At 33.8% G+C, this 72,089-nt stretch overlaps 5 protein-coding genes across 5 annotated transcripts; 1 reads left to right on the forward strand and 4 right to left on the reverse strand.

The window, feature by feature from the left end:
• Positions 1–15,213: 15,213 nt before the first annotated feature.
• On the reverse strand, positions 15,214–16,173 carry LOC114093575 (olfactory receptor 1165-like). The gene has a single exon (XM_027936358.2). The coding sequence runs from the start codon at positions 16,171–16,173 to the stop codon at positions 15,214–15,216; it is 960 nt and encodes a 319-aa protein (XP_027792159.2).
• A 7,140-nt stretch (positions 16,174–23,313) lies between these two features.
• On the reverse strand, positions 23,314–24,273 carry LOC114093573 (olfactory receptor 1165-like). Its single transcript, XM_027936357.2, has one exon. It carries the CDS (start codon positions 24,271–24,273, stop codon positions 23,314–23,316), a length of 960 nt encoding a protein of 319 aa, XP_027792158.2.
• A 9,648-nt stretch (positions 24,274–33,921) lies between these two features.
• LOC114082035 (olfactory receptor 5D13-like) lies at positions 33,922–36,927 on the reverse strand. The gene is made up of 2 exons (XM_071617076.1): positions 36,899–36,927; positions 33,922–34,864 (listed from the first exon to the last, which is right to left on the reverse strand). Exons 1-2 carry the CDS (start codon positions 36,925–36,927, stop codon positions 33,922–33,924), a joined length of 972 nt encoding a protein of 323 aa, XP_071473177.1.
• A 5,797-nt stretch (positions 36,928–42,724) lies between these two features.
• On the reverse strand, positions 42,725–44,678 carry LOC114093571 (olfactory receptor 5D13-like). Its single transcript, XM_071616950.1, has 3 exons — positions 44,661–44,678; positions 43,941–43,954; positions 42,725–43,664 (listed from the first exon to the last, which is right to left on the reverse strand). The coding sequence occupies exons 1-3, from the start codon at positions 44,676–44,678 to the stop codon at positions 42,725–42,727; spliced, it is 972 nt and encodes a 323-aa protein (XP_071473051.1).
• Positions 44,679–66,083: 21,405 nt separating this feature from the next.
• Positions 66,084–67,013, forward strand: LOC114093784 (olfactory receptor 4P4-like). Its single transcript, XM_027936690.1, has one exon. The coding sequence runs from the start codon at positions 66,084–66,086 to the stop codon at positions 67,011–67,013; it is 930 nt and encodes a 309-aa protein (XP_027792491.1).
• Positions 67,014–72,089: the final 5,076 nt, after the last annotated feature.

The following is a 72,089-nucleotide window of genomic DNA, read 5'->3' on the forward strand; positions in this document are numbered from 1 at the left end:
ATATATTTTACATGATCACATCACAGAATCCTGGGGAATAGAAAATATTTCTAAATGCAAATAAAAAGAAAAGAATAAAAATTTGAGGGACAGATTATGCCTTATCAAACTTTTATAGGTCTTTATCAACATAATTAATTATTCCATGTTCAAGACATATTCTATTATCTTTTTCTTTTTTGTGTCCTTCCTTTTTTCTATTTCTTTTCATTTTTTTTAATTTGTTTTTTTAGTTGTTTGTTTACAGAGTCCTTGCATGTAATACCACTGAACTGCATCTCCAGTTGTTTTTGGGGACGGGGTCTCACTAATTTCCTTAGATTTTGGCCTAGCTCCTCTAACTGTCCTAGAAGTGCAATTATCCTTCCTCCGCTTCCCAAGTATCTGGGATTGCAGGTGTGCCTTGACCTAGCAAACCCTATTTTCAATTTATCATGAAGCATCTACTGAAGAGAACTTTTAAGTATATCATCAACCCTTCTACTGATAAATAGAGTCTTGCAGTTATATACAAAACTGTATAGTCATTTAGAAGGTTGACAATGCTAAATATTTACACTGATGTGCTGAGTGTGTATTTTGGAAATTTTCTTAAAAGTTTCACATGGATTATCTTCCATCTGTGCATTGTCTAGAACATTTTATATGAATTACAAAGAAACAACCCATTATCAGCAGTTAAATAGAGTAATAAAAATAGTAATTTTTAATTCCAAGTATCCAAAATCCTTGCTTCATGAGGTCATTTTAGGAGTGCTGACCAAAGAGAACTAAAAGCATATGTAACACCAAATAATAAAAATATCCAATTTTTTAATCCACACAATGTCCAATTGAATAGAGAGATCAAAAAACTGTGATGTTAACACATCTGAGAACCGGGACAAAATTTTTTGCTAATGTGCTTCAAGTGACAGGATCTGTGAAACCTACCACTATAGTCAAATCCCAGAGCACTGCTGTACCTTGCAGACTTGACATGGTGCAATGGCAGACTTAGGTGAGCTGATGACCTCTGCAAACAGTCACACATAGGGTTACTGGTGAACCACAAACCCCATATTTATGCCCTTAGGATCTTGAAAAACTAGCCCTAGACATTTACTTTCTAAATTCTTTTTGTTTTCATATTCACATTGTTTTTTGAATTCCAGTGCCCATGTACTTCCACCATGCGACCAGCGCACTGGTTTCATTAAAGAGGTTCTTGGCATAAAAGTTAGCTAGTGAGATCAAAATAAACACACAGACTCAGTTACCTTTTTATATGACCAGGTCTGAGATGGCTCTCCCTCTGACTCACACCTCGAACCACCTGGTAGGGCAGCAGGGGTTACTCGGGGCTAGCAGGAGAGAGAGCACGCCAGGGAGTGGCCTTTTATTGGGGAACAAGAAATTCAGGGGAGAATTCCATCCAATGAAGTTTGAGGAGGGCAGCACTCCAAGGTCAGGGTCAGTGATTGGCCCCAGGGTCAGTGGTCAAGTCACACCCCCACGTGGACAGGCTCTCGCACCAGGAGAGGGTCAGGAAAGCGCCGACACAGTTTAGCCAGAGTGCCTCACACCCAAACCTGGAGTTGCCCAATCACGTGTGAGAATGGCTCCCCACATATTCACCCTTTCTTTTCTTAAAAATGAGGCAGCGGTTCACTCTTTGGAGTTTCTGTATTCTTGTTCCGAAGACTCACCATCCTATAATTACAACACAAAAGAGAATTAACAGCAAAGAGAATAATCCAATAATGTACCAGGCCGAGTGTTTAAGAATATTTCCAGGGTTGAATCCATTCAACTCCTTCAATATTTGGTTAGCCAAAGAAGAAGGATCCAAAAAATCAGCTCTATTATTTTGAATGTCTTGGATATGGTGATGAAGTTCCAGAATATCCAAGCTATTATTACTATTTTGCCAAATATCTAACAAATGGTTTTTAACCTTCTCCCAATCCCAGAGAGAAGCATTGTACTTGGCAGCTGTAACACACACATATTTATAATTTGCATGGCATTTAAGCCTTTCTTTAAATTTTAAAGCTGAAAGTTCATTACCTATGTCTATAACAGTTGCCTCTAAGGCGTTTAATTTAGTTTCAATCCTCTCGTCAATATTTACTTGATTACGCAGAGCCTTGGAAGTATTTTGAGCTAAATTATCAAGAAATTTTGCATGCTGAATATTTTGAGACAATGTCAGAGACACAGAGACAGTGGAGGCAATAAAAGAGACTAGCGCCAAAACACCAACAATTATAATTCCAATAGCACATTTGGGTCTTGCTAGCTGGGCATGAATTTGCTGCAAGACTTGTAAACCAGTATCAGCATACCATGGCTCTGAAATTTTAGCAGGTAATAAAACAAAAGAGGGCTGATGAAGTATCAGCACTCCTTTTCCTCCATTATACCTAATAATACAATTGGTTAGGTTACATTTGTTACAAGTAACAATATATCTGTCATCTATCCATTTAACTTTTACATTTCCAATAATTAAAACATAGGAGATTGGACACAGGCTCATAAGCCATAGCAAGATCCCTCCTTACAGTTCTTGCCAACAAATTTTTGTAAAGGCTTGTCTGTAAAATGTAAGAATTCTGAGGCAGCAATTAAGCGCCAAACATCCTTTTGAATACCACCTTCACTATAAGTCAAAACATTACTAACAAATCCTGCAGGTGTCATAGCAGAATTGTTTTGTAATCGTCTCTTATCAATTTTTGGAGATGAGTCTAAAATATACCCACTATCTTTAGACACCTTGTGTTGTACAGGAAAATTATTTATACAATCCATCTATCTAGGAAAGGTGCCAATCTCAATTGTAGAACTATTTGGACAGTGGGGTATCCGTGGAGGTTTTGTAGAAATGACAGGCTTGTTATGGGAAAGTCCCATCTTAATTATTGATCTAGTATAAGGTTTAAAGTCTCCATAAATAGAATTATTTGTCAGTCTAGGTCTACCAATCGCTGTCTTTTCCTCGAATGATACTTTCAGACAGCCAGAATGTTTATCGTGGGACCAACACAAAGGTAATTGGGCACTGTAGCCAGAATAATTAAATCTAGTCACATGATTGGGAGTAATATGAGTATCTGTAAATCCTCCCATCATTAATGAGTCATTAGTAAATACTGGAATAGATTCTTCAGTCCACACAGCTGGGTGTACCAGGGGTGGATCTGGGAAATATGTACAGTAAGTGTCTATCTGATTCCCCTTTACCTGACAGCCCAGCAGGGCAATTACTGTTGCTACCATCATCACTGGGGTACTGTTCTTTCCTAGGAGTCGAAGTATTCGGGAAGCCTGTGTTGTTAGCTTCTTCACATCTTCCAATGAAATCAGCTTTTTGGCTGGGTCAATCTGGTTTTTCTTCATCTTTTTCCGATATCTCTTCCTTTTGGATAGGGGCTCCTCTGGATCGATCTTTAGTCACTTGAATCTGGGTTCTATTTCTTCCATGTCTGATAGCGCGTTCAGGAACCCAAATAGGACGAAAAGCACCTTCTGGAAACATACAAGCATGACCTCTGCCACACATAAGCACTGGGTCTGGGCCTTTCCATTGACTAGTCTGTAAATCTTTCCACACAACTCTGCCTAAAGGGCCTGTTACTGAGGGAGACATTTGCCTCTCAGCAGCAGTGTGACCTTCTGTGTCACAGTTTAAAAAATTTAAAACAAACAAAGCATAATTGAGGCTATTTTGGGGAGTCATAACCCTATTCCCCCCATTTAATTTTTGTAATTGAAGCTTAATAGATAAATGAGCTCGTTCCACAGTGGATTGACCTTGGGGGTTATAAGGAATTCCTGTTTTATGAATAATTTGAAACTCTTGGCAAAATTGTTGAAAAGAAGAGCTTATGTAAGCTGGAGCATTATCTGTTTTAATCTGAATAGGGAACCCTAACACAAAAAAATCTGCTAGGCAATGAGAAATTACATGTTTAGTATTTTCCTTAGTATGTGCTGTGGCAAAAATAAATCTGAAATAAGTGTTCACTATGACATGCACATAACATTGCTTACCAAATTGAGGAATATGAGTTACATCCATTTGCCATATTTGATTTGGTTTTAATCCACAGGGATTTACCCCTGATGGCAGAGATGGAGTGTGAATAACACACTTAGGGCATTAGCTTACAATTTGACGAGCTTGTTCTCTGGTAATATAAAATTTTTTACATAAGCTAGAAGCATTTTGATGATGTAAGGAATGGGAAGCTTGTGCACAGTCATATGAAGACATCTGTTGACAAAAAGTTACTAATTTATCAATTCTGTCATTACCTGAAACTAAGGGTCCTGGAAGATTAGTATGAGCTCCTATGTGTTCTATGAAACGTGGGTACTTTCACATTAGCACTGCCTTCTGTAAATTATGAAATAATTCAAATAACTCTTGTGATGAAGTATACCCAATAACTGAAGTTTCAATATTTTTGGTAACTCTGACTGCATATAAGCTGTCAGAATAAATATTAATAGGCTCATTTGAAAAGTAATTTAAGGCACAAATCAGAGCTTGAACTCTGCTCTTTGGGCAGAAGTATAAGAACTTTACATTACCTCTGTGTGAACATGACTATAAAAACCTGCTTTACCTGAGCTTGAACCATCAGTGAACACCGATAAAGCTTCATCTACAGGACGTGCACGTACAATATTTGGAAAAATAAGTGAAATTAATGATGCAAATTGTATAATCTTATCACGAGGGTAATGGCTATCTATATGGCCATGAAAATAAGCAAAGGCTATCTGCCATAAGCTAGAAGTTTGAAAAAGCCAATTAGTCTGTTGAACAGAAAATGGAATAATTATGATATTAGGCTCAGATCCAATTAATTCTAAAATCCTAGTTCTGCCCTTAATTACTAATTGAGCTATGGAATCATGAAAAGGAATTAATGTTTTTTGAGGGGAGTGGGATAAATAAATCCACTCAACAACTCCTAATCTTTGCCATATGGCTCCTGTTGGGGTACGCTCAGTTGGAAATATTAATAAATACACTATTTCTTTAGGATCAACTCTAGTAAGCTGTGCATTTTTAATTGCATTTTCAACCTTTTTTAAAGCTATTTTAGCTTCTAAGGTTAGCTGACATGGAGAGGTTGGAGAAAGATTCCCTTGTAATATCTTAAATAAAGGACTTAACTCAGAAGTAGTTAGTTTTAAGGATGGCCTCAACCAATTAATATCTCCTAATAGCTTTTGAAAATCATTAAGGGTATGTAACTCCTTAACTCTTATCTGAAGATTTTGAGGACGGATTGTATGTCCTTGAATTATCTGATCTAAATATTGAAAAGGAGGCACCTTTTGAATTTTTTGAGGAGCAATGCATAAACCCATTGCTGTAAGGAAGCCTCTAACTGAGTAAAAATTTCTGAAAGTACCTCTGGATTAGTATGAGCCAATAATATATCATCCATAAAATGAATAATATACGCATCAGGAAAGCTATTTCTTATGGGATCTATCGCCTGGTCGACATATTTTTGGCACAGGGTAGTACTATTACGCATTCCCTGGGGGAGTACTTTCCAGCAATATCTTTTGACAGGTTCCTTAAAATTAATTGCTGGGACAGTGAAAGCAAATCTTTCACAATCTCCAGGATGTAACCTTATAGAGAAAAAAACAGTCTTTTAAATCTATTACCATCAAGCTATAGTCTAAAGGGTTGGCAGTGGGGGAGAGAAGTCCTGGCTGTAATGATCCCATAGGTCGAATTGCATGATTTATCGCCCTTAAATCCTGTAGCAATCTCCAATTTCCTGACTTTTTCTTAATAACAAAAAATAGGTGTGTTCCAAGGACTAAGTGTTAGTTCTATATGACCAGCCTGAAGTTGTTCCTCAACTAACCTATGAATTATTTTAAGTTTTTCCCCTGAGATGGGCCACTGAGAAATCCATATAGGCTCCTCTGTGAGCCAGGTGATTTTTTCAGCTGTCTTAGGGATCAGGGAAGTACTCAGGGCCCCTAGTAAAAATTTTGGCTTGGAGCATTTACTAATCTTTGTCGTGGAGACTGGTTTGTAAACAGATACTCTTCCTGAAGGGTCTCCTTATCATCTCCAGGAAAATACCTCTGATTAACTTCCTCAACTGACCTTATAGAATTTGGAGTAACTAATAACAATCCCATTTTGGCTAAAATATCCCTTCCCCATAGGTTAGCTGGTAAAGACTCTAACACATAAGGCTTAAAGACTCCACTGTTCCCATCAGAATCTTCCCAACGGAGAGAGTTGGCACTTTGAGCGGGCTGTGAAATCTGTCCTATTCCCTCTAGGTTAGCTGGTGCTACATGTAAGGGCCAATTCCTAGGCCAGATTCTACTAGAAAAGACCGAGATGTCAGCTCCTGTGTCTAGGATCCCTAGGAACCTTTTATTATTAATTTTAAGTTCTAATAAAGGGCACTCTTGTCGCACTAACTGCGACCAGTACACTCTGTCAGGCTGTTTAAAAACTGAATTTACTGGTAGGTGTCTCTCCGAATCACAGGGCAATAAAATTAATTGGGCAAATGTATCCTTTGGAGTGAGCCTTAGGGCATAATTGGACCTTAGAGTAACATTTAATTGTCCTTTAAAATTTGAATCTATCACACCAGGTATCACCTCAATGGCTCCCTTTAAATTATTACGTCCCAAAATTAAACCTATAGTATTATCAGGAAGCGGCCCGAAAATCCCAGTAGGGATTTGTTTTGGCCCTGATTCAGGATTCAATTCAACTGTTGTTGAGGGTCCTAAGAAAACTGTCTGCGATCTATGTTCCGGTAAAAATCGCAGGCCGTCCTGGTCGGTGCCAGTGACATCACACTATGCGACCTCTCCTCAAATTCCCTGTATTGTTGCTCGGCCCAGGGAGGGGCCGACCGAAAGTTTTTTGTCCTCCCTCTAGGAGGAAATGAGGCGAGAAGGCCGGCTGATCCGCGCCATCCTGATCCACCACGTGGGATTGAGTCCTACAATATCTATTATCACCAGTAGATGGAGCCCTGAACTTAAAATTGCACATGCGACATTCGCGCGCAAAATGGTTATTTTTCCCGCAAACATAGCATCTCCCGCGGGGCTTTCGTACTAATTCTTGCGGCTTTAATGTTTCCTTTAGTGCCGCAGCTAGGACTACTGTCTGCAAATGGGTAGAGTCTATCTCAGAACACAAACGGATAAACTCAGAAACTGTCCCTTTTTTACAGTGCGGCCTAAGAATGTCCTGACAATATTTATTTGCATTTTCAAATGCCAATTGCTTAACAATAAACTCGCATGCCCTCGGGTCCCCGATCAACCTGTTTGCAGTCTGGTACAATCGGGCTATGAAATCTGAGTACGGCTCACTCACACCCTGCCTGATTTTGGTAAGAACTAAATTGGATTGGTCTTTAGAGATTATCTGCTTCCAGGCACGTTTTGCACAATCAGTTATTTGATCATATACTACAAATTCATAATTTAACTGTCTTTCTAAATCAGCAAATTCACCTGTTCCTAAAAACATTTCTACTGGAGTCTGTAAATTCTGTCTTCTATTTCCTTCTGCCTGTTCAGTACACAAATCAGTCCAATAAGAATGCCAAAGTAAGAAATCTCCACTCAAACAAGATCTAGCTAACGAAATCCAATCACTAGGAGGGAGGGGCTGCGAGCAGATATTATCTATTAGGCTCTGTACAAAAGGTGTATTCGGACCATACGTCTCGCATGCACTTTTTAGTTCCGTAATGGTTTTAAATGGGATTACAGCATGAACTCTAACTCTCTGATCTTGCTCATTAATCTGTTCAAAAACTGGAAAAAGTTGAAAACCGCTAGTATCTTCCCCAGCTTCCTGTGCTTTCTTAATACCTTGCTGGAACGGGGTAAGAAAAGTCATTGTTAATTCAGAGTACCTATTAAATTTTGTCCTTTTAGCAGGTAATGGCCGAATTCGAATAGCCTGGGCAGGCGGTGTTAAACGCAGCCTGTTAAAATTTCTCTGTAAGTCCTGAATTTCAAGGTCTGATTCTTCTCTCTCAGACTGCGAGTCGTGGATAAAATCTGTGCTGTTGCCATTTTGAAATTGGGTTTCTAAGCCACGTGGTGGAGAAGGACTCTGTGCCTCTCTAAGAATCTCTTCCGGATTTTCTTCCCCAGGAAGATCGTCTACCTCTTCTGGAGGACTTTCTAGGACTGCGGAGGTTTCGTCTCTATGATCTTCCTCTCTATAATCTCCCTGCAGGCTAGTCTGGTCATGCAAATTTAAAGTCACATTCCTAACTTTCAGTTTAGACCCTAGAGCCTTTGTTTTTAAAAGGCTCAAGGGAAAGGGAATTAACTTAGCCTCAGGCGTATTTTCCATTTGAATAGACCTAATAGCTCTCTGAATGCCTTTTAATAGATCTTCATGGGGCCACAAACTCTGTCCCATATATTCAAAAAGACAAATTTCCAGAGCCCTCCAAGTTTTCTGAATGTTTTCTATACCTCCAGGTAATTCATTAGAAAGACAAACTTTTTGTTACTTCCTTCCTAGTTTCTCCCAAGTAAGTAAATTTGGGGACTCTTGTTCACAAAACCAAGGGCAATATTTGCCTACAATCTTTCAGAATTGTAATAACTGAGCTTTCTTTATCTGTTTTCCTTTCTGATTAATTATAGTGTCTAAAATAGTCAGATAGATTTCCTTATCCGTAGAAATTAAATTTCCCATTTTAATTAATTTAATGTCTCTTTCCTTCAATATCTCCAGTTACTTTTGTGACCCTAAATTGTCACCAATTCCTTTATCTTTATCTTTATAGCTCTCTCCCACTCAATCTAACTAATCTAGAATGCCCCCCTCGTGGGCGCCAAATTCTACCATGCGACCAGCGCACTGGTTTCATTAAAGAGGTTCTTGGCATAAAAGTTAGCTAGTGAGATCAAAATAAACACACAGACTCAGTTACATTTTTCTATGACCAGGTCCGAGATGGCTCTCCCTCTGACTCACACCTCGAACCACCCGGTAGGGAAGCAGGGATTACTCAGGGCTAGCAGGAGAGAGAGAGAGAGCATGCCAAGGAGTGGCCTTTTATTGGGGAACAAGAAATTCAGGGGAGAATTCCATCCACTGAAGGTTGAGGGGGGCAGCACTCCAAGGTCAGGGTCAGTGATTGGTCCCAGGGTCAGTGGTCAAGTCACACCCCCATGCGGCCAGGCTCTCGCACCAGGAGAGGGTCAGGAAAGCTCCAACACAGTTTAGCCAGAGCGCCTCACACCCAAACCGGGAGTTGCCCAATCACATGTGAGAATGGCTCCCAACAATGGACTCCTCCCCCAGTGCTTAGATAATGCTCACTTTGCATTGCTCCCCAACCACTGCCTGGTGATTTTTGCCTTTGCTTATCCTTTCAGATGCTCAGGTTGGGGCTATTGTAAAATCAGGCATGGTTAATGAAAAATGAGGAAACATCAAGCTGTCTCTCATTCTTCACTCCTACTCTTGCCAGCAGGCATTTCCACAGAACATTGCTTGCTATCTAATAAAAACTACTCTCCAACTAACTCTTGAATACAATCATTGAAGTTTTTGACTCCACTGTCTTTCAAAGTGCATAAATGGAAGCTATGAATTTTGATGACATTTCCTTAATACCTCAACAAGCAATTCTGTCCATCCATACAGGTATCTTAAAATTGCATAGTCTGAAAATGTTTATTTCTTCTAATCCATTGCATTGACTCCATTCCTCCACTTGTGTTTTAATCTTGTTTAATCACAATTTCCCTGTATATCTCTTTCACGAATATGTCTATGGTTATCCAAATGTGAGTTTTTCTCATGCTATATATTCTTTGCACTTAAATTACCAGAACATTTATGAAAGCATAAGAGATTTGCTATTTTATGTTTGCATTCAGGTGTGCCGCAGTCCGGCTGCAGCAAAATAATCAGGGGGGGTGACGAATAACTTGTGTACGTTGATACAGCAGGAGTAGGAGCCATTTATTGCAGGACAGGAGCGGTATTTATACATTCCACACAGCTTATCTAATTAGCATAAACTAGATACATCAGTCAACCAATAAGGAATCTCTACACTTAATGGCTCGCTTTTGTTACTTCTCAAACCACTCCCTCTGGCATTTTGCCAGGCACCATCCAGACTTGTTTACGAACTCTAACATTCCCCTGACTAAATGCCAGGTGTTATTTTGACTTGTTTACAGACTCTAACATTTCCCCCTTTTGTTTAATTTAAATAACGACCATAGTGGTTTTTACAGAAACACCATAAATAACCTGATACAAACAGAAAGGGAGGATACAAAATGCCACAATACCAAGCCACTTGATGGCTCCATGCAAGAAGCCCTTGGAAAAATTATACCAGCAATGACACCGTTAGCAAAGATACCGAGTTACAATTTGTTATAGATTACAGTTTGTTGTCTCAGTCCAGGTAAAGCAGTGTCTCAATAGATTAACTCACAGTCCAGGTAAATCACAGTCCAGGTAAGTTCTGCAGGCAGCTAGCTTAAATCACAGTCCAGGTAAGTTCTGCAGGCAACTAGCTTGATCCGAAGTCTTGTCCATTTTTCAGCTGAAGTCTCGTCCAGTTTTCAGCAACACTGGAAATTCTTCCACCTTGGTCTTTACCGGCACTGGGACGAAGGCAGGAACTCCGGATGGCTAAAGAAAATCCTGTAGCATTCTACTAAGAAAACAACCTTCTGAACAATTTAGTACATTATCTCAAGGTTTTTTACATTTGAAATAAGCCTTAATAGTGCTCATTACTCATTAGCTTCCAGGTGTGGGAGAAACATTGTAGCTTAGTTATTGGCATTGAAAATGAGCAAACATCAGGGACGCTGGTAGCGTCTTCTGCTGGCTGTAGCATCCGGGGCAGCCCCAGATGGCCCTGGGGAGTGTCCCGGACTCAAACTGCTACTGGGCACAGGGAGCAAGAGCCTGCTAGACTGTGCCTCCAGGTCAGGTCTAGATTTGGGCTCGCAGCAGTGGAAGAGCCAGCTCCCCGGCCAGGAGGCCGGGAAGAGCCAGTTGCCGCCGCCTCTTGGAAAATCCTTGCTGCGCTGTGACTGGCTTGCACACTCGGCAGCCGCCTCTCCGCTTCACGCACCCTCTGGTAACGAAAAGTATTTAGTAATAGCATTTTGCTGCAACTTTTTTCCTGATAATCCTTCTTCTTCTGAACTTTCTTTTTCTTTCTGACTAGAGTTCCTGGGCTCTTATCAACACATGCCCTAACTATTCTTGGTTCCACTGGGGTGCCTCCTTCCCTTAGTAATTTACTTCTCACCCCTTCCATATTTTCATCATAAAGACAATACAATACACTGAGACAAAACAAGACACAAACATACTGTATCAATCTTCTCCATTTTCTCGAAATGGTCATTTTTCCTCTCACCCTATCTGCCTAGGGACGAGCAGATTGCTCCTGTCCTATCTATGGACGGGCAGCATTTTTTTCGTCACTTACCCCCGAGTGTCCCGGGGCTCCCCGTACGGGCCACCATCTGCCGCAGTCCGGCTGCAGCAAAATAATCAGGGGGGGTGACGAATAACTTGTGTACGTTGATACAGCAGGAGTAGGAGCCATTTATTGCAGGACAGGAGCGGTATTTATACATTCCACACAGCTTATCTAATTAGCATAAACTAGATACATCAGTCAACCAATAAGGAATCTCTACACTTAATGGCTCGCTTTTGTTACTTCTCAAACCACTCCCTCTGGCATTTTGCCAGGCACCATCCAGACTTGTTTACGAACTCTAACATTCCCCTGACTAAATGCCAGGTGTTATTTTGACTTGTTTACAGACTCTAACACAGGTGTGCTCTCTATTTTACTAAATTCAATAAATTTAATGAAAACAAAAACTTACTTTTGACAGTTCACTTAAATCCTCTAGTGTGACATAGAATTCAGAACAAAGTTTCAAACTCAGTCAAATTACCCTAGGAGTCATGAAAACAGAATTTAGTATATTGAATATGCACCATTCACTGAACTAAGGAGACATTCCTCTATCTCAGACCCCACAGATTTTTTTTTTTTTTCTCAATTTCTGGATTTCAAAACAGCTCTTGGAAGAATGCAAAGATTCCAAACATTGAAGCAACTCACCAAAGGACATATTCTTCTGATATGCATTTTTAATTGTGTACTTCCTTGCCATTATGCACACACTTCATGCACATTCTCCCTCATGATTAAAATGTTCTTATACATTTCACATCCCTTTCAAGGCAGTGAATCTTCCAAAACAGAATTCAATAAAGGAGGGAGTTAATATTGTTTCAACTGTCAACAGCATAATGATGCTCTGAGGAAGTTATAGCTCATGAACATATATCCCATGATAATGCTCTTTGTTTTACATCTAGCTGTTTAACACTAGAGACACAGACCCTGCAGAATCCTTATTATTTTTAAGAAGTATAAACAACAGAGAAAATCACTCTTCTGTTACTTGGAGTAGAGTTTCTTCTAAATTGGCAATATATTGATAGACATGTCTTAAAAATACCTGACTTCTATATGGAGGTTCACTCTGAAAATCACAAAAACATCAATGAAAGAACAAGACCATATTTATTTCAATCACGCCAATGTTATTATATGTTGTAAGCATTTTTTGTCTTGTTTGATTTGTTTGCATAACATTCTGCAAAATCATAGATAAAGTTTGTTCAAAATAAAGATGTCAAATAGTCTGAGTGATGAAATAATGAAAAGATTGATATGATTTTATAATTTTTTTTCATGTACCAACCTAGGTACATGTATTTAGACAGAACTCTACTCTACACTATACTATATATTCTGAATATGCCTTCAGCTAGGGAGTTCAGAAAACTGGCATATTTTAAGTATATGGCTTTCAATATAGACCTAGCTATATTCTTCAGAACAGTCCTATAGATTATAGCACTGGTATTTTTCATTCATCTATTATACCTGCTATATTTACACTTGTGGGTTGTAGGTCAGGGTTAAAAAAATAGTGGTGTCAAACACTTACAATACAAATAATACCCAGATTCTTGACTAACTATGAAGTCTTGAGAAATGCACAGAGGCATTGACATTTAAAAATAGTAACTACTAAGGTTTTGTTTGTTTGTTTGTTTCAACAAAGGATTGAACATTCTGGTGCAGTTACACTGGAGAAGTTGGGGAAATAGGTTGGGAAAAATGAAGCAGCATTTTATGTTCATCTTTACAAGTATCAACTGTTTTAAATTGGGGATAGCTTGCAGAATAAATATTTTTGCTTGGAAGAACTTTGGGTGGCTGACCCATATCAGTGTATTTGGTCTAGTATATTAGTTGAAGTTACAGCAGAGATTAATCACTAAAAATACTTTAAAATCAAAGCAAATGATCACTTTAAAACAGAACACTGAGAACCAAAATCATTTCATTTTCCCACTCTATTCTACTTTCATTTCACTATGGCATGTAAAAAAAAATAAAAGCAGAGAATAAAAGACTCTCAAAGCAATGTGTGCACTATAGGAATTGTGCAATAAGTTCTATGTTTTAAAAAGTATTAATTCTTTATCACATTAAGTGACAGAAGGTACATATGCATTCCAAAACAACATGCAGATTTTGGTTTCGGAATCTGTGTTTCTGATATTGATTGTTTTATCATCTGATTTGTAGTATCATTAGATTTTTAAAGAATTATTTTCATGAGCTCTAGACATGCTTTTTTGATCCAGAAACTAAACCATTGTTGTATCAACCAAGAAGAGATATTTGCAATATAGAAATAGATAAGAATTGTATATCTTCATTGTGATGATGTGTAACCTTGAATTAAAATACAGAAGTATCCCAATAACATTCTGCAAAATTACAAATAATGTTTGTTCAAAAAAGATATCAAATATTCTTTCATGAAATAATGAATGAAAAAATGGATATGGTTTTATAATTTTTTCACTTTTTCTAATACAGCTCAAAGTGGATCAAGAATCTAGGTATTAGACCAAAAATCTTGCATATACTAGAAGAAAACATAGGCCCAACACTTCAATATATTGGAACAGGACCTGACTTCCTTAATAAGAGACCCAAATATCAAAAATTAAAATCAATAAACAATAAATGGAATGGCATCAAACTAAAAAGCTTCTTCACATCAAAGAAAACACTCAATAATGTAAAGAGAGAATGTACTGAATGGGAGAAAATCTTTGCCACTTGCCCCCAATATAGAGCATTAATTTCCAGGATAAATATCAAAGAACCCCAAAAACTTAACACCAAAAGAAAACCAAATAGCCCAATCAATAAATGGGCAAAGGAACATAAAAGGCAAGTCATAGAAGAAGAAATACAAATGGTCAATATGAAAAACTCTTCTCTAGGAAGTAGAGAAATGTAAATTAAAACTACACAGAGGTTTCATCTCATTGACACTGGAATGGCATTATCAAGAGTACAAGTAGCAATAAATTTTGGGTGATAATGTGGGGATAAATCTACATTGATACGTTGATGGGATGAGTGCAAATTGGTCCAATCACTCTGGAAAACAGTATAGAGATGACTCAAAAAACTAGGAATGGAACCACCACTTGACCCAGATATCCCACTCCTGGGTAAGTACCCATAGGTACTCACTGGAACTCAGACAACAAGGGATACATAAAAGTAGTAGCTCTTATTTTTAATACCTACTTGCTGAAGTCTGTCAATAGTTGTCATAATATAACCAAGGGTTCTCATTGTACTTACTCTATTAAGGTGAAACAAAAAGTGATGCTTTGTAGAACTGCTGGGTCAACACAGTGAGTTCTAAAGACTCACATATGAATCTTCTGCAGTCACTTTTCATTTTTGTTTCTGGCACCTCTAGTAAGCACAAGGAAAAGCTAGGCTGTAGCACAAGGAGTGAGTTCTAGATATGGACTTCTAACTCCTTATTCTGACTTCTGTAGTGTTCACTGGGGAAGTATAGAGAATACTACCTTCTGAAATTCTTCACAAGAAATATACAAAAGCAGTATTTTTTTAATCAAACTGAAAATCATAAAGTACTCTGAACATTTAAGATCATTTCATATTCAATATTTCATGAATGTAAACATATTAAAATATTCAGTTGAAACAAGTTTCATATAAATATTTTTTTAAGAATTGTGCATGGTTCAGTTATACAAAAACATATTTATCTGAATTTTACATAGAGAGAATGCAGTTTGGCATAGAAGAGCCCCCTGACTGTCTCTTTCACATCTTTGTTCCTGAGGCTGTAGATGAGGGGATTCAGCATGGGGATCATGACTGAGTAAAGTGCAGTCTCCACTTTGACCAAGAGCCAGGAGCTTTTGTCATGGGGCACACAGTAGAGAAGGAGGATGACCCCATGGAAGATGCTGATGGCAGTCAGGTGAGAGGCACAGGTGGAGAAGGCTTTGCGGAGGCCACCCTTAGAAGGCATCCTGCTGACAGTAGCAATGATGAAGACATAGGAGGCAAGGATGATCAGGAGGCTACACACTTCATTGAATATAGAAATGATGAAACATGCCATCTGACTGAAAGTACTGTGATAGCAGGACAAAGAAAGGATGGCAGAGTACTCACAGACAAAATGATTCATGATATTAGACCCACAGTAGGACAGTCTTACCAGAGAATATGTGATTATTAAGGAGCAGAGGCCACCCCACATGTAAGTTCCAGCCACCAGGAGGGTACAGAGCTTGTAAGACATGGCAACCGTGTAGAGAAGTGGGTTACACACAGCCACAAACCGGTCATAGGCCATCACTGCCAACATGTACATTTCTGTAATCACACATGCACAGCCAAAGAAAAACTGTGTCATGCATCCATTGAAGGAGATAATTCTATCTTCCACAACCAAGATCTCTAACAGCTTGGGTGTAATCATACTGGAGTAGCAAATATCCAGAAATGAAAGGTGGCTGAGGAAAAAATACATGGGTGTATGAAGCTTGGGATTGGTCCTTCTCACTATGATTATGCCCACGTTCCCCACCACAGTGACTGTGTAGATGGTGAGGAACAGCAGGAAGATAGGTGCCTGGAGCTGTGGGAATTCTGAGAACCCCACCAGGATGAATTTAGTTACGGTGCTCTGGTTTCTGGCTTCATGTACCATGATTCTTCTTTAAAGAAAAAAAAACATGAGGAAATAAATAAAATTGGGACATCAGAACATGACATGATGTAATGGCAGAGACTTAGGTGATGTTCAGTGTGGCCCAGTGAGGAAGAGAGCTGTCAGCTTTTCTGTGGTGAGTCCTCTGCTTACCTTTGCATTCTTACTTGACCCATTACCTGTTCCTTGATAAAGAGGAAGTTACTGTTTTCTTCAGGACTGTACTTTTTTTTATCTGAATAAAAAAGTTATAGTGATCATCATTATTTTATGTATATAAATGTGTATAAATGTATCTGATGCATGGAAGGCTTCATGTGAAACTATTTTATGACATGCATGGAGACATGTAGAAATGTCAGAAAATCATTGAGCTAATTATATTTTTTATATGACACATCAAGAGAATCCTTGGGAATAGGAAATAGTTCTAAATGCAAATACAAAGAAATGAATAAAAATTTGAGGAACAGAATATACTTCCTCAAACTTTTACAGTTCTTTATCAACATAATTAATTTTTCCATGTTCAAGACATATTCTAGTATCTTTTTTCTTTTTTCTTTCCTTCCTTTTTTCTATTTCTTTTCATGTTTTTTTTTTTTTTTTTATTTGTTTGATTGGTTGTTTGGTTACAGAGTCCTATTATGTAATACCACTGAACTGCATCTCCGGTTGTTTTTTGGGACAGGGTCTCACTGATTTCCTTAGATTTTTGGGATAGCTACTCAGGCTGTCCTAGAAGTACAATTATTCTTCCTCAGGTTCCCAAGTATCTGGGATTGCAGGTGTGCCTTGACCTACCAAACCTTATTTTCAGTTAATCATGAAGCATCTACTGAAGAGGACTTTTAAGTATATCATCAACCCTTGCACTGATAAATACATTCTTGCAGTTATATAAAAAACTGCATGGTCATTTAGAAGGTTGACAATGCTAAATATTTACAGCGATGTGCTGAGTGTGTATTTTGCAAATTTTTGTAACAGTTTCACATGGATTACCTTCCATCTGTGCATTTTATAGCACATATTTTATTAAACACAAAGAAACAACCCATTATCAGCACTTAAACAGACTACTAAACATAGTAATTTTTCATTCAAAATATCTATCACCCTTGCTTCATGAGGTCATTTTAGGAGTGCTGACCAAAGAGAACTAAAAGCATATGTAAGACTGAATAATAAAAACATCTTATTTTTGTAATCCACACAATGTTCCAGTGAATAGAGAGATAAAAAAAAAAAAAAAAAAAAAAAAAAAAAATCTCTGATGTTAACCCATCTGAGAACTGGGACAAATTTTTTGCTAATGTATTTCAAGTGACAGCCTGTGTGAAACCTACCACTATAGTCCCAGCACAGAGCACTGTTGTACCTTGCAAACTTGACATGGTGCAATGGCAGAGACTTAGGTGAGCTGGTGACCTTTGCAAACAGTCACACATAAGGTTACTGGTAAACCACAAACCCCATATTTATACACTTAGAAATCTTGAACAACTCGACCTAGACATTTATGTTCTAACATTTTTTTGTTTTCAAATTCACATTCCTTTTTGAATTCCAGTGCCCATGGACTCCTTCCCCAGTGCTTAGATAATGCTCACTTTGCATTGCTCCCCAACCACTGCCTGGTGATTTTTGCCTTTGCTTATTCTTTCAGATGCTCAGGTTGGGGCTATTGTAAAATCAGGCACAGTTAATGAAAAATGAGGAAATATCAAGCTGTCTCTCATTCTTCACTCCTACTCTTGCCAGCAGGCATTTCAATAGAACATTGCTTGCTATCTAATAAAATCTATTCTCCAACTAACCCTTGATTACAATCAGTGATGTTTTTGACTCCACTGTCTTTCAAAGTGCATAAATGGAAGCTATGAATTTTGATGACATTTCCTTAATACCTCAACAAACAATTCTGTCCATTCATACAGGTATCTTAAAATTGCATTCTCTTAAAATATTTATTTCTTCTAATCTATTGTATTGACTCCATTCCTCCACTTGCATTTTAATCTTGTTTAATCACAATTTCCCTGTATATCTCTTCCAAAAAATGTATATGGTTATCCAAATCTGAGTTTTTCTCATGCTATACATTCTTTGCACTTATATTATCAGAAAATTTATGAAAGCATAAGAGATTTGCTATTTTATGTTTGCATTCAGGTGTGTTCTCTATTTTACTAAATTCAATAATTAATGAAAACAAAAACTTACCATTGACAGTTCACTTAAATCCTCTAGTGTGATATAGAATTCAGAACAAAGTTTTAAACTCAGTCAAATTATCCTTGGAGTCATGAAAACTGAATTTAGTATATTGAATATGCACCATTCACTGAACTAAGGAGACATTCCTCTATCTCAGACCCCACAGTTTTTTTTTTTTTTTTTTTTTTTTGTTTCTCTCCAAGCCATTTCTGGATTTCAACACACCTCTTGGAAGTGAAAAGATGCCCAGCATTGAAGCAACTCACCAAAGGACATATTCTCCTGAAATACATTTTTAATTTTGTACTTCCTTGCCATTATGCACACACTTCAAGCACATTCTCCCTCATGATTAAAATGTTCTTATACATTTCACATCCCTTTCAAGGCAGTGACTCTTCCAAAATAGAATTCAATAAAGGAGGGAGTTAACATTGTTCCAACTTTCAAAAGCATAGTGAAGCTGTGATAAAATACAGCTCGTGAACATGTATCCCATGATAATGCTCTTGGTTCTACATCTAGGTATTTAACACTAGGGACACAGACCCTGGAGAATCCTGGTTATTTTGAAGAAGTATAAACAACAGAATTAGAGAAATTCACTCATCTGTTGCTTGGAGAATAGTTTCTTCTAAATTGGCAATATATTGATAGACTTGTCTTAAAAATGCCTGACTTCTATATGGAGGTTACACTCTGAAAAATCACAAAAATGTCAAAGTAAGAACAGGACCATATTTATTTCAATCATGCCAATATAATTATACGTTATAAGCATTTTAGTCTTGTTTGATTTGTTTGCATAACATTCTGCCTAATCATAGATAATGTTTGTTCAAAATAAAAATGTCAAATAATCTTAGTCTTGAAATAATGAAAAGATGGATATGGTTTTATAATTTTTTCATGTACCAACCTAGGTACATGTATTTAGACAGAACTCTACACTGTGGTATATTTTCTAAATATGCCTTCAGCTAGGGAGTTCAGAAAACTTGCATATGTTAAGTATCTGGCTTTCACTATAGACCTAGCTATATTCTTCAGAACAGCCCTATAGATTATAGCACTGGTATTTTTCATTCATCTATCATACCTGCTACATTTACTCTTGTAGGGTGCAGGTCATTGTAAAAACAATAGTGGTGTCAAACACTTACCACAAAAATAATACCCAGTTTCATGACTATGAAGTCTTGAGAAATGCACAGAGGCACTGACATTTGAAAATAATAAATACCAAGTTATTTTTGTGGTTGTTGTTGGTTGTTTGGTTGGTTGGTTTTTACAGGGGATTGGAAATTCTGACACAGTTACACTGGAGGAATTGGGAAATAGGTAGGAAAAAATGAAGCAGCATTTTATGTTCATCTTTACAAGTATCAACTGTTTTCAATTGGGGATAGCTTGCAGAATAAATATTTTTGCTTGGAAGCACTTTAGCTGGTTTACCCACATCAGTGTATTAGCTTAAGTTACAGCAGAGATTAATCAGTAAAAATACTTTTAAGTCCAAGCAAATAAGCGCTTTAAAACAGAACACTGAGAACCAAAATCATTTCATTTTCCCTCTCTATTCTACTTTCATTTCACTGTGGCATGTAAAAAAAGTAAAAGAATAAAAGAAGCCCAAAGCCATGTGTGCACTATAGCAATTGTGCAATTATTTCTATGTTTTAAAAACTACTAATTCTTTATTATATTAAGTGACAAAAGGTACATATGCTTTCCAAACAACGTGAAGATTTTGGTTTAGGCATCTGTGTATCTGATATTGACTGTTTTATCATCTGATTGGTAGTCTCATTAGATTTGTAAAGAATTATTTTAATGAGCTGTGGACATGATTTTTGATCTAGGAACTAAACTCTGGCTGTATCAACCAAGAAGAGATATTTGCAATATAGAAACATATAAGAATTTCATATCTTCATTGTGATGATGTTTATCCTTGAGTTAAAATACAGAAGTATCCCAATAACATTCTGCATAATCATAGATAAAATATGTTAAAAAATGATGTCAAATATTCTCAGTCATAAAATAATGAATGAAAAGATGGATACGGTTTTATAATTTTTTCACTTTTACTAACATAACAATTATAGTGAAAAGCAACAAGAAAATTTAAAAAGACCCAAACAAACAAACAATAACAACCCTGAATGACTGGTTAATGTATCAGAACATATTTTTAAAGAACATATGCTGTGATCCAAAATGTGAAAATTTCATATGTGTTTAGGGGACTCATGCTTATGAAAGCTCTAAGCAACATAAATATTTAGATAAATGATCAATGATATTATTAATTAGAAATTGAGTAGTGTTATTTTCAACACATTCAAACACAGTTGATTTTAAGGGTGAACTCATGTAATGATGAAAACATTAAGAACTATTTATTTTAAATTTTAATATCAACAAATATACATATTCTTTACCCAAGGAAATGAAAAGGGATCTACTTGATAAGGGGGATTCACATAAAAATTCCAGAAGGAACTTCTAATATTGTTTACAATTTACATACTCAATGCAATTCTCATCAAAATTTCAATTACATTATTCATGGGAGTGGAAGAAGCACTCACCAGAATACCCAAAGCAATTGTTAGCAAAAGTAAATGGATAAATAAATAATAAATAAAAAGCCAAAATGAAGCAGGAGGCATCACAATATCAGACTTATACTAAAAAGCTATAGGAATAGAACTAGTATTGGCTGCAAAACAGGGAAGAAGACCTATGGAATAGAATAGAAGACACAGAAATAAAAACACAAAAACACAGCTAACTCATCCTAGACAAAGGAGCCAATAACTTACACTAGGGAAAAGACAGCCTCCTCAACAAATTGAGCTCAGAAAACTGTAAATGCATATGGAGTAGAATGAAATTTTACCCCTCTCTCTCACCCTGCACAAAACTCAGCTCACGGTGGATTGAGAATCTAGGTATTAGACCAGAAATCTTGCATATACTAGAAGAAAACATAGGCCCAACACTTCAATATATTGGAACAGGACCTGACTTCCTTAATAAGAGACCCAAATATCAAAAATTAAAATCAATAAACAATAAATGGAATGGCATCAAACTAAAAAGCTTCTTCACATCAAAGAAAACCCTATAGAATGTAAAGAGAAAGTGTACTGAATGGGAGAAAATCTTTGCCACTTGCCCTCAAGATAGAGCATTAATTTCCAGGATAAATATCAAGAACCCAAAAAACTTAACACCAAAAGAAAACCAAATAACACAATCAATAAATGAGCAAAGGAACTTAAAAGGCAAGTCATAGAAGAAGAAATACAAATGGTCAAAATATATGTATGAAAAAGTCTTCTCTAGGAATTAGTGAAATGCAATTTAAATCCACACAGAGATTTCATCTCATTGATGTCAGAATGGCATTATCAAGAATACAAGTAGCAATACATTTTTGATGAGGATGTGGGGATAACTCTATACTCATACATTGCTGGGGTGAGCACAAATTGGTGCAATCAGTCTGGAAAGCAGTATTTAGATACCTCAAAAAACTAGGAATGGAACCACCACTTGACCCAGATATCCCACTCCTGGATAAGTACCCATAGGATTTAAAATCATCATACTACAGTGAAGGAGCTCCACTAATGTTTATAGCAGTCATTTTACAGTAGCTAAGTATGGAGCCAACCTAGGTGTCCTTCAGGAGATGAATAAAGAAAATGTGGTATAGATGCACAATGGAGCCTTTCTCAGTCATAAAGAAAAATTACCCATGACATTTGTGCTGACAAGTGGATATATCTGGAGACTGTCAAGCTAAGTGAAGTAAGAAAAAAAAACCACAGGTCACATGCTTTCTCTGATACTCAGAAGAAAGGTAACTCACAATAAAGTGCAGGGACAGGGAATGAGGGGAAAATAGAGGTGCACTAGATTAGATAATGAGGAATGGAATGAAGGGAGGAAGGATAAGATACACATGAGATTGCATTTTCCATATATTTAGGGTTCAGAGACCAGGAAACTCTGACTCTTAAATCAGACGTCCTGAAATACATTTCCCAACCAACTGTTTAATACTTTTCTTTCTTAGTGATTGTCATTCTATAAATTTTAGAAGAAAAGGAAAGATGCACCATACAACATTGACTCCTTTGTTTAAGCAATTGAGTGAGTACATAAGGCAATTTACTGATAAAATATTTACAGAAGAGATGAGTTGATTATTAGAATGCCTGATCAAAGGCACAATTTCAAAACAATTGTGTCATATCCCTCAAAACAGGGTACAAGTATTGTTAGAGGTAAGTATAAATTTTTTATTGCACTCCGCATTATCTCAATACATTTCATTGAACTCTAATATATTACACTGGAACTCAGACAACAAGGGATGCATAAAAGTAGTAGCTCTTATTTTTAATACCTACTTGCTGAAGTCAGTCAATAGTTCTCATCATATAAATAAGGGTTCTCATTGTACTTACTCTATTAAGGTGAAACAAAAAGTGATGCTTTATAGAACTGCTGGGTCAACACAGTGAGATCTAAAGACTCGCATATGAATCTGCTGCAGTCACTGTTCATTTTTGTTTCTGGCACCTCTAGTAAGCACAAGGAAAAGCTAGGCTGTAGCACAAGGAGTGAGTTCTAGATATGGACTTCTAACTCCTTATTCTGACTTCTGTAGTGTTCACTGGGGAAATTTAGAAGCATACTACCTTTTGAAATTTTTTAGAAGAAATACACAAAAGCAGCATATTTTTTTAAAAAAACTGAAAATTATAAAGCACTCTGAACATTATGATCATTTCATATTCAATATTTCATGAATGTAAACATGTTAAAAACATTCAGTTGAAACAAGTTTCATATAATTTTTTTAAGAATCATGCATGTTTAAGTTATACAAAAACATATTTATCTGAATTTTACGTAGAGAGAATGCAGTTTGGTGTAGATTAGCCTCCTGATTGTGTCTTTCACATCTTTGTTCCTGAGACTATAGATCAGGGGATTCAGCATGGGGATCATGACAGTGAAAAGAATAGTGTCTACTTTGACCAGGAGCCAGGAGTTTTGGGCATGGGGAACACAGTAGAGGAGAAGAATTATCCCATGGAAGATGCTGATGGCAGTCAGGTGAGAGGCACAGGTGGAGAAGGCTTTGCAGAGGCCACCCTTAGAAGGCATCCTGCTGACAGTGGCTATAATGAAGCCATAGGAGGCAAGGATGATCAGGAGGCTACACACTTCATTGAATGTAGAAATGACGAAACATGCCATCTGACTGAAAGAAGTGTCAGAGCAGGACAAAGAGAGGATGGCAGAGTACTCACAGGCAAAATTATTTATGGTGTTAAATCCACAATAGGACAGTCTTACCAGAGAATATGTGAGTATCAATGAGCAGAGGACACCCCACATGTAAGTTCCAGCCACCAGGAGGGCACAGAGCTTGCGAGACATGGCTACTGTGTAGAGAAGGGGTTTACACACAGCCACAAATCGGTCATAGGCCATCACTGCCAACATGAACATTTCTGCAATCACACATGCACAGCCAAAGAAAAACTGTGTCATGCATCCATTGAAGGACATAGTTCTGTCTTCCACAACCAAGATCTCTAACAGCTTGGGTGTAAATACACTGGAGTAGCAAATATCCAGAAATGAGAGGTGGCTGAGGAAAAAGTACATGGGTGTATGCAGCTTGGGATTGATCCTTCTCACTATAATTATGCCCACGTTCCCCACCAGAGTGACTGTGTAGATGGTGAGGAACAGCAGGAAGATAGGTGCCTGGAGCTGTGGGAATTCTGAGAACCCCACCAGGATCAATCTGTCTATAGTGCTCTTGTTTCTGACTTCATGATCCATGATTCTTCTTTAAAGAAAAAATATGAGGAAGAAAATTAAATGGAGCAGCAGTAATTGACATATTAGAGAGGCAGAGACTTAGGTGATGTTCAGTGTGGCCCAGTGAGGACAAAAGCAGCCAGTTTACAGTGGTGAGTCTTCTGCTTCCTCTTGGGTTGTTACTCAATAACTTGTTGCCCATTGATTCAGAGCAATTAGCTGTGTTCATAGGACTGTAGTTTTCTTATCTGGAATGAAAAGTGGTAGTGATCATCATTATTTTTTAATGTAAATTGTCTATAAATGTATCAGATACATGGAAGACTTTACATTAAAATATTTTATGACAACCAAGGAGACCTGTTCAAATGTCAGACCATCATTGAAATGATCTTATTACTCATATGATAATGCCACGAGAGTCACTGGAAATAGTAAACACTTTCAATATGCAAATAAAAAAAGAATAAAAATGAGGGGGGCAGAATATATCTTGTCATACATTCACTTTTCTTTATCAATATAAATAACTTATACATATTCTATTCATATCCTATTTGCCTTTACTTTCTTTTCTTTTTTACTGTGGAATGAATCCATGTGTGCTTTACCACTAAACTCCATCTACAATTGTTTTGATTTTGGGGGACAAAGTCTCACTAAGTTGCTGAGGGTCTGCCTAAGGTCTTGGGGCTAGCCTAGAACTCACAATTATTCATCCTCAGCCTCTCAAGTAGCTGGAATTACAGGTGTGCTCCACTGTCCCTTGCCCAACAAACCCTATTTTCAAATGATGATGAAACACCTACTGAAAAGGACTTTTAAGTGGTCCCATGAACAATTCTACTGAAAAGCATTTTCTTTCTGTTATATATCAAATGTATAGTAATTTATAAGGTTTACAATGCTGAATAATAAAAATTATTTCTGTATGGGTATTTGGAAAATTTCTTAAAGATTTCACATTTATTACCTTTTTCCACGTATGCATTTTGTAGTACATATTAAACACGAAAAACAACCCATTATCAGCAGTTTTGAGTAAGAAAAATGTAATTTTTCATTCCAAGTAATCCAAAACACTTTAGTCATGATGTCATTTTTGAGTGCTGACCCAGGAGGAATGAAGGAACATGGAAGACTGAATAATTAAAAAATATAATTAAAATTATATTTGTAATCCACAAGGATTCAAAGTATTAGAAATTTCTCACAGCTACACCTGAGGAAAAGATTGACTCTGAAATCCAACAACTGGTGATGTGGCATTTTAACACATACAAGAACTGGAGCAACTTTTTATGCTCATGTGTCTCCTGTTCCAGTCTTCCATGAAAGCCACCACTATTAGTTCCAGAACAGAGCAACAGCTGTACTATTGCACTTTTCATTGCACAGGAGAGCCAGGGACCTTTGTGAACAGCATTCAGCTGGTCACACATGTTGATGAAAATGTGTTGTTTTGATATTCAGGAATTTAGCTTACTTTATTAAGCTAAAACTGCACTGGTCAAAATTTTTGCAGTGCCATCTCCTGCTCATAAAACGAAGCCTGATGAAACCATCATCTCAGTGAAGGTTCTACAAGTTGGCTTAAATGATGAATTTCTTGGTGGTTAGTATGGATTCTGCTGAATGGTTAATGCATACTAAGTGCCCTTCCTGAGAGTCTCTAAACGAAGATCTGAACACCTTTTAGACCAAGCACCGTTTAGAAGTTGAGAATTCTCTTTTCACAAGCTCTGTTCAATGTCCATTAACAATAGTTTTAATGATCATTTTAATAATAAAATTCGAGTTCATATTTAAGACTTCTCTTCAAACCTTGTCATGAAAAGAAACTAAGACACTAGTCACCATAGTCAATTCTATATTTAATTATGTACCTTATCATATTCTTTATTAGTATTAATTTTTATATTTTTTTTGGTTACCATTACATAAGCCTCTCATTCTGGGGATCAAAGAAAATAAGGCTGATTCTCACAATATAGACTTTCAAATATTTTAAGACACTTTATGCAGTCTTCTTCCTTTGTCTGCATAAACAACTTTATTTAGCATTTATTTACTTTCTTATACAGAGAATATATTTGAGAGTGTCAGATCAATATTCTTATCATAACATTAACCTTCTTTATCCAACACTAAAGTACTAACATAATTTCACTATCCCAAGAAAATCTATCAAGGCCAAGAAGGAAGAAACTCAGGAAACTTATTATTTCCATACCTCTAAAAAGGCACACATTGTAGTTAGCTATTTGAAATGAGCCTGGTTAATTCACTACCTTGTCAAATTTTGTCCATGGGTTACTGGTGAACAACAAACCTGACACTTATACTTTAGGATCCTGAAAAACTAGTCCTAGACATTCATATTCTGACTCACTTTGGTTTTCAAAATTCACATTCCCTTTTGAATTCCAGTGCCCGTGGACTCCTCCCATAGTGCTTAGATCATCCTCATTTCACATTGTTTTCCCAAGACTGCTTGGTGCCTTTGGCTTTTGCTTATCCTTTCAGAAGCTTAGGTTGGGGCTGTTGTAAAATCAGGCAGAGTTAATGAAAACTAAGGAAATGTCAAGCTGTCCTTCATTCTTTACTCCTACTGTTGCCCCAGGCATTTCAACAGCACATACTTTGCTGTCTAAAAAACAACAAAAAAGAAAACTATCATCCAACTAACCCTTGAATACGTTCATTAAAGTTTTGACTCCACTCTTTCAAAGTGAACAAACAATTCTGTCAATTCACACGGGTATCTTAAAATTTTATTATGAAAATATTTATTTCTTCTAACCTACTGAATTGACTCTATTTCTCCACTTTTGTTTTAATCTATCTTATTTAATCACAATCTCCCTACATAGATTTTCCAAGAAAACTTTTATAGTTATCCAAATATTATTATTTTTCTCATGCTATAGTTTCCTTGCACTTATAATTCACATTTATTAAAAATACAACTTTTTAAAAAATTCTATTTATAAAAATACGCATATTTTTATATGCGTGCCTGTGCTTTACATTATTTTCCTGAATTCACAAAATTTCATGAGGAAAAAAACATACTTTTAACCCCTTGCATATGCGACATAAGGGCAAACTTTCAATCTCAGCAAAATGATCCCAGGAACAATGAAAATAGAGTTTAGCACTTTGAATATGTACCACTAGCTGAACTAAATAAACATTACTCTCCTTCAACCCCACTGGGTGTTTTCCTCCCCAAACAATTTCTGGATATCACATATCACAACACCAATCTCACATATGAATGAAAAAATGCCCAACATTAAAGCCACTCACCAAAAGACAGATTCTCTTCATATACATTTTTAATTGTGGCCTGTCTTGCCATTAGTAACCACTACATGCACATTCTCTCTTACAATTAAAATGTTTTATATGTTTTCACATTCCTTTAAAGGTAGTGACTCTTCCAGAATATAATTCAATAAAGAATGGAACTAATAGCACTTTTCCAATTGTCAAATATTTTGGTGAGAGTATAGCGATGCCCTGAGGAAGAGACAGATCTTTAACTTATAATCCATGACCGTGCTTTTTGTTTATGTCTCTCTGCTTAACTCTAGGGACACCAACCCTGGAGAATCCTGACTATTGTGAAGAACTAAAACTAAAAACAGAATAATTAGAGAAAATTCCTCTTCTGTTACTTGGAGTACAATTTCCACCAAATAAGTAATATGTTGATTGACATGTCTTAAAAATACCTGACTGTTGCATGGAAATGAAACTCTGAAAATTCACAAAAACACCAATGTAAAAACAAGAACATATTTATTGCACTAATCCCAATACCATTATATACTATAAGCACTTTTAGGCTTATTGTATTTGTTTGCATGTGTGTACAAGTATTTAGACAGAATTCGACTCTACATTGTATTATACATCTTTTCATATGCAACCAAAGTGTGGATTTAATATTGTTTTCTGAATATGCCTTCAGTAAGGGGGTTTACAGAATTGCCATGTGTTAAATATCAGGTCTTTCACTATAGACCTAGCTATATTTTTTAGAACAACCCTATAAATCATACCACTGGATATTTTAATCCATCTATTGTAACTGCTCAATTTACTCTTGTAAGGTGCATGTCAGGGTAAAAAAAAAAGATAATTATATCCAAGACTTACCCATAAAAATACCACCCACACTGCTGACTATGAATTCTTAGAAATGCACATCTGCATTGGCATTTGAAAACAAAAACTACCAAGATTTTCTCAAGATATTGAAAAGTCTCGTACAGTTATAATTGGAAGAGTTGGAGAAGTTGGTAGGAAAAAAAAGGAGCAGCATTTTATGTTCATCTTTACAAGTGTCAGATCTTTTGAATTGGGGATAGCTTGCAAAATAAATATGTTTGCTTGGAAGCACTGTGGCAGGTTGACCCACATCAACACATTTAGTCTAGTATATCAGTTGAAGTTGCAGCAGAGATTAATCACTAAAAATACATCTAAATCAAAACAAATGATCACTTTAAAATAGAATGCTGAGAACCATAAAGCCTTTTGTTTTTCTTCCCTTTTTTACTTATATCTCAGTACGACATATAAAGCAAAACTAAAAGAATAAAGACACCCAAAGCCATGTATGCATGGGAGCAATTGTGCAATTAGTTTACCTTTTAAAAACTATTAATTCTCTATATTATTAAGTTGACAAGGGTACATATGCTTTCCAAAACAGCCTGTAGGTTTTGGTTAAGGGTCTGTGTATCAGATACTTTTTTTTTATCATCTTATATGTAGTCTCATTAGACTTTTAAAGCATTATTTTCCTGAGCTCTGGACATGTTATGGCTATATTAACAAAGAAGTGATATTTGAAATATATAAACAGATAAGAAGTACACATTTTCATTGTGGTAAAGTGTATCCTTGAGTTAAAATACAGAAGTATCTCAATAAGATTCTTCATAATCAAAGATAAAGTTTGTCAAAAGAAAGGTTTCAAATACTCTCAGTTGTGCTGGGGTTGTGGCTTAGTGGTAGAGCATGTGGCTAGCACATGTGAGGCACTGGATTCAATCCTCAGCACCACATAAATAAATAAATAAATAAAGTTTAAAAAATTAAGAAAAGTATTCTCAGTTGTGTAAAAATGAAAAGATGGATATAGCTTTATATATATTTATTTCAATTTTACTACCACAGCAAATATAGTGAGATACAATGAGAAATTAAAAACAAACAAATCCTGAGTTGACTAGTTTAAGTATTGGAACATATTTTTAAAGATAATATGCTGTGATCCAAATTGGGAAAGTTTCAATTTTGTTCGGGATATGAGACTTGACTGTATTTGAAGGGAGTTGATAGGATGTAAAAAGGAATCATCAAGACAGACTGGAATGGAAGAGCCAAGGGACATAGACTTAAGAAAGGTCAAAGCAGTGTAAACTTTTAGATAACTGTTCCATGAGAGCAATAACTAGTAATCAACTAGTGGTAGTTTTAACACTTCCAAACACTAGTTGATTTTAAGAGAGAACTAATGTAATAATGTAAACATTTTTTCAAGAACTATTTATTTTAAAATTTATTATCAATGCATGTACATATTCTTTACTCAAGAAAATCAAACGTGATTAACTTTATTGACTGGGGTTCACATAACAACTACAGAAGGAAGATACATAATGTGAAAAAAAAAACATTTTTTTTAACTATAACAATATAGTATTCTCAGATTTTATTAGGAAGTCATTGAACTAGTACCAGTATAGTTCTAAATACTTGCATATATACAAGTATAAATGTTAAGATGAGGGCAACAAACAAAATGATACTTGTTATTTTTTGTCAAAATATGATATTTGACAGATAAAAATACACAACAATGTTGAAATGAAATATATGGGAGCAAAATAGTTAGTTTTTGCCATACTCTTAAATTCAAAATGAATAAACAAGAATCGATTGCATGTTTCTATAATAATAGCATGTTAAATGATGTATTTAGAAATTATTACTTATAATAGTATCAAATATACCAAATATCTAAAAGGAGGCGGATTACTCTAAACACAATTTTTTAAAATGTATTAAAAGGATTTAGTGTAGTCCATGCAAACCTGTAGTATATACACAGATTGGAAACAAATAAATATTATAATCATGTCAATTTTGATCAATTCCAATGAAATGTTATGACTATTATTGTTATTTCTCTTGAACTGTGGGATAATAGTTCAAAATTTTTTTCTTATATTCTTTGTTTTCTTAAAAAAATTTGTTTTTGTTATTGCTTTATAATTGGTAGGTGAACTTTAATTTTGCATATAAATTGACTGTGTCATGGGTTGTACACATATTTGGGCAAACATTATTCGATTGATGTCTGTGAGGATGTTTTTCCTGCTGCTCACTGTCCTGCAGATCTTGGGACTTGTCAAATTTCATGATGACATGAATCTATTCTTTAAATTTAATTCCTCTTATAGACAGATTCTGATAGATACAGTGATATAAGTATGCACTACCAGTTCTGTTTATCAGTACAAATTGATCAAAATATTTACTATCTATATTGAAATAAATCTGTGATTTTTCCTTATTTTCACAATGCAATAGATTTATTAATGAATTTTAAATGGCATGTCAATTTCTAATTCCTAAAATAAATATATATCATATTTTATATATATTGTTAAAATTTATTTTAGAACTTTATTATTTGTATCAATGTAAATATACTTATGAGTTTGGGGATATAAAACTCAGTTACAAAATCAATCTTTAATTTTGCTTCTCTCAAATCCACAAATAAAGCCTTGCTTATTCATCACAGTTACAAGTTTTCTGTGTTCTGAGTGCATGAGTTCAAGTTTCATGGAAACTACAAGATATACTTAATATTACTTTTTCTATAAACTTGGTGTGCAGAGACCAGGAAATATTGACTCTTTAGTGTAATGTTCCTCAATATATTTCCTAACCAACTGTGCATTTTCCATTTTCTTTCTTAGTGATTTTCATCCTATAATATTTGGTAGGAGGAAAAGACACCTAATGAGATTTTTGTCCAAAAGAAATACAATTATTGAACCCTCATTTATTTTATCAACATAATACCAAAATTGACATATACAAATTTTATAATTACTGCTATAATAAAAAACAAACATTAAGCAGTTTAAACATATTTATCACTGGATGTATCCTCAACAAATATTCTGCACATCTCTTCAGGTTAAAAATCATCTTCATATCTAGTAGATCCCATAGTTTAAAAGTTGTGTGTGTGTGTGTGTGTGTGTGTGTGTATGTACTATCCATAATCACCACTTAAAACAAGAATTAGCAAAATAACATATAGAATGTAAAATACATGTATTTTCACAGTTAAAAATGTCTTCTCCCAGACTGAAAACACAATTTACTATTTTTTTTAAAGGCACATTACATTTCTGTCAATATATATCCCATCAGGAGTATTTGAAAAATGTTTATAGCAACTCAATTCACAATAGGTAAGTTGTGGATCCAACCTATGTGCCCTTCAACAGATGAATGGGTAGAGAAAAAATGTGGTATATATAAATAAGCAAATATTCCTTAGCCATAAAGAAGAATGAAATCATAGTATTTGCCTCTAAATGGATGGAACAGAAGACTTTCATGTTAAGTGAATTAAGCCAATCCCCCAAAACCAAAATTCAAATGTTCTGATATGCAGAAGCTAACACATAATATGGGGGTGGGAGAGGAAGAATAGAAGGGCTTTGGATCAGACAAATGGGAATGGAGAGAAGGGAGAGGAATGGGAACAGGAAAGACAGTAGAATGAATTGAACATAACTTTCCTATGTCCATATACATACAACCAGTGTAACTCCACATCATGTACAATAAAAAGAATGGGAAGTTATACTCCATATATGTATAATATGTCAAAATACATTCTACTGTCATATTTAACTAAATAACAAAAAATTAAAAATATATACTATTTTGATTGAATTTACAACTACTTTTGTATTTGCTTAATTTCCCACTATTAAAAAACTCATTAGATTTCCATGTTTAAAGGTAAAAACATCAAAATAAATATGTAAATATAACATTCCAACTTATAACCTAGTAACTTTATTTATTATACAAGTGTTCCATGGTGCATACTCAAACTTCTTAAATCTTTTTTTTTACAAGAAGCATCATTATTGAACTGCAAACATGCTTCTGCACACACATTCCTACATATAGAGAAACTGGAATGGAACATTTAATGATTTCCCCTCCTTTATTAATCAACAACTAGAATTAAAGTAGCATATTCAAATGACTATTTAGCATGCTCGAGTTTGATCTAACCCATGAATGCAAGAATAGCAAGAAGAGTATTAGCGTGACATACAACATCAACAGAATGTAGGATGAAAACCATATGGCCATCTCAATAAATGCAGAAAGGACATTTTAAGATTCAACAACCATTTATGTTAAGTAGTATGGATCAAATTAGGTGAAGAAGGAATACACAATTACATAATAAAAGTCTTGTTTAACAGCTGACATTGTTCAGAATGGGGAAAGCTGAAATCCTTTTCTCTCTCTGATTTGGAAAAAGCAGGTAATATTTTCACCCTTGAATTTGTGGATTAGCTATGTAATTTACTCTGAGTCAAAAGATATTAACATATGATAACCAGGAAAGCTCCAGGTATCTTTAATGGATAGTAAATTCAGTTGTGACTCAAGAAGTCCAAGAAAATAACAGACATATAGGCTTAAGGGCTGAAGGTTCATTAGACAAGTTAATTCATTCTTGCAGCCCAAAGAATTCAAACTATATCAGCAGAAATATTTTAGTCAAGTCATTGATACAACTGTTTAGTGAATATGACTGCAGGGTATGCTTGCTTTTATATTATCAGCAAGTAACTGATGCCTGAATAGTATCTGTTTGTTACATCAATATCAGTGTCATATATTGTACTTTAATGAAGGAAATTGGAGAAAAACAAAATGAATTTAAAATCACCTCTGAAATATTTAACAACAAATAATTAATGAAAAAAACACATCAACATAAAGTGCCAGTCTAGAATGATGGTTCTATATTTGAAAATTATATCACTTCCTTTTGCAAATGCATAATGTATGTGTGTATATATATATATATATATATATATATATATATATATTGCCAAATAAAATTTTTATACACTATATTCTAGCCTTTGTAAGAATTTGTGTAATTTATTTTTTTTATTTTGGTTGCTTACAAATTATCCAATGTCAAAATGACTCATTTTTATATAATTTTATTTTGAATAGCTGTTTAGGTATAAATTTTGAATGATGAGATTAGCTCCCTCATTGTAAAGTAAAATTCTTCAAATCATCTTAAAATATCACACTTTATAAGACAAAAATTGAACTGAAAGATTTCCTGAACAATCACATGGAAAAATAGGTTAAAACAAATATTTTTATTTAAGTATGATAATATTGTAATGGTCTAAATTTTCAATTCTAATAATATTCAAATTTTAAAATTCACTTTATTAGAATAAACAGATGTTGAAATATTAGGTGAAGAAAGATACATTTAAACATATGTAATTTGTTAATATTTGATTTGTTAGTAAAATAGAACAGGAGTACTCAAAAAAAAAGCTTCTGAAATCACATTTTATGATAAAATAATTGGGTGTTGATTAGCTTCATAACTGTCTCCTTCACATCTTTGTTCCTGAGGCTGTAGATCAAGGGGTTAAGCATAGGGATGACCACTGTATAGAAGACAGAAGCAACCTTGACCATGATCCATGAACTTTTGTTGTTGGGAACACAGTAGAGAAAAAGGATGGTACCATGGAATATAGTAATGGCGGTCAGATGGGACGCACATGTGGAGAAGGCTTTGTAGCGCCCCCCAGTTGAAGGCATTTTCATGACAGTGACAAAAATGAAAACATAGGAGGTAAGAACAATCACCTGGCTGCTTATTTCATTGAATGTGGCAAAAGCAAAAATGATTTTCTGGCTAATAGAGGGGTCAGAGCAGGACACAGCAACAATTGCAGCATGTTCACAGACAAAATTATTTATAAACTTAGTCCCACAAAAAGATAAGGTCAACAAAATGTATGTGAATGTTAAAGAGCAGACTATACTCCAAGAGTATGATGCAGCCACCAACAAAGAACACAGTTTCTGGGACATTGCAACCATGTAGAGAAGAGGGTTACAGACTGCCACAAATCGGTCATAGGTCATCACTGCCAACATGAATGTCTCTGTCACCACAAATATGCATGCAAAGAAAAACTGCATGATGCAGCCTGTGAAGGAGATGGTTCTGTCTTCCACCACCAAATTTTCTAATAGTTTGGGAGTAACCACAGTCAAGTAGCAGAAATCGATGAAGGACAAGTGACTAAGGAAAAAGTACATGGGGGTGTGGAGTTTGGGGTTGACCCTAATGACCAGGATCATGCCTGTGTTCCCCAGCACAGTGACTGTGTAGATGGTCAGGAACACCAGGAACAGGGGCACCTGGAGCTCTGGGAATTCTGAGAAGCCCAGGAGGATGAATGTTACTCCAGCAGTCTGGTTTCCTTGGATCCTATGGATAAAATGGAAAAGAAGCGAGAATCAATAATTACAATAGTAAAGGTTAGGAAGAAATGTGGAGAGGTATAGTTAGTCTCAATTAAAAAGTGTTGCTGAAAATATTGGGTTAATGTTGCTGCATTATTTTAAAAAATATTGTATATTTACATCATATCTGCATAGCAAATAATTTTGAAATCCAAATAATTGAACAAAGACAAGAAGAACAAAAATAGAATATATTCTGCTATGTTCGAAAAATAAGTTTCATTATTTAAACAGAAGTTTCCTGAGAAGAGCTTCTATATTTTTGCCTGAATCTGTTAGTAAATACAATTCTGTAGGAAGAACACATACAGCAGATTTCTGTAGCTTCTTCACTGCCTTTCCTCTCGAGTTCTGATGGAATTAGCTCAGAATCATTCAAAAACTTGTAAAGTGTTAACCTACCTGTAAAATAATGAATTTAGAATTTTATTAGTTGTTTTGTTTTCCTTTTCACTGTGTTTTATCACTCCATATTTCAACATATTTTGGAGTTGTGTTATGGCAATACTAAACATTTCCCTTTATATTGAACTAGTCTTGAAAATTTTAACAATATCTCCTTCCCAGAATTTTATATTACTCAGTAAAATGTGATCACAGCAAAATGTAAAATGTGCTGGGATAAAATAGTGAAAGCTATAATTAATCAAATCTATTCATTTTCTAATATGGCAAATTTCAGAAGTTGAGTAAATGAGAAACAATAGAAACTGAAAATACTAGAAATTCTTATGTTTTTTTTTAAGTCATGAAAAAAATACATTCTTTTTTTGACTCAAGTTTAAAGCCTTGTCAAAAACAAGTATCAGAATACAGACCCATTGCCAACAGGACATCATGATATTCCTCAATGCCAAAGTCATTTCAATGACAATCAAATGAGGATCTTAAAAATATGAAATTTAAACCACTAGTTAGAAACCTCTGTAATAAATTTAAAGCATAAGCAACATGGTGTGATTCACAGTAGATGTGCAGCACTATATTCGTTAAAACATGAGAAGGTAGCATGGTTTAAAAACTGTATATACTTGGGAAAGTCAGTCCCAAGCAGCAGCAACTATCCACAGGTAGGCACTTGGGAATACAGTGTAGAATTATATTTTTGTCCCTGAACCTACACAACAGAAGCACTGCAGGATTTCAGGTGGGCAGTTAATCTAAGACCACATCACTCTTCCTAGAGCCCTATGTAATAGCTATCACACACTCTTCACTTGCACAGGCTTTGTTCTGTAGGAAAGATGTATCACACAAAGACTGGTTGCTCATCAAATAATCTTTATCTCTCTTTGCAACACAATGCTAGTCTAATGGCTGTACTTCCCTGATACCTTTCTACTAATCTAATTATTCTATGGAGCACTATGAGAATAACTTTCCATAATCATTTTAAACTGACATTAGTGGCTTAAAGGATTAAAATATATTTATCAATGAAAGCATGAAATTTTCAGTGTTCTGTCTTCTTTATCTAAAGTGGTCCAGATCTAGATATCCAATCTCATAACCACTAGCCTAACACATTCTTTTCTAGATGCTATATTTATCAACCAGCTACATAGCACATGTTCATTTTCACGAAGTATATTTTCCTGTTCTATTCTCACTTGTATAATGCATTATTTTTCCACTTTCAATGTAAACTATATTCACTTTTCTTTCTCTCCTGTGTACAGGTAATGAGTAAAGTTTACAATTGACAGTTATCAATGGCTGCAGCCTATCATTTATATAGTTGTTACTCTTACCTCCTCAGAGATTGTGGGTATTGTAAAGGTGATTTTTTTATTACTCTCTACTTACCAAAATGTTGATTTTATTCATGTACAAATTGTGGATATTCAGTGAGAAAACCAGAACTCAAAAGTCTCCCTTAGTGAAATGAATTGGATCTGGGTGTATCGGGACTGATACATCAATTTGTCTCCTGTGAATACTATTATAACTTGAAGTTTTCCCACTAAAGGGAAATAACAGAAGAACTGAATGAACTCACCTAAATACAGAAGCTCTTGAGTGCTGCATTTACTGAAGAACTTTTTCCTGAGATCAATGCAATCCCCAAATCCTCTGTATTTAATAGAACAGACCCCAAATAGTAGAGTCCAGAGTGTATTTCATTGAATGTTTCAAATGTTGCTTTATGTCCCCACCTTTGAAGGAAACTGAGAGATATTACACCAAATACTTTATCCTAGTACCCAAAGTGTCACAAATATTTATCATCAAACCTTAGGGACATGGAATTAGAGAATATCACTGAAGTGTTGCCAAAAAGGCTCCAATTTGAGCAATTAGATGTAACATTCACGGTCCCCTGTGGTATCTTGATTATATATTACTTTTTTAAACCTCTGGGGTGTTTTTGATATAAAGTTTACTCATTAAACAACATAATGAATACCTTTGACTTTATTTGGATATAAAATAAAGACATGTGCAATGGAAATATCTATAAAATTAGTCAGTTGTAACTATTAGTAATTCATATTGAATTTCTTCTTCTCTCTCTCTCTTTTTTAATATTCTCTCTTTTATCACAAAGGTCTACTTATATAAATTCTGTGTCTGAATGTAGATTTCCCAACATAATGACTTTTGTTGTTAAGGCTTCATTAGTTAGTTAACAGTTATTTTATATATATATATATATATATATATATATATATATATATATCTCCACATCATTCATTTTCTTAATAGAAAATAATTTGTTGCCAAAGATGTTTAGGTATATTATTGTATCTGAAAATATTGATTTCTGTATTTCAAAAAATACAGGGAAATTTTTATATAAAGGATAATACACTCATTAGTAGACTTTAAATATACTGAATTTTATTGCCAGCTCTGAGTTATTGATGGAGTCTTCACCTTTAGTATATATAAGATCATGTTATTTCTACACAGGAATATTTCACTTCCTCAACATTTTGAATGCATGTTAATTCTTTATGTAATTTCTCTGGATAGGAGCTATTTTGAACAAGAATATTACAAGTAGACATCCTTCACTTTTTTTATCTTGGGAAAAATGTTTTCAACTTTTTCCTGTTCAGTAATATGTGGCTCTCATATAAGAAGACATGAATTGTTGTGAACATTCTTGATATATAAAGATATTAAAAAATATGCTCTATATGTGTAATAAGAATTGTAATGCATTCCACTATTGTGTATTTAAAAAAATAAAATCAATTAAAAAAAGTAATATGTGGTTCTGTTATACAAAAACCAGTATCAAGATATGTTCCATTTATACATAATCTCTTAAGAATTTTTATAATGAAGGTATGTTGAATATTATTGAATGCTTTTTATGCACCTATTAAGTTATTTATGTGGATTTTGTCCTCATAATGTTGAAGTTATGTGTTTTAAGTATTTACTTACATATATTGAACTATTCTTGATTCCCTGGGATAATTCCCACTTGATCAAGACAGATGATTGTAGTTAGCTATTGTATTCAGTTTTCCAGCATTATGTGGAGAAATTTTGCCTTTATATTTACAGGGGTTACCTGTCTGTAGTTTTGTCATTATTGTTGTACTGCTATTGATTTTGGTAACAGTATAATAATGTTTCATAGAATTAGTCTTTAGAGTTTTGATGAGTTAAGCAGTGAAGTCACCCAATATTTTTAATTGTGTAATTTTGACTACTCACTGAATTTTTTACTCATTATTGGTTCAATTAGCTTTTATATTTCTTCAGAATTCAATGATAGTAGGTTGTAAGTGCCATGAATTTATCAGTTTATTCTAGGTTTTCTAATTTGTTGCTATATAGTTGTTTATAAGACTTCCTAACAACCCTTTGTATTTCTATGCTATCAGTTATGTCACTTTTTCTATTTTTGTTAATGCCAACATTTTTTTAGGTCTTCTCTATTTTTTGTTTTAATCTAGCCAAAGTCATTTTAGTTTAACTTTTCAAACATAAACCCTACACTTCAATTATAACAATATGTATAACTTTGTTAATCATTATGTGTATTTTCAGAAAATGTTCTGACACACATCTTCAAAGGAAAAAAAAACCTCTCACATTTATCCATCTTATACCCAAAAGTTTTATAGAATAATATCAAACAAAAACATTTGTAATAAAAATAGCCTGTAGCCATCACTTAATCCAACGTTAATGATGTAAATTATATTACTTCAAATGCATTGGGCTTTACAGTGAAAATGTTTACTCTCAAATTAAAAGGAGAATCTGAGAATTTTCTGGGGAAAACGTTTCGTTTCTGTAAATAAGTTGCTCATTCACAAACATTTACCAAAATGAAAGTACATTATACTTTAAAGGAGTTTTAATGTGTAGTTTGCAGCTACATATTTTTTCTTACGCGCTTTTATTTCCCACTAAAAGACAGAAAACTAACTGGATTGCCAAATCACAAATTATCTAATATAAACATCAATATAAAATTCCAATTTTTATTCTAGAGACCCTATTGAACGTACCAAATATTCTATGATCCATGGTCAACATTTCTGAATACTTTTAGTGTTTATAAACATCTCATTGAGATGTTCTGATGGCAGAGCCAGATGGCAGTGTAGGTCTCTCCAACCTATCCCTCCACAGAAACATTACTTTGAAAAGAGTATTAATGTAAAAAAAAAAAAAAAAAAAAAAAAACAAAAAAACTTTTAAGTTATCTAAAGATCCCAAAATAGAAATGCTATCTTCTTTTAGCAGAATACTATAGGGGAAAAAATGCGTTGAAGAGATCTTGAAGTGCAGTCTCACATTGGTTCCACTCTTCTCCCCCAATCCCAGATACCGTGGTATGGAAAAAGGCACAATATAATTTAGGGAAGTAAAAGGAGTGTATGAGGTACTTTACTTTTGACCTCAGCACCAGGTCCAGCTTAAAACTTAGAAGTGGTCAGAAGTCCATGTTTTCTGACTCCAGGCTACTCTCTCAGGATAGAACCTGTAGACCTGCTATGGTGGCCAGCTGGAATCTGTCACCCCTACCTGGAATCCCAGAAGGCACATCAAGGAGAGAGAAGTATATCCTCGGGGGAAGGAGGGTAAAGTGAGTGGAGGTTTTTTCTTTGTAATCAAGTACTGTGCCCACTTTAGTAAAAACTAATGGTTGAGGAAAACCCTGTGACACTCATCTCTGGCTGCAATCTATCAGTGGCACTCTCTTAGACCTTTCCCAGCATCAGATGGACATCTGAAACTCTGGTGGGATAGATTTGTGTTCTGATGTATACAACCCCTGGGTAATTACAGACATCTCGGGCCCCAAATGGACCTTGGTGGTAGGCAGGCTGTAGTGATTGTAGGTCTACTAATGGGTACAGGATGCTACTCAAGGTGTATAGCCTTTTCCTTTCAGGTGAAAAACAAAGTAGTTTGGAAATAGGCAGAGGTATGAATTGCACAACACAATATATCAAAAACACTGAATTTTCCACATTAAAATAATTTATTGTAGGCTATAGGATTTTCACTTCAAAAAAAGATGATGACATTTGCTCCTGTTAATGACTAAGCCTGAAGTGAAATTTTATATTTATTTGATGTGTTGTACATTTATCATAAATATCATTCCTCCACTAAGTGACTACTAATTCTGTGTGTTCACCCTTTAGTCTGGTGAATATTTTCACCAGGTTTCTTGTCATAGGCTGTGGAAACAAAACCAAAAATGTGCACCTATCCAGATCACTGAGAATTTGAGATAAGTAATTGATACCTAGAAATAGATAACCCATCAAAATTACTTTTTAGAACACACAAGGAAATCACATATATTTGAAAAGTCACATTCTTTGTTATTTAAAATGTGTATATGCAATTTTAAATGATAATCTCTAATTTCTTGAAGAATTCTGTCACATTTGTAGAATCAAATATCCATTCATTCATTGGCATTTTCAAAATTAAACAATCTAGAGATGGTAACTCTCCAGGTATTTTTCTTTAGAGTTTTATTTTCTCCAGCATGACAAAAGGCTTAATAGAGTTCTTAAATTATAATTTACCATATAACTATCACCTGTATTTTTAAAAATTTAAGATTTTAAACATAAGAACTTAAGCAATATGTCAAACATAGTTTATTTATATTATGTTCACACTCCACAGGTACATTTTTTCCTCTGTATTCAAAATGATTTTATTAATATTGTGCAATATTGGTTAGAACATTTAATGTATTGTGTATGACATCAGATTGACAGACCTGTGAAAGATAAGTTATATAATCCTATAGTTTGTTGACATGTTGTAAATGTTATGTATTGCTTATTGGATAAGTAGGTTAGGTTATTCAGTTTGCTAGTAAAGCTTTAAAGTAAAGAAATTTCTATTTTTTATTTGAAAATGAAAGGCTCACAATTTAGGAGACATCAGGAAACTATTTTACAGGCTGCTGTTAGATTGGAATCATGTAATATAAAAAATTCTTCCAAGACTTTGACTTTCCTATGGAAAATCAACCATGATCAGCATGTGACTAAGACAGTCATTTATTTTCACTAAATCAACGGTTCATCAATTTATGGAAAACATTTATAGACCTAGCACAACTATATTTTTCTGGAACACAGAAAGATATTTTTCCCATTGAAAAGTTATCAATAACTTAGATATATTGAAATATTGAACACAATTCTTTTGTCTTCCTCCATATACACTATGCCACATAACCTTTCAATTTCATAATAGGTAGATACACTTGCTCCTGTTAATGACTCAACTATTCATTTTGGGCTCAACTATGATTTCCATTGGTTAATAGCATATCAGCAAACATGGCAGAAGGAGACTCATGCTAGCTTTTGTTTTAGTACCTCTTTGTGATTGACACTGGAAGAAAATACTCATACTACTCCAGTGATTCACAAACACTCAGAAGAGTTACCCAGTCACTGTGCAGATCTGCAGAGGAGAGACAAGTTGCCCAATCAGACCAGATAAAAACAGGTTAATCAAGAAAAGGTCTGACTGATATAAGCAGGGCTACCTAATCAATCAATCAAAAGTGTGTTATTTATCACTGAAATTCTTTTATTTTGTTATGTAGGTATATAACATATAAATAAATATTCACATGAATGACAAATTCAGATTTAGAAATATCTAATTATGAAGGGTATGGTTGTTTTAATTTTTGATGTGTTATATACAATTACCAAATAACATTTATGCTAACGCTTACCATACAATGTAACAAAATTAAAATCTTCACTTTGGGGGGCAGAGATATGCCTTATGCTTTTATAGTGTACCAATGTTCCCTATATGACAATGAATAAAATATTTCTTATTTCTTATAATTTTTTTATCTGTGTGTCGACGAACTCTTAGATTACTCTATTACACTTGATTTTTCTCTTTCATGGTAAGGCATAAAATTGCAAAAGCTCTATAAATTAATTTCTCAAAAATGACTAAAAAAGAATAGAAGATCTATTTTAGAGTAAAGTGGTAACTAAATTTTTTTTTCATGACAAACCAGATTAGAAATTTTACTTAAATAGATAAAGACTTATTATTTTATTTTTTAGAATTTCATGGCTTATTTTCCAAACTTCCATTTAAACAGACATTGAATTATGGATCTGCTGGTGATTATGTTAAACATGTTCTGGTTGCTTTTTGAAAACTGAACTTTCAAATTGATGATAATTCTACGATATCTTGGATCATTCTGCATGATATATTTTTTTAACAAACTTTTTTTGTGTGTATGTGGTGCTGGGGATTGAACCCATTGCCTTGTGCATGTGAGGCAGGCAGTCTACCAACTGAGCTATATCCCCAGCCCCTGCATGGTATTCTTAAACAGACATTACAATATGTGACATAATTTGGTGTTCATTAATTTCCTGACTGTCTCCTTCACATCTTTGTTCCTGAGACTATAGATAAGGGGGTTCAACATGGGGATGACCACTGTATAGAAGACAGAGGCAACCTTAACCATGAGCCATGAATTTTTGGTGACTGGAACACAATAGAGGAAAAGAATGGTTCCATGGAAAATGGTAATGGCGGTCAGATGAGAGGCACATGTGGAGAAAGCTTTGTGACGACCCTCAGTTGAAGGCATCTTCATGATTGTGATAAAAATGAAAACATAGGAAGCAAGAATAATCACTAAACTGCTTATTTCATTAAATGTAGCAGACACTAAAATGATCTTCTGGTTAATATAGGGATCTGAGTGTGATACAGCAACAATGGCAGCATGCTCACAAATAAAGTTATTTATGTTATTATTTCCTTGGAATGATAATTTCAGTAAAAAGTAAGTAAGAGTCAAGGAACAGACTAGCCCCCAAGAGTAGGATGCAGCAACTAACAAGTAACACAGCTTCTGGGACATTGCAACCATGTAGAGAAGAGGGTTACAGACTGCCACAAATCTGTCATAGGCCATCACTGCCAACATGAGTGTCTCTGTCACCACAAATATGCAGGCAAAGAAGAACTGCATGATGCAGCCTGTGAAGGAGATGGTTCTGTCTTCTACCACCAAATTTTCTAATAGTTTGGGAGTAACCACAGTCGAGTAGCAGAAATCAATGAAGGACAAGTGACTAAGGAAAAAGTACATGGGGGTGTGGAGTTTGGGGTTGACCCTGATGACCAGGATCATGCCTGTGTTCCCCAGCACAGTGACTGTGTAGATGGTCAGGAACACCAGGAACAGGGGCACCTGGAGCTCTGGGAATTCTGAGAAGCCCAGGAGGATGAATGTCACTCCAGCAGTCTGGTTTCCTTGGTTCCTGAGATAAAATAGGCAAGTTGATTCAGAAAAAAAGTAGACCACTTTGGGTGAGGCAGAATGAAATGAGCAAATACTCAGAGACCTACTGGTTATCAATAAAGATCATCCTGGAAAATACATTTGGCAGTTACATTAATTCATAAGCAAGCCTTCATTCACTCCACATATAATAGAGTATGAAATTTGTACAGATGGCATAATAAGCAAGTGTAGAGGGGGAGAACACAACTGCTATTAGCTCTGAAATATTTCCAAATAGCAAAATTAGCATCACCAGAGAGCACTTACCTGATGGGAAGGACCAGGTTAGATTTTTTGCATGAAATATAGTTTAATGAGGTACTTATTTTCAAGGAAATCGTCATCATGGGTTTCATGAATTTCTTCCCTGCCTCACCTGCCTCTCTGAGAATTTAAAACTCTAAAAATGAATGACTCATCAAATTGATCAAGTTATTTTTTTTCTGTTGTTTCATAGCTATTTCTGAATTTCCTATTCCAGTGTCTTTCCCATGCTCCGACATACCATTCTCTTCACACATTTTCTATAAAGGAATAATTCATAATTATTGAAAAGTATAAATGCTGTTACCTCCTCTTGGTATTTACTGCAATTTGAGGTTGAAACGAACTTAAGTACAATATGTCCTGATTATTTTTGTTATTTTTAAATATTTCTATCACGTCATTCTCAGGTGGTCAATTTAGTCTACCTCAAAACCTCCAAAGATGAGACATTGCTTCCTGAGGAATTATAATGGTTTTTATTTGCTTCAGATTTTTTTTTCTGAAATTCATTGGTTTTGATGGCTACATAGTTCTTTCAATGCTCTCTTCTACTGATTGTTTATAGGTTATTCTCCTAATCTCTGGAGAAACAACATTTTTTTTTTCACTTGAGTCATTCCCCTTATCCTCCTTATTGGTCTTTATGAATAATGGCAAACCCTAAAATTTCATTGAGTATCTATAACATAACAGATACTTCACTTACTTTCTTACCATTTATCATTGTGTCATTGTCTGTTTCACTTTAAAGTGAAATCCACGCAGATGGAACACTAGAACATAGCAGATCCTCCATAACGTTTATTGAATAAGTAGATGCATGGATGTGTAAATGAATGAATTCTACACTCTAGGCACATATTATACATGTATTTGGGTAAAAGCTTATAAAACTACTAAGAAGTTAAAATTGTCTATTGAATTAGGACTGCACTGTAAACACACAAGGGTCTGAGGCACATCTTGTACAAGTAGTTACAGTGAAACTCCATGGGATCTAAGCATGCTAAATTAGTATGAAGCAAGAACAGTTATGGAATAAAAAGAAGGATCATTGTACTATTTTTATATGTTCTGCAATCCCTCAAATTTCTTCCACTATGCTTTTCTTAATGTAATGCAATTATTCACAGAACCACATTATAACTACTTTATGAAACCTAAAATAGAAATAGGCATGAAGGGAAGAACATTTCACATAGAACACTTTGAGTCACATGCCTTATGAGAGGACATTAAATATGCCTATATTATTATTATTATTATTATTATTATTATCATCTTTATTATTCAAGACATTACACACAGTTTGTGTTTTATGAATAAGAACATACCATATGTAACATATCCCTGCAGATTTCTTTTGATTCAGTATCCATAATTTAACCTGCTACAATACTGATTATTTTATCAATGTATTTTTAATATAGTACTAATCACATTGAGTCAAAATTCCATGACTATACACTTTTTCACTTTTTCAAATGTTTTATAAAAATCTATTTTTTCTTTAAATCTGTTTTCACATATTCTGAGAGGCACAAAGTTGAAAGCAAAATCATTGCCATCAAAGACAAATATATGCTAATATTCATATATTCAGCTGATTCCTACCCTCACATCTTTTCCACACATACATGTAGCTTTAACTCACCTCCTACATTCTGCACCAGTACTTATGGACTTGAGGCTTCAGGCTAAGGTTCACAGTCTCATGTTTAGCTTCAGGAACCATCACAATATTCAACAAACTGAAGATTCAAGGTGCAAATTCTTTCCTTCCTTTCTAGTGACACACACCCTAGCTTATTTCTTATTGTAATTGCCTTGCACCCTTCACTGTATGAGCATTTTAAATAATAGAATTATAAAATATAAGCCTTTTCCTCTAACATGTTTCTTCTGAGATTCATCTGAGGAATAATATATGTAATTGCAAATTATGCAATATATCTCAGGATTCGTATCACTTACTAAAACTAAAGGTCTTTTGCATTAAAGAAGTTGTTTGTGATAAAAAATAAAATAAAGTATTTCCTGGTAACATAGTCCAGTCAATTAGAGTAAATATAGTGAAATAAAGAAAACAAATATTTCTAGCCTGCTGAACTGTGTGGTTGTCATGGCAGCTAGATTTATATCTGTTTGCCTCTTGCAAAGATTATAGGAACATATTCTTCTGCTTCTAAAGTAACATAAAGAAAGAATTGAATCAACCCACCTCAATGCAGAAGAATTTGACTGAATCATTTATTAAAAGTTCTTTACAAAAATTAATAGACTCCTTCAGAAAGAAAGGCTTTTTCTGCTTTTTTTATTTTTCAAAATAAACTCAGTGATGACAGAATGAAAGGAAGATGAAAGGCTGAATCCTAGCTCCAAAGGGTGCCACACATATATTCCACCAAGACCTTAGGGATTTTGACCCTAGAGAGTATAAGTAAAGGACTGCCTCAGAAGCCACACAGGGAGCAATTAGATGAAACAAAGCCCCATGTGATAATTGGTTGGAATGTAATTTCTTCCAAATATTGAGGAATACTTTCATTATCAATTAATTTCCATAATCCTACCTTAAATCTGTTTTCAGGCATAACACATTTTGATTTATTTATCTATTAATTTTTAAATTTACAAAAGGAAAACAGCTATTGAACAACTATCTAGAGATTACTACTCTTAAACATTTTTTTTCCTGAACACCAATGTGGGTATATATGTATCCCTCTATATCCAGATACAAAACTTGTATAAAAAGATGAATGGATAAAGAAATTGTGGCATATCTAAACAATGATATATTACTCAGCCACAAACAAGAATAACATTATGACATTCACGAGTAAAAGAATGGATCTGGAGACAATCATGCTAAATGAAATAAGCCAAACCTCCATAAAGAATGGTTGAGTTTTTCTCTAACAAGTAGCCAAACAATCTAGAAAAAGAACAAATTTGGATTTTTGACACTTTCTCATTTCAAACTTACTAAAAGTTATCATAATCCAAACAACTAGATACTGGTATAAAAACAGATATATGATTCATAGACTAATGGAATAGAATAGAAATCTGAGAAATAAATGCACACACACACACACACACATGTACATGCAAACACACATATATATTTAATATATATCAGAAAAGGACCAAGATTCTTTAATGTCAACAGGGCAATCTTTTTAATGTATGATGTTCAGAAAGCTGGATACCTCATGCAAATAAATTTTAGATTTGTAATGTATTAAAAATAGTTAAAATGAATCAATGACTTAAAAAGTTGTAAAACTTATAAAAAAATCTTAGAAGACAAATTTTATGACTTAGTATTTGTAAATGATTTCCTGGATATCATATCAAAACAATAGAAAAAAATTTTAAAAATAGAAGAAAATAAGGAAGAAAAGAAAAATGGAAAATGACAAATATTGGGAAGGATGTGAAGAAATTAGGCCCTTTAGTTACACATGGGAATGCACAATATTGATGTCTCGATGGAGGTTTGTGTGGTGGATCCTCAAATAACTAAATATGGAAATACTATAACATGCAGTAATTCCACTTTGAATAAATATCAAACTAATTAAAAGTAGATTCTCTTGCAGATATTTGTTACTGGTTTTCTTAGAAGCATTATTTACAGTAGCCAAAGGATGAAAAAAACCCAAATGTCCATCAACAAATGCCATATGTCAATATAGATGAAACATGAAAACATCAAGCTATATGAAATAAGACACAGAAGGTAAATTTTATATGAATAAACGTAGATGAGATACTTTTAAGAGCAAAATTCATATTGACAAAAATCAGAAAAAAGAAATTAAAGAAATACAATATGGATAAAAGAAATAAAACATAAAAATAGAAGAAATTGAAGAGGACTTTAGAAGATGGAAAGACCACCCATATTCTTAGATAAGCAGAATTAATAGAGTCAAAATGGTCATAGTTTGGACAAAACTTTCCTATGTTCATATATATCATCAGTGTAACTTCACATCATGTTCAGCCACAAGAATGGAATTCTAATCAGAATAAAATCATACTACATGTATGTATGATATGTCTAGATAAACTCTCCTGTCTAAAAAGAACAAAAAAAAAAGAGAGAGAGAGCAAAAGATTGTCATACTACCAAAAGCAATATTTAGTTTTAATACAATTCCTACACAAATACCAATAACATTCATCAAAGAACTGAAAAAAAATCCATTTTTAAAATTTATTTGGAAGAATAAGAGACAGATAGTCAAAACAATCCTGATCAAGAAGAGTAACACGGTTGTGATGGAAACAACAACAGACCTCAAATCATACTATAGAGCTATAGCAACCAAAAGAGCATGGTATTAGCACCAAAGCAGTCTTGAAGACCAAGTCATCAAATGCTTGAAAAAGGTGCCAGAAACATATGTTGGAGAAAAGATAGTCTTTCAAACAAATGATGCTGGGAAACTGGATATCAATATGTAGAAGAATGAAACTAGATTCTCATTTCTCACCCTGCACAAAAGTCAACTCAAAGTGGATCAAAGCCCAGGAAATTAGACCAGAAACTCTGCAACTGCTAGAAGAAAATGTAGATTCAACACTCTAACAAATTGGCCCTGGCAACAATTTCATTAACAAGATCCATTTGGTGTAACAAATAAAACCAAGTATCAATAAGTAGGACAACATCAGATTAAAAAGCTCCGCACAACAGAGGAAAAAATGTTGTGCTTCAGGAGAAAGATTCCAGAATGAGAGAAGGTCTTTGCCACCTGCTCCTCAGAGCACTAAAGTCAGAATATTATAAAGAACTCAAAACACTTAACTCAAAATAAACAACCAGATTAATAAATGGGTCAAAGACATTTCTTAAAAGAAGAAATATAAATGACCAAAAAGTACATAAAAAAATTCAACATCCCTAGCAATTAAGGAAATGTAAATCAAAACAAGGCACTAATTAAAAAAAAAAAACTATAAAATAATAGAAGAAAGATAAGTAGAGCAGAGGAAAGGAAAAAGGTATAGAGAGAAGGAGAAAAAACAGAGAGGTCCTGGGTACTGAATTAGAGCAAATTATATTCCATCCATGTGTAAATTGCATCAAAATGAAGTTTAATGTTATATGCAACTAATACAAATCAATTAAAATGCAAAAAAAAAGAAAGAAAGGAAGGAAGGAAGGAAGAGTTAAATTGATACAGACACAAACTAGAAAACATTTACTGGTAAATGGGGAGAGGGAAATGAAGAGTTATTTTTTTTAATGGGTATAGATTTTAAGTTTGTGATGTTGGAAAAGTTCTTGAGATAGTGGTTATGATTGTTCACCAGTGTAAGAGCATTTATTGCCACTAATTTGTACACTCAAAAGTATTTAATGTGGTCAATTTTTATGTTATGGAAAATTTAAAATTAAAGCAAAAATTAATACTAACAGCTCAGTGATGTAAAAAACATACTAAAATGGGCAATTTTTTACAGAGCTAGACTGTATGGATGGTCAATGATCACTGAAAGACACTCAGAATTAGTGAACATCATAGAAATTCAAATTAAAATCCTAACAAGATAGCTCTACTCAAATTGTAGGTGAGTAATGATATCCCATTAAGATTTTATATTAAACAATATATTTTAAATTAAAAAAAATACCAATTTCTGATAAGGACATAAAAAAAAACTGTAGCACTCATTTACCTGATAGGAGGGTAAAGCATTTAAAATATCCTATAACTCATGGAAGTAAAGTCTTAAAAATTTGAACAAAATCTGTACATATTTTTATTTCATTTTTTAAAAATACGTAATGAGTGTAGTATTCCTGGATTTAATTGGGAATTTTAGAGTGTCAATGTGAAGGTGGTCCAGTTATTAAAGGATCCTTCTTACCCAATGTTAATAGAGAACTGAAATATTTAATAGAGGTACCTAAAAGCAATTCTAGAACAATCCTCTGTATGTTCCACATTTATAAGAGAAAGCTTAATTTAATTTAGCTGTATTTAATAATTTAAATACAGATAGACAATTGATGGATTATAGATAGGTAAATGATAGCTACAGATATACAGAAATAAAGGAAAGCCAGAAACATGGAGTTTATATATATAAAAACTACATATATATTTACATAGCTATAGCAATCATATGCTTTTTGCATTTTATACTTCACATTTTGCAAAACTGCTCTTTATAAGACAGTCCCAAACTTTTAGGCTATATAATTAAAAACAATGTCTAAATGTAATAGTTTTTTCCAAATATTGCAAATGATAAAAACAAAATTTGAACATCTGAATGTTTTTTTCAGGAAAACATAACTAATTATATTAGGAAATGACAAATAAAACCTAGATTTCCAAAGTCTCAGTTCATTATTCTTTCTTGTTTCACAGGAAATTTTGTCTTTCAACTTTATTTTAGTTTGAACTAATAATAATCAACTATTGGTATTAATTTCCACACATATTATCAAGTTGACTCATATTTGTTATCTTATACTCAGGGATATAATATGGAAATTGGTAAAATTTGTTTTCATATACTCCAGTAGTAGTACAAAATACATCTACAAAAGACTGGGTGAGAAAACTTTTTTTTTTTTTTTTTTTTAACTTTCAAGTGTTAAAAATAGAATGTCCACTAGGTGGCAGAGCAATACCATCATTTAAATCAACATTAAACTTTTTTTTTTTTTTTTCAAAGTACTAATTTGAAAAGTTTGAAATATTCAGATGAAACATTATACTAACCCATTTCTAATACTTTAAGGACATAGAAAATTTTAAGAAGCAGATTTATCAAGGCCTGCTTAAGCAACAGAAACAGACAACTTTCAGAAAAAGTTGAATTTCATTTTTGTTTTAGTTTTTATTTTGTTTTGTTTTGGTTTAGGTTTGGTTTGGAGTATTTTGTTGTTGTTGTTGCTTGTTGCTTTTATGTTTCTGATTCACAAGAAATAAATCTGTTCTGTGAAGTTTCAGGGTATATACATATTATTTTGTCATTTCCAACACAGTAGCTAGTAGAAAAACAGACAACTTGGTATTGTACATAGACTTTGGCTTGAAAAGTATGAATAGGAGAAAAGAATAAACAAAATAAATTAATGGTAAGTTAAAATTCAATTTTATTCTATTTTTTACATAAACTTTGACTCTGGAGAAAAGCGGTTTAAATGCTCCAGTGGTGGGCAGGGGAATTTGTTCCGTCCATTGTACCATTTCTTTCCAGCTTGGCATCCTTGTTTCCTGGTGTTCACCTGATAGAAATTGGTGCACACTACAAATCAAGGCTTCCTCTGACCTGGAAAGATGGTTGTTAAACTCTTGCTACCACACCCCTGAATGTACCTACTTAATTTTATTGTTGAAATCAAATAATTCCTCTAGACATCAATGTGTTTAAATTGTGAACAGAAACAAATAGGAAATAATGTCATTTGTCTGTCTGAAAATACTTGAAAGTTCATCCCCTTCTGTTTTACAAGTGAGAGACCAAATGTCCAAATATGGTAAAATGACATAATAGCATTTAAATATACATATTTGACAAAATTTATTTTTGTTTTTGTCACTATTAATTTTGACTTGTAACTTATTGATTCCTTGTCATTTACAGCATCACCAATTAAAAAAAAATTATTCAGAATTGCTTATGAAATAAAAATTATAAATACCTATGAAGACTTAAACTGAGTCTATAATATTTCCATTTAATATATTTAGATGTCCCCAAGGTTGGCTGAAAGAATCAATTACATTCATTCAGCCAAAGCATTTTGCATAATTGCAATGTGCGGAATGTTAAATAGTGAATCAAACCTAATTCATTCCCTTACAAATCTCACCTCTTAGTGATAAAGAAGCAATACCACGTGGGCAGTTGTAATACAACGTAATGTGTTTAATGACAGTGGTGTATAAGCAGGTAGTGGGATCGCTTGAAAGTAATAACTCCTGGAGTCGGTGGAATTAAAATTTATTTACAGTATATCTTAATCTATTTAGCTGACAGTATGCAAATAAAAAGATGATGAAAATATGCATAAATATTAGCATAAAGGTAAAAATCCTTATGAAAATACAAATGTTTTAAAAGCATGGAGCTAACGAACCAAACTAAATGTTGAAAAGCTATGCACCTATTTATGTGGCATACACATGCATATACTGTAAAATAATAATTTATATGAAAAAATGTTACACAGGTAAAACAAAAAATATGTGGATTATATTAATATATTTAATGGCAATGTTAAATTAAACAGGGAGATATATATGTGTGTACACACACACATACACACACACACACATATATATATATATATATATATATATATATATATATGAAGAATTCATAAACAAAAGATTCAGTAAAGTTAAAATTACACTGCTAGCAGAGAAAATATTCTCAATTGTTGAATGCTTTTGAAATATGCTATGACTTTATACATAATCCAGCAAATGATCAATGTTGGTAACTTTTCTATAGAAACTACAAATATGTATGCATTGCTTTTGTTGGGTGTCATATAAGTTAATTAGGACAAATGTGTTAACATGTCATTTAAAACTTCTATAAAATTGAATGGTGTTATTTGTTTTATTCATCAATGGAAGAAATATGTTAAGGTTTCATATAGCCATAGAAAGCTTGTGTATTTCTGGTTGTTTTTTCGTTTATCTTTTTGAAAGGTCTTTTAATAGGTGCATGGAAGTTTGAGTTGCAGTCTCCTCCTTGTAGGTAGGCTTTTTCATCATTTTCAAATAATCAATTTTGCTTTTAATATTTCTTTCCTAGTCGTGCCAAATGATTAGAGCTGAATGATATTTCTAGTAAAGTTTGATTTGTATATATATATATATATATATATATATATATATATATATATATATTAAACTTATCTCCAATAGATATAAACATACATATAGCTGAGAAATTTTACTCAAGATTTTTACCCCATAAAAAATACTTAAGTTTGTTTTCCAAAATATATGGCCCAAAGATTTGATAATGGGACCTGCAAATCAACGAGGCTTGAGAGACATTAAATAAATAAAGCCTTAAAGAACTCTCAAAAATTTTTTATAGAAACAATATAATTTATTCAGGCAGTGAATCATAAGCAATAAGAATGAGTGAAAACTGAAGGAGCAGATGAAAAAATGCCACAATCAACCCAAGTACAAAAAAAATAGTATTCTCTATAATTGATTTTATATAAAATTCAAAGCAGGCAAATATAGCAATGCTTAAATTGAGATAGTAATTTCAATTCCATGAGGGAAGGCTGGCAATTAACAGATCAAAAGTGTGCTTCTGCATTTTGATGTCCCACTGTTGACTTGTATGCTGGTTATATAGCTGATCTCTGGCTGTGAAAACTCATGGAACTGACTGTGCATATTTCTCTAGGCATATTAATTTTAGTTAAGTTAACATTGTATCAACATATTTGATGAAGGCAAATATCAAAACATAAGATGAGAAAATTGTGACCTGCAAAAACGAAAAATGCAGACCATAAAGATACAAATGTATTAAAATCAACAAATATTTTACATTACAAAGAATATCATTCATAATGAAGTTATGACAGTTTCAATGTTTATGCAGCCAAGGACATAGAAAAATTTTCATAAAGTAGAAAATATAGGAGATAAAATGAGAAATAAGCATATGCCCTTAATTCAAGACAAAAGAAAACAAACATTTGCTAACTAGGAATACAATCCTAATCAATGCATGATGCATAACACAACTTAATCCTAATGAGGAATACAGTTTTTTTAAAAAAATGCATATGAGCACTCATAAAAATTGACTGTACTTCAGTATTATATATTCAAACCTATAGGTGGTCTATATGCATCTAACCATCTGTACAAAAATTATAAATTCAGCAAAAATGATAGATATGTAATTTCCCTGATCACTATTCATCAAAACTATGAATTAATAGCAATGTCTTGTTAAACAATAAAGCATTCCATTTAAAAATGTAAAACATTCTCATTAAAAAAACAATAAAGAAATAATATAGTTTACAAAGCAAAATTAAAATGGGAGATAGGATATGAAACAGAAGACATTCTATGTCCATGTGCTAAAAATGAAACATAAACATTCCACATAAGTAGCCTTAAAATCATGATAACAATTAAGACATAATTTCTGTGTTATCTATCCTCCAGAAAACCTTTTAAACAAATGAAAACAATAAATGAATCCAAGTTTTTACATCCTGTGAAACATAGGGACCTATGAAGGGAAGACTTGCCTATAAGTAAATAAATATCTGTAAAATATGTAAAGAAGTGAATCTTACATAGAACTACCATAATTTGAAGAGTAAAGGGTACAGAAGTCTGTTGAGACAGTTCAGTAACAAAGAAATTGGAGATCTTCTAGTGATACTAAATGATAAAATTGATAAGAAAGCATTACTTATTTACAAAAAAAAATTAAAACAACTTCAGAGACTGTTGGAACACAGCTTTACATAGACAAGAAAACTAGCAGTTGCTGGAATGACAGTGAAAAACTTGGGGAAATTCTTTCAAGGGGAAGGAGAAAGGGAGAAAGAAGATGGTGCCCTCCAGAGTTGCAATGTCAAGAGAAGGATGAGGAGATTAGGTTGCTCTAAAAACAAGGTGGAAGTAACATAGATACTAAGTAAATTAAGCCCTACAACAAGTTTGGATTGATGTGTCCATTTATTTGGGTATAAATATTAAACATACATGCAGATACAGTTGTAAACTGTAGACACAGATATATGTAGATATACATGTAGGTATATGCAAACCTATAGGTGCTCTATATGCATCTAACCATCTGTATTGATGCTTATAACCAGGTAGGCAGGCTTCATTCTCCTGTACCTTCTGCAGGACTAGATACTTTTCTAGAACTCAAATTATTATTCTCAGCTCCTATTACTCAGCAAACCCCCACTTCCCATTCCTATTTTAAAGAATAGAGTTGTAAAGGTTCTGTGTTTGGGATCAGGGTCTCTCTGATGGCTTTATGACTATGGCATGTTTGGTGGCTAGGAATTTTCTGTGCAAAGACACAGAATGCCTGGCTGCTAGAAAAACTTTGGTGCAAAGATGGGATTCCTGGCTGTTGTAACAATGCTCTGCATGAGGAAGCTCTGTGCTAGTCTTATCAGCCTTGACCTTGGTCTAAGGCACACAGCTCCTGGGAAAGAAACTCTCTTGTTAGACAACTACAATGTTTCACCCAGCTCTGTTGTGCCTGAATCTCTCCACCTAAAAGTGACTTTAAACAATAGACTTTCCTGAGATCTATGCAAAACTCCTAACATTTCACATTGCAACTATAGTATGTAACTGAGGAATAATACGCATAAAGTTGCTAACCTTGCAACCTGCCTAATGACACATTGAGCAATAATATACTACTGATGCCAATGACCTAATGTAACCTATTGATATAAATAAAATTGGCAGCTTGGCCATTCTGCCTCTACATTTATTCTCTGTGTCTCTTTTTATTTTTCTTACATAGAGGAACAAAATTGTTTTCATTACAATTAACATCTTAAATATTTTATATATTCTTATGTCTATCTTCATATATTTAAAATAATTTGATTCCCTCAATATTTCAAATTTATTTGTTGTAGTTACCCATAGTAATATATATTTTTTCATTTTTGTAGGATTTTTTTTTAGGTTTTTGCATTTTCTTTTTCTTTTTTAAAATTGCTTCTATTTTTTTAAATACATGTCAGTGGAATGCATCACAATTCTTATTATACATATAGAACACAATTTTTCATACCTCTGTGTGTATATAACGTATGTTCACACCAACTCATGTCTTCATACGTGTACTTTGGATAATATGTCTACCACATTCCACCCTCATTGCTAACTCCCTGCCCCTTCCATTTCCCTCCCACCCCTTTGCCCTATCTAGAGTTCGTCTATTCCTTCCATGCTTCCTCTCCCTACACCACTATGAGTCAGTCACCTTATATCAAAGAAAACATTTGCCATTTGTTTTTTTTTTTTTTTGTTGTTGTTTGTTTGTTTGTTTTTGGGATTGGCTAACTTCACTGAGCATTATCTCTCCAACTGCATCCATTTACCTGGAAATGCCATGATTTTATTCTCTTTTATTGCTGAATAATATTCCATTGGGTATATATGCCACATTTTTTAATCCATTCATCTACTGAAGGGCATCTAGGTTGGTTCTACAGTATAGCTATTGTGAATTGTGCTGCTATAAACATTGATGTGGCTGTGTTCCTATGGTATGCTGTTTTTATGTCCTTGGGGTATAAATCAAGGAGAGGGATAGCTGGGTCAAATGGTGGTTCCATTCCAAGTTTTCCAAGGAATCTCCTTACTGCTTTCCGTATTGGCTCCACCAATTTGCAGTCCCTAGAAGACTCAAAAACCTCCATTAGAAAACTTCTATAACTAGTAAATGAATTCAGCAAAGTAGCAGATTATAAAACCAACACCCATAAATCAAAGGCATTTCTGCATATCAGTGACAAATCCTGTGAGAAGAAAATGAGGAAAACTATCCCATTTACAATATCCTCCAAAAAAATAAATACATAAATAAATAAATACATAAATAAATAAATACATAAATAAATAAATACATAAATAAATAAAATACTTGGGAATCAACTTAACAAATACGTGAAAGATCTCTACAATGAAAACTACAGAACCATAAAGAAAGAAATCAAAGAAGACCTTCAAAAATGGAAAGAGTAACTGAATTACTTATGGTGTTCACAAATAATAAATTATCTCTATTTGGTAGAAAAATAACTTTAAAAAGTTTGCGAACAGGTTGTTGGTTTTATTTCATAGGTGTGTTATATTGATCTTAACAAGAAAAGTTCTTACCAATCCAATAAAAGAAAGAGAACAACTTTTAAGTTTTGTGTTCAGTGATCTCACAGCTTTAACTAATAATATAGTAATATATTATCTTAGCAAAAATACAACATTTTCTTAATTTTCCCATAATTGTAGTATTTGAAGTCCTTTATTAAAATTTAAAAGAATCCACTTTATTGAATTTTGTATTCACATAGTTGCCTATCAAATTTTATATTTAATAAGAAAACATTATGTAGAAAGAAGTCTATTTTTCAACAGAAGTTAATATTTATATAGATTACAGGAAAACGCCCACATCATACATGAGAAGATGAAAACCTGAATCTTGTTTCAGAATGTTGTAAATTCTGACCAGTTATTTTTTATATTACCAACACCAACTTTTTCTTTGTGGGTCAGGTATTTTATTTCAATAATGAAAAATATACTAATAAAGGGTGGAAACAAATTGAAAATTCAGGGGAAAAACAAAGTCATTTCATTTTTAGTTAAGATGTTTTAAAACAACCATCTATGTACAATGTTAGGTACAAGTCTGTGAAAACAGAAACATAGCATCTCATCCAGCCCAAGATCCATATAAAATACAATCCATACAAAAGTCTGGGTATTTTCTCAGTATCAACTAAGAACAAAAATGAATTTTCATGAGGTGTATGCATCAAAGCCTGTTTTTTTTTATTTCATTAAGAATCACAAACATTTCAAGACTCAGAGAAAAATCAAAATAGACTGTACATATGAGAATATAATTCCAATTTTCTTAAAATTTCATATATTATGTATGTATTTAATATATAGCCATATACAAATGTAAAATGCATATATAATATATAACCATATACACATGTAAAATGCCTGGAATTCAAGGGTGGTTTGACATTAAAAATTAAGCAGTGTAATACACCAAGTTAATATGACTGAGGAAAAATATTACATGATTATTAAAGTTGGCACAGAAAAGAAATTTGGAAAAATCCAACACTATTTACATAAAAAAAAACACTTGAAACCTTGGCACAGAAGGGAACTTCTTTATCATGATGAAGAGGATTTAGGAAAAACCCAATACTAACATTAAATCTAGTACTGAGAGATTGAAAAATTTATACCCAGGATCGTGAAAAAAGCAAGTACGTCCCCACTCATCATTACTATTCAGTACTTTGCTGAAAGGACTAGTTAGAACAATTAGACTAATAATAAAAAAGACATTTAATATTAGAAGAAGGAACTAAAACTATCTCTATTCACTGACATGTTTTCTTCAAAAAATATTCAGTAAGAAGGACACCAGACTAATAAACAAATTCAGAAAAGATGCAAGATACAAGATCAAAGCATAAAAGCCAATTTTTTTCTCTACTACAGCATGAACAATTTAATATGGATGTTAAGAAAGCAATTACATTTCTAGTAGCACATAAAAAATACAAATCTTAAGAAGAGATTTTACTAAGTAGGTTAAAGATTTTACATTGAAAAAGCACAAAACTTTACTGAAATTAAAGAACATAAATAAATGTAAACAGACACAATTTTCAAGAACTAGAAAATTGTTAAGTTTTCAATATTACCTAAAGAAACCCACAGATTCATTATAATCCCTCTCAAAATTCTAACATCCCTTTCTTTCTTTCTTTCTTTCTTTCTTTCTTTCTTTCTTTCTTTCTTTCTTTCTTTCTTTCTTTCTTTCGTGGCACTGAGTATTGAACACAAGGCCTCATGCATGCCAGGCATGTACCCTATATCTGAGCCACATTTCCAGGCCCACAACATTAATTTTTTAAACAGAGAAACAGATTATCCATATTATTTGGAATTTCAAGGGCCTATATAGTGAAAATAATTCTGGAAAAGAAATATAATTGAAGAACTTGCAATCACAAAATTTAAACCTTACAACAAAACTCCAGAATGATGCATAAATATGATTGACATTAGATTAGATGAATAGACCAATAAAATATATTTTAGAGCCTAGGTATAAACAGTCACCTGCCCCTCACATGTCCAATTCATTTTTGAAAAGTGTGGGAATTCTTTTCAATGAAAAATAATACACTCTTCAAAAATAATACTGAACATTTAAATTTGCAAAAAGGATTGATATTAGATCCCTATATGACACCATGTAAAATAATGAACTAAAAATGGATTGATAATCTAAAATATCTAAAGTTATAAAAATTATAGAAGAAAATATAGGGCTAAATCTTTATGGTTTTTAATTTGACAATGAATTCCATAACACTTAGTGTAAAAGCCTCAAAAATATATACATAAATTAGGCTTGATATGAAATAAAAATCCCTCCTTTGCATTAAAGAACACGATTAAAGAATGAAAATGTGTCCTACAGAAGGTGGTAAGCTATTTGCAAATGATATATCTGGTAATTAACTAATGTCAAGGACATATAAAAATTTCTGGAACTCAACATAAAGGACCAAGAATCTCATTTAAAAATAATTAAAAGACCTGAAGACTTTTCTTCAAAAATAATATAGAAATGGTCAATAGCACATGAAAAGATTCTTAGTGTCATCAGTTATTAGGGAAATGAAAACCAAAACCACAATAAAATAACATTATATGATTACTTGAATGATCATTAAAAACTTTAAACATACACACACATCAAAAATAATTTTGGTGAGGATATAAATATTTGAACATTCCTGGTGATACAGCACCACAGAAAACAATTTAGCAGATTTTTAAAAAATTAAACATACAGTTTTTATATGTTCATAATTATAAACTTCAAATAGTTAAAATCATAAATTCAAATAGATACTGGTATACCAATATTCATTGTGGTATTAGTCAAAAAGTGAAATCAACCACAGTGTCTATCAACAGAGAATGGGTAATATGGTGGAGATATACAATGGAATATTATTAAACCAAAACAAGGAATGAAGTTTTGATAACAACTTCAACATAGAAAACATCAAGGGTGCTAAAAACATATTGGAGAAAAGATAGCTTCTTCAACAAATGGTGCTTGTAAAAGTGGAAGTCCATAGGTAGTACAATAAAATTTAACCCCTATCTCTCACCCTGAACAAAACTCAAATCAAAGTGGATAAAGAACCTAGGAATTAGACCAGACCCCCTGAATCTGCTAGAAGGAAATGTAGGCACAAAACTCCAACATATTGGCTCAGGAACTGACTCCTTCACAAAACTCCTAAGTAAAAACCAAAAATCAATAAAAGGGATGGCATCAAATTAAAAGCTTCTTCACAGCCACAGGCATAATCAAGTACGTGAAGAGTGATTCTGCAGATTGGGCCAAAATCTTTTCCATCTGCTCCTCAGATACTGGGATATGCAAAGAACTCAAAAGACTTGACAGGAAAAAAAATAATAACTCAATCAATAAATGGGCAAAAGAACTAAACATGTACTTCTCACAGAAGAAATAGAAAAGGTCAATTAATATATGAAATAATGTTCAAAATCTCTAGCAATCAGATAAGTGCAAATCAAAACTACACTGAGATTGAATCTCACTCCAATCAGAATGGCAATTATCAAGATTACAAGTAATAGAAAATGTTTTGAAAATGTGAGGAAAAAAGTACACTCATACATTGCTGGTGGGACTGCAAATTTGTGCAAACACTCTTGAAAGCAGTATGGAGTTTCTTTAGAAAATTTGACCTGGAACTACTATTTTATCCAGTTATCCCACTTCTTTGTATAAACCCAAAGAACTTAAAATCAGCATGCTACAATGTTTATAGCAGCATAATTCACAATAGCCAAGCTATGAAACCAATGTAGATGTCCTTCAGCAGATGAATAGATAAAGAAAATGTGACATATGTACACAATGGAGTATTACTCAACCATAAAGAAGAATGAAATTATGACAATGGCCTGTAAGTGAATGGAACAGGAAACTTTCATTTTAAGGGAAATAAGTCAATCCCAAAAACCAAAGGCTGAGTGTTTTCTCTGATATGTAGGGGAGCAGGGGAAAGGAAATGGAATGGGAATGGGAAAGACAGTACAATGAATTAGACATAACTTTCCTATATACATATAGAATATACTGCAGTGAATCTCAATATGGTGCACATCCATCAGAAATTAATTAAAAAAAAATAACATGGGTAAATGGCAGAGTAATCAGTAGAGAGAAGGGAGGAGGGTGAGGGGAGAGGAATGGAAGGAGAGATACTGGGATTGAATTAAAACAAGACATATTTCATGCTTTAATAATGATGTCTAAATGGATTATACTGTCATGTGTAAAGAAAAAGAACCAATAAATTAAAAAATAAAGCACTTTACCAATTATAGTTATTGCTATACAAAGGAGTAAATATTTTATGATTTCTCTTATATGAAAAATAAAAAAAATAAGCAAATTCATAGAGATAGGGAGCAGATCAGAGGTTACTAGCAGTAGAAAAAAATGGGGAAAACTATTAAATAGTTACAGTGCTTCCATTTAGAGTGAGAAAAAAATTTTTCAACTACATAATGGCGATGATTGCTTAATTGTGTAAATGCAATTTATGACAGTAATATGTACACTATATAACTGAAAGTGAAGAGGGAACAAATTCAAAGTATGTAACATATGGGATTAGGAGAAAATGCTTTTAGACTCCATCCTGAGAAACACATCATGAGAAAAAATAGAAATAATACCAAACAAACTTGGCTCGCCACAGAAAGAATAATATCCTGACATTTGTGACAGTTTGGATAGAACTAGAGACCATGCATTAAATGAAATAAGCCAAGCAGAGAATGGCAAGTACCACATGATCTCACACATAGGTAGAGTCTAAAAAAAGGTGTTTTAGTTTATGTTGAAAGAGGAATGGTGTTTACTTGATCGTGGAGGGAAGGATCAGGAGAGATGGATCAGTTTGGAGCAAGAAGTTCTGGCCTGCAGTTGCACAGGAGATGATTATAAACACTAATAATGCACAACTTATTTCATATTTTATATAGAAGAAATATTTGCATGTTTTCACTGTAAAACACAGACGCTTGAAGAGACAGACATGTTTAATCTGATATAAACATTACATAATGTATATATGTGTTGAAATACCACACTAAACCATAAATATATATTTTTTATGTGATACATAAGAAATAGACTTCATTGAAATTAAAAAAAAAGCAAAAAAAAAAAAAAAAAGACTGTGCCTATGTTTCATTACAAGGATGAGGTTTATAGCTGAGTCCTTACATGAAATGTTGGCAGAAAAATGAACAGGCAAGAAGATCCAGAAAAGGAGAATAGTAGATTGTATTAACTTTTTAAAAGTTGTATTAAATAATAAGAGATGCGTGCCAAGTATTAGGCATCCTTCACAAAAGGTAAATTGAGACAGTGCTATGATTTCTCCCTCCCTTTTTTAACAACTCAGTGCAGCCAATTCTATTTTTCTTCTCTGCAAAGGGGTGAGAATTAGGTCCTTGCTTTCCAGGTAATCAGCTTTCTCCTTAGCTACTTCAATAGCAAATGGAAGCTGATCTTATCTGTTTCTTGATATTCATCAAGGGGGGGGGTGATCTTGATTGATAGCAGTATTTTTAGACCTTAAACAAAGTTTTTTTTTTTTTTTTTTTTTTTTTTTTTTTAAGAAATGGTCACTTTCACCTTGGTCAAATTATCCTGGTGAGGATTTTCAGATTCACAGAGAGTGCAATAAATTTTTACAGGTTAAATATCTCCCAGGTAAAGCTGTTTGGAACTCAAACAGGAGTCATGCACTGTTGTTTTCATTTTCCCCAGAGACTATGACAAATGAACTATTTAAAGAAGTTGAAGAGGGGCAAAAAATAGCTGCATATGGGAATGATGAAGACACCACTTCTTCCCTTGTTGAATGTTAACATAAAACTGGAACAGGACTCAAAACTGCTTTAGAAACAAACTGATCCACTTTTCCTTAGAAAACAGGTGAGTTCTGCCTTCAGGATTCCTAAGAATTACTTGAATAGTGAGGTTTATTAATATTTGTTCCTGGAATTTATTACTTGTTTCTGAAACTGTTATAATTGTGGGTCATTACACGTATCTGAGACTTTAAAAAATACCTGGTGAAACAGACATAGGGTACATTTTACTTAAGTAATCCACACTTGATCATTTTCTGTAGACAAGTAAGAATTAAAGTTTTAGAATTTATTATTAAAGTAAAAATTTAATGATACTTTTGATGAATATATATTGAAAACTTTTAGGTACCATTTATGTGTAAGGAATTCTTGATATTTGGCCTCTTGATTGTATCGTTAGGATTAGAAGACTTTATCATCAGTGACAGAGAGGGAAACAACCTGAGGCTGTAGTGTAAATTTATTCTGATGTGTTTGGAATGAAGGTAACAACTGTCATGCCAGCTGCTGGACCCCTCCTTACACACGGTCAGGCCCGAGGATATTCTTAAAGATCTACTTTAAAAAAAAAAATCAGTCCTAATGCATTTTTTTTTACTTAGCATATTACAGTTACACATAATGGTGGGGTTCATTTTGATATAGTCACTCATGCATGGAATATAGTTTGTTCCATTTCAGTCCCCAGTACCTCCTCCCTGCCCCCCCTTCTCCCTTCCCATTCCTCTCCTCCTCTTTCCTTCATCTCTTTATTATTTTTATAAATGGTTACTTCACAGGACTACATAAAGATGGGATTCTCACCTGCACAGAACATAATTTGGTCCACCTCATTCCAGTGCTCCTCCTCTTCACTCTCCCACCCCCTCCCCATCAACCCTGCTCTCCATTCCTCGGATCTCCCCTTCCACTTCCATGGTGTGCCACACCTTTTCTCCCCCTTACTTTGCTCCCACTTCTGCATCTGAGAGAAAAGGTCAACCCTGAACTTTCCGAGTCTGAGCTGCATCACTTAGCATGATGCTCCCCAGTTTCACCTACTTAGTGGCAATGCCATAATTTTATTCTTCTTTATAACTGAGTAAAACTCCTTTGTGTAGCTATGCAACATATTGTTTATTAAAAATCTACTTTAACACTTAACATATATTTATTGTTTATTTGAAGTACACAAAACGGATAGAGCATATATAAAATCACTGAGTTAGGAACTAATACAGTCAGACGAGATTAAGATTGGTATGGTTACCCAAATAGTCCACTATTTTAAAAGATATCTCATTATAACAGGACATCATATGTTTTAAAAATATGAAAATGTAAAATTACTCTCATAGAATACAATAGCCTCTTAGCTTTCTATAGAATAACTAAAAATAGAGAATATAATACTTCCAAGTAATCCCTGAACACAGATTAAAGTTTTGGATTCATGCAACATATGGAGTTTGTGTAATATTTATAAGTAAATTAAGTGGTAGCTACTTTTAATATCCTCTGCTTTCTAAACTAGATTGGATATATTTATGTGATTATCACTTGTAAATAATTTTGTGTTTTGTCTGAAATATCAAAAACATAATCTGTATTATAAAATGTCCTTAGTTATTTTGTGGGGTAACTTTAACTTTAATATTTATTTTCCAGTTTGGGCCTAAGAAGACTCGGTGAACATAGTGGCATTTCTCTTGATATTTAAAGCACACTTTTGTCTGCTACTTGATAAAAAGTCTCAGTGAAGTACAGCTATTAGGTCAGGAAGAATATTAGCCGACAGGTCAGGCAAAGGTCTGAGAAAAAGTGAATTGGTAAAATTCATTCAGCAAATTACATGTGAAAAAAAGACCACACTGAAATGAAAAATGTAACTTAGTCATTTTTACTAAATCAGAAGGTTGTAACTTTTTTAGTTAGAGTATGACTAAATTATTTTAAATTATTGGCATTCATTGTAAAAGTGTAAAGGCAATAGTTAATTGATTGAAATGTCTTATTTGAACACTTTAAGAGCTCCCTCTTGACTGTGCCTGATAATACATGCCAAAAGGTAGTTTTGTCACAATTAACATTAACTTTCATACTCTGGAGGAATTATTTTTGTCTCGTTTTGTACACAAATTTGAATGATAACTTTACTGAAGGAGAAAAGTTATAGTACTAAAAGTAAAATTTAATATATATTAGTGCTCATAATTCCAGTGTTTTATGTAGCTGAAGTAGAGTATTGCTGGTGTGATTGAGTGAATGATTAAAGATTGTTTCTCAATAGCTCTTCCTCAGTCCATTGATCACATTTGAAATTCTACCAAGAGTAGCTACGGATTTGTCCTAAGGTATTTTATAACCAGAGAGAAATTAGTAAACTTGGTTCTGCATTACTTAGTAACAGTGACAAGAAGGAGATAAAAATAATGGAAAGAACATGAGAAAAGCCAGCCCAAGAGACTAAAACTAGTCATGTAGGGAGTGAACTGAGCATCCATGATCAGGATGGCTGACTAGAAAAAGCTGAAAAATTTATAGACATCCAGAAAAGAAGTAAATTTGTTTAAGGGTGGGGCGTGAGACATCAGGTAAGACTCTAGAATCCAAACTAAACCTGCTACTATTGTTCTCAAACACCTAGCTGAATGCCAAATATACAATTATTTTGAAAATGCTTTGAAAATGAAGATAATTTTCCTTTCTAATTGTGGCTTTATTTGGATGTAAATCATAGTTCTTTACTGATAAATTAAGTATACATGTAAGTTAAACCCATTTGTAAATTAAGCAAAAGAGAAGCCATGCACATATTCCTCATAATCCCAAATATCCCAAATTGTTGATTTTTTTATGTATGATACTTTCTCATAGGATATGCAGCAGGGAGATTCTCACTTAAAATATTATGTACATATTAGACTTTAAATATTTGCTTTTCTATAGTATTTTAACTCAACGTTTTATTTTGTAGATGGTTTCTCAATAGCAAACAAAAAAGTGAATCTCTGATATGATTTTTTTCCCACTAAAAGTGTCAATTCAACAGTCCTATTGGACTATAATATCATTAGGTTTCATAATACATGTTCTTATAAGTATCATTCTTCATTATTCTACAATGCTAGTCTTTATCCCAGCTACCTAAGACATTTAGTAACAATATTTTCAATAAACTGACAATACAGAAAAGTCTTCATAATACAGGAAAGTCTTCATAAATAAAAATAAAATTTCTTCAACCTTTAAATCATTTTCAGCATACTCTACTACAAATCAGAGGATGATATGATGTATCAACATATTTCAATGTATTCAACAATTCATCATTCATCTAATTATAGGTGACTACAACCTGCATCTAGATCATGGAATATAGAAATAACGTCACAGAATTTATTCTTTTAGGACTTTCTCAGAAAAAAGAATTAGAGATTCTCTGCTTTTTACTGTTTTTACTTTGTTACATTGCAATTTTGACTGGAAACTTGCTAATCATGATCTCCATCACCTGTAGTCCACTTATCAACCAGCCCATGTATTTCTTCCTGAGCTACCTGTCACTCTCAGATCTTTGCTACACCTCCACTGTTACCCCCAAGCTAATCGTGGACTCACTATCCACCAAGAAGTCCATTTCCTACATTGGCTGCATGACACAACTCTTTACCATGCACTTCTTTGGGGGCATCGAGGTCTTCATTCTCACAGGGATGGCCTATGACCGCTATGTGGCCATCTGCAAGCCCCTGCACTACACTGTCATCATGAGCAGACAGAAGTGTGAGGTCATTATTGCTGCCTCCTGTGCTGGGGGATTCCTCCACTCCTTTGGTCAGTTTCTCCTGGCCATCTTCTTACCCTACTGTGGTCCCAATGAAATAGATCACTACTTCTGTGATGTGTATCCTTTGCTGAAACTGGCCTGCACTGACACAAGCAAAATTGGTTTCTTGGTCATCGCCAATTCTGGACTGATGGGCACGGTGATTTTTGTGGTCCTGCTGATATCTTATGCTGTGATCTTATGTACTGTCAGGTCTTACTCTGCAGAGAATCGCCGCAAAGCCCTCTCTACTTGTAGTTCACATATCACTGTGGTCGTCCTGTTTTTTGCCCCTTTACTGTTTATTTATATTCGACCAGCAACTACTTTACCCGAAGACAAAGTATTTGCCCTCTTTTATACTATCATTGCCCCCATGCTCAATCCTCTGATATACACACTAAGAAACACGGAGATGAAGAATGCCATAAAAAAATTATGGGGCCATATAATGGGAAGCAAAGAAAATTGACTGAAAGGCTTCCCTGCATTTCACCACACAGCTTCTTGAAAAAGTGATTGCTACCTTGAAACCTTCAAAATGCATAAGGCTTGCCTAATCATCTTCTACCTAGCAAGCATATATGTAGGATAATATTGGAGAAGTTATTTATTGTTTTCTGGATGTACGCAGGACTTATCTCTGCTGTAATTTTTTTCAAGGTTTTCTGTACATATTGCCTCTATTCTATTTGATCTGTTGGCTCTGTGATTAATTTTTGTATTTGGCAATAGACAAGACAGTGTGCAATCCAAATTAATACTAAGGGTCCTTTCAACCAGTATTGTGGATGACTATATTCAATGAAGCCAGTTCTAGCCTCCAAAAGTAATTAAAAAGCAACCAGAATTTGTACTTATACTCTCTTATGCTCTAAGAATATTCTCAAAGATGTTGGACACAATATTTCCCCAAACACTCATGCTTTACTCTGATAATAACCAGCAGCATTCTTGAGATTCTTATGTTCCCAAGACCAAAGCTTTTTTCAAAGCCCCCAAGAAAACCTCTTGTTTTGCTCTAAGTCACTTCCCCTCCTAACTCTTTCATATATAAGTCAATTGCATCTTTCTGCTAATTCTAGCAGGATGCAGTGTATTGGTTGAGGGCACAGATTCTGGTTACAGATCTGATTTCTAACCATGCAGATGGAGGGCAACATGATCTTATAAAACAGAGAGGTATAATCATGGCACACCTTGCTTGATACACATATGTTATTTTATTGCCTCATGCTGTGTTTTGATCAGAAAAGATACCATTAAATGATGACTTTCCTGAGCAGAAACTAGAGCACCTGCATTATAAAACAAAGCAAGGAGCACTCACATGTTTTTACTAGGTTTCTGTTAGAGGTGAAATGAGCATTTTTCTCTTGGAGTGGCAAGCAGAAAATATCATCTGAACTGGATAGGTGCTGTGTTCTGTTTTGATTTTTTGCATGGTAAAAGTAAAATATTTTGCTCAGGACAATTAAATGTCACACTGGAAGAAATTCATGTAATATAAGACATGGCTCAGGGCAAAATTGGTTAGGATTGTGGAGGAACTCAAAGTTCTTACAAAACTTGTGATATTTAATGAATGGCAAATAATTTATTTTCAGGCGAATACAGAAGGAACACTAAATAAAATGGGAATGTTGGGAGTTGCTAAGATGCATGGAGCATATAAAAGCAAAACAGCATAATATCCTGAGACTCCTAAGTGGTCCCTAAGCAGCACATAAGCAAAGGGCAGCATCACAGCCCAGATGGGGAAGACCTCATTCTAGTAGACAATAAAAATTTTGCCTCTTTAAGAAGTTGTACCTATATTATTAACAATAAAATTTCAAAATTAAAATAAATATTTCTATCTTCTTATTATTATTTGAATAAACATATTAAAGAAGGATTGTTAAAACATATGAAGCAAAAGTGGGAAGACAATAACAGCAATTTCCATCTTTAAGCAGTGTATTGGTACCCTGGAGCTCATCCCTTTCACCTCACAGGGGCATCTCCTCATCAGTTTCCCTGTCTTTGCTGGATCATTGATATACACCTAAAAGCTGAAGAAAGAATGAACTGAGTCTTTGCAGTTTGGGAAATGTCTTGAATAGTTCTTCCACTGAGGTTAGTCATACCCCACTGCCCTTGTGGAAAGTAAGTTATAATTCTGCAGACACAGACATTAATTTAGAGAAAATAATAGCAGTGGTAATCAAGTCTGTCCATAGAAATGCAGATTATTTCCAGGGATGTCGGGGTGGGGGGGAGAGGATGTCTATTGATTGTTCCCCTCTGTGTGTTTACCAATTATGTCCATTTTTTAGCCATTCTCAATTTCATTTTAGTAATTTCTTATCAGACTAAAAATCTGCCGTACTTTGTGTTCTCTTTGAACTAACAATAGTATCTTGATTTCTACCTTAAATTTTGACTTAAATAAAATCTTCCATATATTTTATTTGTATCAGAATCATAACTTTGTCCTCTTTTTAAATTTCCTCTCTGAATAAACTTTCTGAAACAAAACATCTTTTGTTCTTATGTCCCCTCCCCTATTTCCTCACTTCTGATTTCTCCTGTTCTGTACTCACTGCATCTAATTTTTGTCATCCTGATTGTATTTTAAGGGGAAATCTTTCCCTCCACCATTACCTGTCCTAGGTGACTGAAGCTGCTCTTATGAAGGTAGTCAGCATCTTCCATCTTGATGAATTCAGGCTTTCACAAAAATTATCCCTCCTATTTCCCTAAAGACATTTACATTTTCACTTGGCCTTGGGGTCACATCATACTCTCCTAGTTTTCATGCTAAATATTCAAAAACTTTCTCTCAATTTCTTTTCTGGGTTCTTGATCACCTCATCATATTATCTATAATGGGATGTTGCAGAGCACTGTTTTCTTTAAATTTTGGTTGTTGATTGTATGCACTCCCATAGTTTAAAATGTTCCCAATGTAAGACTGACTCCAGAATTTCTCCAACTCAAGGACATGCAATGTGGCAGGTTCTTTGTGATTGTCAGGGATTAAACTTTTCAAGTCCAAAGATCCATTTATGATAATACAACTGTGTGTCTTTAGACAAAATCCATTTAATGTTCCAAGTATATGTGTGTGTATGTGTATGTGTGTGTTGTTATACATATAATCATATACAATTGATATAAATATCATCATATATGTTGATTTAATAATTACTGTCTTCATTAGGATTTCAGAGAACTCATGTGTGTTGTCCAGAAACGATAATCAGGTTGGACAATAGAAATTGTATCTAGGCCTCTGACTTTGACATTAATATTTTCAAAACTTTTGCCACATTACCTGTCCACTTTTGACACAATGTTTGAATTAAGAGTTAAAGAAGGGTAGAGGCATTGATCCACCTGGGAGACTAAAAGAACTGCTTTAAAACATTATCCCTGCCAGGTGCTGTTGTGCACATCTGTAATTCCAGCTACCTGGTAGGCTGAGACAGGAGGACAGCAAGTTTGACGTCAGCCTCAGCAACTTAGCAGGACCCTCAGCAACTTAGCAAGATACACAGCAACTTGGTGAAACCTTGACTCAAAATTAAAAATGAAAAGTACTGGGGATGTACCACAGTGGTAAAGTGCCTCTGGTTTCAATCCAACAAATTCAAATAATTATAAATAATAAAATAAACATAATAGTAAATAATGATAATAAATATAAATTAGACATTAATAAAAATAAAAACATTACTGATAATTATCAGGGAAATCTGAAGAAATTTATACATTTTTCTTAACTTCAGATTTTCATTCATAATTTTTAAAGGTTTTTCTAATTAGTTATGCATGACAATAGTATGTATTTTGATACATCATACTTAGTTATCCCAGTCCTCAGTTTATACCCAAAGGAAGATTTAGAGGATCTAGAAAGTTTATTACTCTCTTTATGCATGAATTAACTTTAAAGAAACCATTTTATGGCAGTAAGACATGGTTAATAATGGTATGAATTTTCAATTAAACTATAAGACACAGTATTTATTTATTTATTTTTTGTTCTTTCTAGATGTATATGACAGAATATGTTTTGACATGATATACATACACACAAAAAATATAATTTGTTCCCCAATATTGTGGTTGTACGTGACATGCAGTTATATTGGTGGAATATTCTTATACAAGGATAGGAAAATTATGTCAGATTAATTTCACTCTTTCCTCTTCCCCCTCTCTTCATTGTGTTCCTCTTTGTCTAATCCAGAAAACTCTTATTCTTTCCCTCCTTTTTTGTAGGTTAAAATCCACATATTAGAGACAATATTCTGCCTTTGGATTTTTGGGCCCGGCTTATTCATTTAGCATGATTAACTCCAGATCCATCCATTTACCAGCAAATGCCATAATTTCATTCTTCTTTAAGGCTGAGTAATATTCTGTTGTGTATACAAACCACATTTTATTTATTTGTTCATCTGTTGTAGGGCATATCTTGGCTATTGTGAATTGAGCTGCTATAAACATTGACTTGGATGCATCACTGTTGTATGCTGATTTAAAGTCTTTTGGTCATAAACTGAGGAGTGTGATAACTGAGTTGAAAAAAAAAAAACCAGAAAATAATAATGAATTCATTTTGGCTATAGTGGCAGACAAAGCAAAGAAAGTTCATGGAAGTAGAAAAGTATGATAGGATCAGAAGATGAGAAATGTGTAATTGAAAATTATGTAACATATAACAATTGTTGAAACACTATGAATATTAAATAGCTAATATGAAAATAAACAAATAAATCATAAGGCATAGAATTTAGTAACAGTTACTAAAAATGTGACAATTCCCTGCACTGAAATCAATGAATATTTAAATTTTAGGGTATAATACAAGGCCTATGTCTCTAAGGTACAACTCTTCACCCATCCTCTACCTCACTCTGAGGATGAAAATTTCAATGGAAATTTTATTTTGTGAAGCTGTGCAACACAACACAAAGACATAATAAAGAACAAATAAAGAAAGAGGGACATATCGATATAATTGGAGAGATAAAGGGGCTTTGCACAGCCCTGAGCCCATATTCTAGACACAAGTACTGTATTTCTGAATGCCCATGGTAATTTCATCAACATCATTCACTTCAAAGAAAATAGGTCATATCACTTTGGGGTTCATGTCAGTTTCTACCTTTCTGTTCTTCAGTCTGAGAAAACATGTTGAATCTCTGTACTTCTGTTTTTTTTTTTTTTTGTTTTTTTTTTGTTTTTTTTTTAACATCACAATACCCATGGTTTTACTTCTATTTATCTTAGATTTAGGGGGTTTTTGCTACAAATGGTGAACACTAATTTTGTAAAACAAAACTTAATATCTATGTAGTAGCTTTAAAAAAATCTCACAAATAATGTCTTGGTTAGTTTAACAAAGGTAAAATAAATATATAATTTAGAATAACTATATGTATTTTAGAATATGAAAAGAGTCTCTTACTTGAAAATATGAAACTTTCTAAAGACAATCCAATCATAGATGATATGGGCACTTTTGATACCATGAGCTAAATCCTTTGTCTGTGAG

The sequence above is a fragment of the Marmota flaviventris genome, chromosome 9 (assembly GCF_047511675.1).
Source record: "Marmota flaviventris isolate mMarFla1 chromosome 9, mMarFla1.hap1, whole genome shotgun sequence".
Classification (NCBI taxonomy): Eukaryota; Metazoa; Chordata; class Mammalia; order Rodentia; family Sciuridae; genus Marmota; species Marmota flaviventris.

What these genes read in the sequence shown, in the direction of transcription:
- LOC114093575 (XM_027936358.2), bottom strand. Translation starts at nt 16,173, where the DNA reads ATGGTACATGAAGCCAGAAACCAGAGCACCGTAACTAAATTCATCCTG.
- LOC114093573 (XM_027936357.2), bottom strand. Translation starts at nt 24,273, where the DNA reads ATGGATCATGAAGTCAGAAACAAGAGCACTATAGACAGATTGATCCTG.
- LOC114082035 (XM_071617076.1), bottom strand. Translation starts at nt 36,927, where the DNA reads ATGCAGCACTCAAGAGCTTCTGTATTTAG. An exon ending in TCAAGAGCTTCTGTATTTAG is followed by an intron (nt 34,865 to 36,898) that starts GTGAGTTCATTC and finishes TTTTATCCATAG; the next exon opens with GATCCAAGGAAACCAGACTG.
- LOC114093784 (XM_027936690.1), top strand. Translation starts at nt 66,084, where the DNA reads ATGGAATATAGAAATAACGTCACAGAATTTATTCTTTTAGGACTTTCT.